General features: G+C 26.3%; 10 protein-coding genes across 15 annotated transcripts in view; 5 read left to right on the forward strand and 5 right to left on the reverse strand.

The window, feature by feature from the left end:
- Positions 1-442: 442 nt before the first annotated feature.
- LOC113560447 (paramyosin, long form) lies at positions 443-13542 on the forward strand. Its single transcript, XM_026966321.1, is given in 19 exon segments — positions 443-711; positions 1122-1178; positions 4640-4726; positions 4807-4973; positions 5071-5149; positions 5216-5335; positions 5396-5521; positions 5586-5782; positions 5850-5982; positions 6056-6272; positions 6346-6473; positions 6541-6653; positions 10927-11122; positions 11864-11992; positions 12079-12180; positions 12182-12244; positions 12321-12527; positions 12621-12821; positions 12925-13542. Coding segments are annotated over 19 exon segments (2640 nt in total). The 5' UTR covers positions 443-600; the 3' UTR covers positions 13132-13542.
- Positions 13543-15719: 2177 nt separating this feature from the next.
- LOC113560450 (triosephosphate isomerase) lies at positions 15720-18255 on the reverse strand. The gene is made up of 5 exons (XM_026966326.1): positions 18119-18255; positions 17933-18063; positions 17665-17873; positions 16217-16435; positions 15720-16152 (listed from the first exon to the last, which is right to left on the reverse strand). Exons 2-5 carry the CDS (start codon positions 18039-18041, stop codon positions 15946-15948), a joined length of 744 nt encoding a protein of 247 aa, XP_026822127.1. The 5' UTR covers positions 18042-18063; positions 18119-18255; the 3' UTR covers positions 15720-15945.
- Positions 18256-18435: 180 nt separating this feature from the next.
- Positions 18436-21351, forward strand: LOC113560451 (INO80 complex subunit C). 3 transcript variants are annotated; one of them, XM_026966329.1, is made up of 5 exons: positions 18436-18597; positions 19763-19889; positions 20882-20981; positions 21051-21118; positions 21183-21351. In XM_026966329.1, the coding sequence occupies exons 2-5, from the start codon at positions 19815-19817 to the stop codon at positions 21312-21314; spliced, it is 375 nt and encodes a 124-aa protein (XP_026822130.1). In that variant the 5' UTR covers positions 18436-18597; positions 19763-19814; the 3' UTR covers positions 21315-21351. The 3 variants fall into 3 exon arrangements, with proteins under 3 accessions (XP_026822130.1, XP_026822129.1, XP_026822128.1); XM_026966328.1 differs by having other exon boundaries at positions 18437-18597; positions 19760-19889; XM_026966327.1 differs by having other exon boundaries at positions 18438-18597; positions 19749-19889.
- Positions 21352-21411: 60 nt separating this feature from the next.
- On the reverse strand, positions 21412-22055 carry LOC113560452 (ATP synthase-coupling factor 6, mitochondrial-like). Its single transcript, XM_026966330.1, has 2 exons — positions 21904-22055; positions 21412-21840 (listed from the first exon to the last, which is right to left on the reverse strand). Exon 2 carries the CDS (start codon positions 21831-21833, stop codon positions 21525-21527), a length of 309 nt encoding a protein of 102 aa, XP_026822131.1. The 5' UTR covers positions 21834-21840; positions 21904-22055; the 3' UTR covers positions 21412-21524.
- A 123-nt stretch (positions 22056-22178) lies between these two features.
- On the forward strand, positions 22179-36776 carry LOC113560449 (ATP-dependent RNA helicase DDX19A-like). Of its 2 annotated transcripts, XM_026966325.1 has the most exons (13): positions 22179-22354; positions 22447-22739; positions 22800-22994; positions 24174-24661; positions 25357-25540; positions 29997-30144; positions 30251-30343; positions 30550-30652; positions 30715-30829; positions 30895-31072; positions 31139-31376; positions 36143-36305; positions 36363-36776. In XM_026966325.1, exons 1-13 carry the CDS (start codon positions 22347-22349, stop codon positions 36620-36622), a joined length of 2466 nt encoding a protein of 821 aa, XP_026822126.1. In that variant the 5' UTR covers positions 22179-22346; the 3' UTR covers positions 36623-36776. The 2 variants fall into 2 exon arrangements, with proteins under 2 accessions (XP_026822126.1, XP_026822124.1); XM_026966323.1 differs by lacking the exons at positions 22179-22354; positions 22447-22739; positions 22800-22994; positions 24174-24661; positions 25357-25540 and adding an exon at positions 29585-29830 and having other exon boundaries at positions 29921-30144.
- On the reverse strand, positions 33543-35634 carry LOC113560448 (geranylgeranyl transferase type-2 subunit alpha). The gene is made up of 2 exons (XM_026966322.1): positions 35450-35634; positions 33543-35182 (listed from the first exon to the last, which is right to left on the reverse strand). Exon 2 carries the CDS (start codon positions 35164-35166, stop codon positions 33613-33615), a length of 1554 nt encoding a protein of 517 aa, XP_026822123.1. The 5' UTR covers positions 35167-35182; positions 35450-35634; the 3' UTR covers positions 33543-33612.
- A 13086-nt stretch (positions 36777-49862) lies between the features above and the next one.
- On the forward strand, positions 49863-52326 carry LOC113549136 (histone-lysine N-methyltransferase Suv4-20). 3 transcript variants are annotated; one of them, XM_026950305.1, is made up of 3 exons: positions 49863-49960; positions 50031-50324; positions 51222-52326. In XM_026950305.1, the coding sequence occupies exon 3, from the start codon at positions 51233-51235 to the stop codon at positions 52214-52216; it is 984 nt and encodes a 327-aa protein (XP_026806106.1). In that variant the 5' UTR covers positions 49863-49960; positions 50031-50324; positions 51222-51232; the 3' UTR covers positions 52217-52326. The 3 variants fall into 3 exon arrangements, with proteins under 3 accessions (XP_026806106.1, XP_026806104.1, XP_026806105.1); XM_026950303.1 differs by having other exon boundaries at positions 49915-50324; XM_026950304.1 differs by having other exon boundaries at positions 49915-50165.
- Positions 52327-53280: 954 nt separating this feature from the next.
- Positions 53281-55254, reverse strand: LOC113549137 (retinal rod rhodopsin-sensitive cGMP 3',5'-cyclic phosphodiesterase subunit delta). The gene is made up of 5 exons (XM_026950306.1): positions 54855-55254; positions 54726-54788; positions 54503-54638; positions 54173-54294; positions 53281-53876 (listed from the first exon to the last, which is right to left on the reverse strand). Exons 1-5 carry the CDS (start codon positions 54893-54895, stop codon positions 53795-53797), a joined length of 444 nt encoding a protein of 147 aa, XP_026806107.1. The 5' UTR covers positions 54896-55254; the 3' UTR covers positions 53281-53794.
- A 416-nt stretch (positions 55255-55670) lies between these two features.
- The window catches only part of LOC113548873 (RING finger protein 207-like), a 25119-nt gene continuing 8700 nt past the window's right edge, over positions 55671-72089 (forward strand). Inside the window, exons 1-2 of the mRNA XM_026949960.1 lie at positions 55671-55903; positions 72025-72089. The exon at positions 72025-72089 is cut by the window's right edge and continues 84 nt beyond it. Coding sequence (XP_026805761.1) covers positions 55671-55903; positions 72025-72089 — 298 coding nt within the window. The remainder of the gene's footprint in view (positions 55904-72024) is intronic.
- Positions 58663-65129, reverse strand: LOC113548874. The gene is made up of 5 exons (XM_026949961.1): positions 64843-65129; positions 61073-62582; positions 60640-60779; positions 60434-60580; positions 58663-58934 (listed from the first exon to the last, which is right to left on the reverse strand). The coding sequence occupies exons 2-5, from the start codon at positions 62559-62561 to the stop codon at positions 58665-58667; spliced, it is 2046 nt and encodes a 681-aa protein (XP_026805762.1). The 5' UTR covers positions 62562-62582; positions 64843-65129; the 3' UTR covers positions 58663-58664.

Consider the following 72089-nt stretch of genomic DNA (forward strand, 5'->3'; position numbering starts at 1 on the left):
TGTCGAAAAATAAATATTTATATAATCAATAATTGACTGCATAGTGCATACCTATACATCAAGAACCAAGGACCGAAGATATACCTATATAACTATATGTGGCACATAGTGATGTAAACTATTTTCATGATGCTAATTATTTGAAATTTCAAAAATAAAATAAATTAATTTTTGATAGAAATTGTTTAAATAAGCAAATTATTGATAATATTGATAATATTGATAATATTGATAATATTCAATATAGTAACTGTTATAAGCATGATTGATTCTTTTTCGGTAATTAAAGGCCAATACAATTTTAACTATTCCTTTCAAGGACACAAAACGCCGACCTCAAATGTTCAAGTTCGTTACTCTCCAGCCCTCGAAGTAAACAACGATTATGTGGAGGGAGTAGCTTGTGAGTGGGCGTCAAAACGGGGGCTAGTACTAGTCAGACGCTCAGCCTTCAGTTAAGTACGACAGCTCAGCTCGGTCCGTCCTCAGCGCTTGGGTAGTCTAAAAATAGTCACATTTTTCTAGTTTCTACCTTAAGTGCGATTTCAAAGTTCTAGTGATACTGAAAAAAATAAGAAGTTCGTTTTAATTAGTGCAGACATGTCTTCATCCAAGACAACCAAGACTTACAGTTACCGCTCTGTAGGAGGCGGAAATGCTGACATAAATATCGACTATTCCCATGACCTCAGCGCTTTATCTCGGCTTGAAGTAAGTACATTTTGAATAACTTGTATACTAAAAACTATTATAGAGTTATGAAATATCCAATTATAATTTTCCAAAATCAAAACTCACAATGTTTAGGTACCATAAAAATAGAATACATCACATTTTCCAGGTATATATTAATCATCTTCAGCTGCCAGAAGAAGAACGAATGTTGTACATAATAGTCAAATGAGACTATTAAATGTTTTATTCACAGATTTGAGAAACGCGGAATAGAGATTAATAGCTTTTTAGAGGTAGGTGAAGAGAGGTTTCTTCTTCTTGACAGTCTGAAGGAAGCACGGTGTGACGCCGCCCACCCTCCTTAGCCCTTACAATATAATAAACGATTAAATATACTGAATGTTTTGATTTGATTAACCAAATCCTGTGTTTGTTTTTCCCTTTAGGATAAGATCAGACTTCTGCAAGAAGACTTAGAATCGGAACGCGAACTCCGACAACGTGTAAGTACATAATGTGGCATTGATAGAGCTGAGTGTCATAAACTATTTAACCATTAAAAAGATTTAATTTTAATGATAATTATTTATTGTGTATTTATGTTAAATTACATTTTTTAATACTTAAATTGAAAATAATGTTTTTATTTTTTTGTGTACAAGATAAATTATAATAACTAGCAGAAAACAATTTTACTAAAAATGTATGATAATGTTAGTACTAAAATATTAAATTAAGCTTATAAACGAACATTGTTTAAAATATTTAGAGATCTACTACTTATATATTGCGTTAAACTATAAAAAATATTTTAAATACATAAAAAATTTTCAAAAAATAACTGATTGATAAAACTTTGACTAATTAATCAAAGTTCACATTTTCTGTAATCTTAGGTTTTTCAGATTTCACGATTTTTGTTGTTATTTAAAATTATTGAGGGACACAGTTTCGATTTTGCTATAGTTACCAATCGTAATTGGATCCAAAAATATGTGTAATCCCTAAGAGTAAAATACATGCATTCCTTTAAATAAGTCAACACTATGTTATAAATAACAGCAGGACAGCTTAATTACCATAGTCAACGGCGGCAGGGTGAAGAAGTACTTTTCTTTATAGTTGCCAGAATTATGAGACAGTTCAAATCTATTTTCCCACCGTCCGCCATGGCAAATGACCAAGTATAAAAATGCTGAGAAATATTAACAGATCTTCGAATTCTGGCAACAGTAATTATATAATATACGCTCAAGCCACCGTGAAATGCCTAAATATTACTTTACACGCTATTCTAAAAAAAAAAAAAACAATCTAATTATAAATCTAATTAATGCTTTTAAGCATAGTAATTTCAATAATATTATTATTGAAATCGATATTCAATACACCTAACATAAACCGTAGCCGTATGTACCTTATTTAAAAGAATATTTGCAATGTTAACTAGATTTTATTTCAACAATTAGTTGACAAACATTAATCGTCAATAAATGAAGTCTAAAAATCTATACCCTCCATAAAATTTGTTGGACTAAATTAAACATACTAATCAATAAATCTGCCACTTGATTTTGCTTGATTTCGCTTGATCCGTATTTATATAATATTATATATATATATGTGTATGTGTGTGTGTATGTGTGTGTGTGTGTGTGTGTGTGTGTGTGTGTGTGTGCGTGTGCGTGTATGTATATCAATAGATTATATATCTCTATCCTATTTATCCAAAATAAGCAGCGACTTCTGTTTACTGAGTATGATATATTATTTAACATAACAAAACACTTTAAAAATTGTTAAAAATCCAAATTGGTTATCATCAAAACTTAAATTAGTTATGAAATATTTTTACTACAATAATAATATTACTAGAAAGAGCAAAGTTATCATAATAGTTAGATTTAAAGAATACTTGTTTAAATCCTATCAATATACTTACAATTTATAGTAATTATAAAATAACATTTTATATAATCATAGTGTACACTCTACTTTAAAAAACAATAATTAATAAATAACGAAAATCGAATTTTTTCGGTATTAACTATAATCATTATTTAAATAGGTGTAATATTGGCCATTGGGTATATGTATAAAATATTATTGAATACTTGTATAGTATTATATATTTATTGCCATTGTTTATGATTCTCAGTCAATTATCATTTATACTTTATAAAATACTAAAATAAGTTTAAATTAGTATTAAAATATTAAAATAATAAATTTAATTTTAATAATATTCTTAAAAAATAATAATAATAAAAATATAGTTATAAATAAGGTAACAAAATAAAGTTTAAAAATATATTTACTCAAATCTTCTTAATAAAATACAATGATTTTGATTTATATAGTGAATTGATGTTTTACTTGATATTTAACTTAAATATATTTTCTTTGATAATTTTCTATGAAATGTCATTATTTTGACAAGAAGTAAACCTCTATATTTACTTTAACCGTTCAGATTGAATATAAATCTTATTTACCGTTACTACGAATACAATAATTTCTATAATTATTTATACATTTTTAACCTACCCAAGTACCTAACTGCAATCAAATATTATTATTAATAATCATAATAGTAAACAGTAGGAATTTTTTGCTTGAATAATAAAAATATATTCTCTACTCTGTGTTTGGCGTACTTACAACTCCTAAATAATACATAACTATATTAAGTAGGCAATTTATTTCACACTTTTAGTATATTATAAAATGACTAATCGTTATAATAGATATGCCCTCTATAATCTATATACTAAATAATATAGATTGGTGATGAAAAATGGTATAAAATTGACTAAAACAATAATAATTACAATGCATAAGTTTATAAGTATTATTACAAGTATTATTGTAAACATTCTTTTAGATACGTGTAGTAAATATATTGATAGCTTATCAATGGAATTTATTCAAAATTATTGATTTACAAAAGAAAAATGTTATTATTTTAAACCTTTAATTTAAATGAAAGACTAAACCAGTCCCTGTTAATAAAATGTTTATCACTATATTCATGTTTTTATAATTTATACTATACTTTAGCTTCTAGATTATTATGTAAATATATATTGTATCCGTCCCGTTTCAAAATAATAACATATAAATAGTGATAAATGTGTATAGGTACTATTTTATGTTAAAAAAATATTTTAACGACAACGCGCCAAATTAAAAAAGTAAAAATAAATTAACGTTTCACTTTTTTTTGTAAGAACTTAAATTAATCTTTTAGATACGGCGGTAATGCAAAATATTGTATGATATGTTGAATAAATATTATTTTAAACAGAAAATGTTACACATGCATAAAAGTTGTAGAACATAGAACTAATTTTAAAATTCCTCATAATATTTTTAATAATAATATAATATACTATACATTTTTTTATTTTCTCAAAAATATGCATAATATTTAATTTTTTATACACAATGATATTTTTGAATGTTAATAATTTAAAATTTAACTGCACGCTACCATACACTTTACAGTAAAAATAATAACTCATAAATATTATTTAATATTATTATAATGTTTAAACAATTTCCAAAATCACTATTGCTTTTTTTTTTTATTCGTAGCAAGTTAAATTTCTTTGGCACAGAGCTTTGGAAAGGTACTCTAAAAATAAGTATAAAGAAAGTGATGCTATGCCGAACGGGACGAATGAAGTGTGAACGACCACTAAGCTGACCATCTAGTTATATTTTTATAAACGGAATTTAGCCTGGTTTCATTGACATGTGTCAATCGACACGTTTGATTCACCTAACCTAACTTAAATGTTTATTTTAGAATTTTGGCGAGTACCTACCTGAAATATATTATAAATGAAAACCAAGTATCCTAACTAAATAAATCATTGCTGATAACAACCTAATACAAAACTAAACATATTATTGATTCTATTTATTATAATAATATATGATATTAATATTATTTATTCAGATTGAAAGAGAAAAAGCTGATGTGAGTGTGCAATTAATATCTCTCACTGAACGTTTGGAAGAAGCTGAAGGCGGAGCCGAAAGTCAAGTAATTTATAATATTATATGAGAATAAAATTCTTGTAAATTTTTAACAATTGTTATTTTTGTATGGTTATGTATAAACAGTTTGAAATCAATAAGAAACGTGACACAGAACTCACCAAGCTCCGTAAACTATTGGAAGATGTCCACATTGAATCTGAAGAAACAGCTCATCTTTTGCGTAAAAAGCATCAAGAAGTCGTCGCTGACTTCCAAGAACAATTGGATCAACTTGCCAAAGCAAAAGCTAGGTAAATAAAACCTAAATATGCCTAACATATTATTATATTTATTATATTTTTCGCATTTATTGTATTTGTGTATTACATAAATATTTTTCATTTCCAGGACCGAAAAAGAAAAGGCTAAATTCCAACAAGAAGTTTACGAACTATTGGCACAAATTGAAAATGCTAACAAAGATAAAGTAATAATCCAAAATTAAAATTAAAACAAATCAATCATATATTTTTATCGTTTAATATTATTCCAGTACACATCGATCAAGACAATTGAAAAATTAGAGATCACTATTCATGAACTTAACATCCGTATTGAAGAAATTACAAGATCTGTTACAGAAATCACTTCGATTAAGACCCGTTTGTCAATGGTTAGAAAAAATCACCAATCATAATTTTTTTGCAAAACTAAAATACTATTATGATTTTAGGAAAATATTGAATTAGTTAAAGAAGTTCAAGATTTAAAAGTATCAATTGAGAACAGCTCATATCTTAAGTCTCAAATTGCTGGACAATTAGAAGACGCTCGCAGAAGACTAGAAGAAGATGAAAGAGTATGGACACACATTTAATATTTAAATGTTTTAAAAAAATTTACTCATTATAATATTATTACAGAGACGCTCACTTTTAGAATCCAACTTACATTCAGTAGAAGTTGAATTGGAATCAGTAAGAGTTCAACTGGAAGAAGAATCTGAGGCTCGTTTAGACCTCGAGAGACAATTAATCAAGGCTAATGGTGAATCTCAAGCATGGAAATCAAAATACGATTCTGAAGCAAGCGCTAGGGCCGAGGAAGTTGAAGAGCTACGGTAATTAAAATTTAAAACAATTATTATAAGTAATCATAAATAAGCTTTTTGGTTAATTTTTTTCTAGTCGTAAATACTCTGCACGTATCCAAGAACAAGAGGAACACATCGAAACCCTTTTGGTTAAAGTCAACAACTTGGAAAAACAGAAATCTAGGCTCCAGAGTGAAGTTGAAGTTCTCATTATTGATTTGGAAAAGGTTTTTTTATTTGTTTATTATAAATTTAAATAGTTTGCTTAAATAAAATAATAACTGTATGTTGTGTACTTAGGCTAACAACACTGCAAGAGATTTACAAAAACGTGTGGAGCATTTGGAAAGAGTTAACATTGACTTGAAGACTCGTCTTGATGAAACCACTGCATTGTTCGAACAAGGACAACGGGACTTGAGAAACAAACAAAATGAAATTCAAAGATTAACCCACGAATTGGACAAAACCAGAGAACAAAAAGATCAACTTACTCGTGAAAATAAGAAATTGGCTGGTACAGTTATATTATTTTTACAAGATATTTAAATCATAATATAATTAATTTTACAACTAAAAATTTAATTTAGATGATTTGCACGACGCCAAGAACACTATTTCTGAATACAACAGAAGATTACACGAGTTAGAATTAGAACTCAGGCGGTTGGAGAATGAACGCGATGAACTTAGCGCTGCTTATAAAGAAGCTGAAGCTGTATGTATTTTATTTGAGTATTGAATAGTGTGTTTTATAAAAAAAAAATGCAATATTTGTATTTTAGGGAAGAAAAGCTGAGGAAGGTAGATCTTTCCGATTGTCTGCTGAACTTACTCAATTCAGACATGAAGCTGAAAAGCGTTTAGCTGAAAAAGATGAAGAAATTGAGTCTATTCGGTAAGATTTTTGAACTTAAATATTATAAATTAAATGGCTAGTGAGTTTATAAAAATAACCAAAACAATAACAATAATTTTTAAATTATAAAATATTTAAAGTTCAGACAAATAATAGCTTTATAATGCATAAAATAATAAGATACATATATATCGTATAAATATATAATAATTTTTAATATAACTATTATATGTATATATATATATATATATATATAAATTATCAATTAATTTTCAAGTATAAATATTGTAAAATTAAAGAATGAATCATAAAATAAGTGTATAGATCATTTCAACATTAATTTGTTTGATAATTATCTACCTAACAAAAATAAATATTATTAAAAATAATTTACTAATATAAGTATTTAATAAATAAATTCTAAATAAATTCTTATATAGTTTCTTATATATAATTTTTTATTGAGTTCATAAAATATTTAAATCCATAATCCATTATATTGTCTAAAAACGATACTTATCTGTAAATAACATTCATTTTTGCAACTGCAAAAGGTTTTGACGCAAATTAAACTTTAAATCAAACTAGTCATTGTTATACATAATAAAGTTTTTATAACTGGAACTTGTAAACAATATTTAAATAATAACATTTCTTTGTTAACAAATAATTTTATTATACCTAATATGTACAGGACATAGGTATTTAAAAACAGTAATAAATAAATTAAAAAAATGTCCAATCCTTATTTTAAACAAAACTATAATTAACTATATTTTTATTACAAAACTATAAAAGATGGGATATTTGTCAAAACTATTCATATTATTTACATGTACCTAACATTTTTTTTTTATTATTATATCCAAAGCAAAGTATTATTTAGAAATAGGTTGAAATTTCAATTTTCAATCATGAACGTTAAGGCACATTTTTGAACAAATAATTGTTTATCTTACTTTAATAAAAACAAAAAATAATAGAAAAAAGTTGGAGTAAAAAAAGATATTTAAACATTGAATTAGACTAACAATTAAATAAATGTTTAATGTTTAATGCATACAGATACAGACAAGTTTAATGGCTGTTCTAATAAAAAAAAAATTTATTGAATTAAATAAACAATTAAAACAATTAACGTGTCAAAATACATACCAATGCATAATTACTGATATAATTAATTAATTAACATTATCAGCATTAGGCATTGCACAATACTGTAATAGATAATAATCTATTCTATTAAATTATATTGGTGAGTTCGACATTTTAGCAGATATCTACTACCAAAATAGTAAATTTAGAAATATATTTAATAATATAATTCCACGACACTTTATCATGAATTGAACAATAACAATTTAATTTATTTTACTTCGGTATAAAAATAATTTAAAGAGAATTTTAATTTTATAGTAATCTGCACTCTAAACAGTCTAAACATATACTTTTGCTATTATTTTTATTATATCCGATTGTACTGCATTAACGCATTATATCATCTGAAATAACAATTAACAAATCATAGGTATATCGATTGACGATTATGTATAGATATGTGACAGCCCTTCAGCTTCATAACATGATAATATGATGTTAAATTTTTGTAATACCCTTAAATTCCTCTTCAGTATAACTAAACATTTTAAGTATAGCTCAGAATCACATTAGTAAATACAAAATAACGTATAAAGCATATGCTGCATACGAATTGAGTCCCTAAGCCCCTGTACAACCTTTTAGGATGAATTGAGTCCGTGTTTTAATTATTAACTAAATTCCGTCAAACTTTTAAAAAAACATCTTCCCATTTTTATAGACTTAACAAATGTTTTAAAAAAAAAACATTAAATATTTTATTATATAATTATGTATAACTATAACATAATATAAATAATTTAAAGTTACTTGTGTAAAATTAACATGTATAAACATTTTTAACCGTTTTTTTTCCAAATTTCGATCGCAATAGACGAATAAAGAATTACGATCGTAATAAAATTGAAGGTACGATTACCGTCCGAATTGCGGTTCATATTTAGCGACTATTTGGTCATTAATTACATTGACAATGATTCCATTTTTCCAATCACCTTTGGGACACTTTCAGCTTTAGACATTAATCTTTGAATACCAAATAATGGAAGTGAAGCTTTCAATTCTAAATTCAAAACTTAAAACCGATCGCCAAATTCCAACATATTTGAAATTTAATAAGTGTTTCAATACCCCTTGATATAGGCTAAAGCACTGCCACTAGATACATACCTAGCCTATCTTTTTTATTTTTTTATTTAGTTTAAATGTTTGTTGATAATTTCTTATGCTCTTTTATCAATCAAATAAATTATGTATCACGTTTAGCCAAAATAGTAATTTACCTAATACTTAAATCGCAATGATCTAATTATAAAATCACCACCACACACATTAATAAATACAAATATAATTCTTTTTTTTTAATGTATAATACCAAGTTTTCATTAATATAAATTTATAATTATTTAATTTAATATTAAGTGACTATACCTATCTAGTAATTATTATATATGTATATATACCTATTTATAAAGTATTGACCTACTTTTCGCCCAACAAAAACACATTTTGGCATTAATTCAAATAATTGAATAACTTCCAAAATTATAATATGAGTCATAAATTTGTTTAATTTTTTATACATTTTTTAATATGTTTCAAAAGCTTGAAAAAATAAAGCAATTTTTTTTAATGCCATTAGATATCTAGTAATTTACCGCTTTAAATTTTTTAATTGAAAATGTAAAATACGTTAAAAATTAATAAAACCCAATTTTTAATAGTACCTATGCTTTGGAAATATAATAATATATAGATACCTATGTTGTGTAGTACTAAAATCTTATACTAATATTGAAGTACGCGTCATAATCGAGTTACAAATATATTTTGATATTATGAAATTACTGTTGTAGAGAATTTTAAAATCTAATTTCATAAACTAAGTACACTTAATCACTAATGTTATACATGTTTAGGGGAAAATAACATATTTTCGTGTAAAGTACTTTTAAAACTGATTTATTAATTCAGAAATAATTAATAATGATTTTTCATAATATGGGCGTTTACCTATCTTGATTGATAAAACAATTTTGCTGTTTTTCTCATATTAAATAAAAACATATGTATTACAATTTTGATAGTATGTTGTTACACGCCAAATTTACTATTCTCCTTTTAAATAACAAATTATCTACAAACATCAAAAAAAAATTTTTCTTATTTGATTTATTTACATTTTTTATTTTACCAACATCATAATATTTGGCTCAAAAATAATTAATTGCCTTTAAGTGACATTGACCTATTTCCCAATTGTGAAATATTTAATTAAACCATCATAATCATATTTATTAAATTTTTCCGTAATTTTCTAGTATAAATCGTATATTATTGTTATAATAAATCTATTTTAAATATATATATATTAATTAAGCTACTGTATATTAATTAAAGTTATTGGTGTAAAATTGATTAAGTACTATATTTTTATTAATTTAATAAATTAAATTAAAACAAATTTTAGTTCTATGTGGCCACCATTTAGATAACTAAATATATCGTGTATACTCTATAAGTAATCATTCAATGTAGACAGCATTAAACTAGGAAGAATGTACAAAAAAAGATCTTAAAGTGTTTTTATTGGAATTTTATTGTGAAAGAATGCTCAATATGCCAATGACGTCTGTATGGGAAAAAAAGAAAGCTAAATAGAAGCTTTTATGTAAATCGACATTGACTGAGACTGAAGACCTTCGATCTGTTTTATAAATATACTTACTCGATCGACATCGCCCAGTATTCATAAAAATAAATCAGTTATTATTGACGATCAGTAGTGAGCGTAACCCATCCCTAGATTAACGTTGTATTCGTGTTCAATCTTCATAAAAAATGTCCAAGAACTTCCGGGGTAGATCTGCTAAAAGCATCGAAGCTACATTGCTGAGAAATGCACACAAGAATATTGCTGAAGATTTAATATTATCAAAGGTATCGACAAGAGAAAACTACAGAGGTGAAATGAAAATTAAGAAAAAAACCATTTTTGATTTAACCCATACATATAACTCTTTGGACGAGACCAAAATGCTACAACCCCTAACCGAAATCTCAAATGAACTCCGGAAGTTCGAGGCTAAAAGTTCTAATTATTTTGAAGACGGAAGGTATTAATACAAAAAACGGAAATTCGATTTATTTTTACTGTTGTATATTTTTTTTAATTTTAATTGTATTAATGATGTATTTGAATATTTATTTTCAGCAAGCAAACAAGCATCGAAATTGAACAATTGAATGCTCGCGTGGTTGAAGCAGAGACAAAATTGAAGACCGAAGTAACAAGAATTAAGAAGAAGATGCATATTCAGATAACTGAATTGGAAATGTCATTAGATGTTGTCAACAAAAACAACATCGAGCTACAAAAAACCATCAAAAAGCAATCTCTCCACTTAACGGTAAAATTTATTTTCGAATAAAATATAAAAACTATATAAGTCGTCACTACTATTCTCACTGTTAATTTAAAGTAATAATTACATAGTGATTGCAAGAAGAAGCACTTGAACCAAGTTTTATGATTCGATATTTTATATAAAAATACATTGATTCGAGCGCAATATTTATACCAATCCAGAGCCATATTTGGGGAGTGGCTCGAGTGGGTAATTGCCCGGTACACTACTTTTTAGGAATGCCAAAAAAATAGTAAAAAAATAAGATAAAAATTAAATAATGCATAGTAATTTTTTTTTTTTTTTTGAGTTGTTTTATAAACCGTGTTTGATAATTTCAAAATTATCTTTCATACGCACTAAATATTAAATATTTTATATTTTTATATTTACTTAAATATTTTACTAAATGCTATTTTATCACAGTATTATATTAGTCAGAGATGAATAGAAAATAAGTATATTTTTAGTTCTAGTAGTGAGCAATTTTTTGATGACAAGTCAATGTGGAAATAAAGCTTAAGGAAACGGTGCTAAAATAGTTGTAGCCTTAGATTCCCAGGTACATTACTAAATATGGCCCTGTAGTAATCAAAATAGTTATATTGATTTTATAGTACAATGCTAGTGTTAAACAAGTTATTTTTCAATTTTACTATTTAATACTTCGCTAATTTCAATATTATAATAATTTTACTTTTAATTGAGATTTTTATATTAATTATTATTTGCATTATTGAATAGGAATTGCAAGCTCACTACGACGAAGGTCAACGCCAGTTGGCTGTTACATTGGATCAATTGGCCATTGCTCAGCGCAAGATCCAATCTCTTACTGGAGAAATGGAAGAGCTCCGTGGAAACTACGACGCTGTAAGTGTACACAAATTATACTGCAAACCATTTTTAACGTAATTTGTATAATCAAAGTTCAAAACTTTAATTTATATTTATTTTAGACGTTGCGCAACAAACGAGCCATCGAAATTATGTACGAAGAATCGCAAAGCCGGGTAAATGAATTGACCACTATCAACTGTTAACTTGTCGTCATCAAGAGCGAAGATTGAACAAGAATTACACCAATTGGTATCAGACTACGAAGAAGTATCTAAGGAGTTGAGAGTGAGTTTTTTCTAAGTAAAATCCGAATTTTATTGTAATTTTTTACATACTTATATTTATTATCATTAATGTAAAGGTATCAGATGAACGTTACCAACGGGTACAAATTGAATTGAAACACACAGTAGAAGTATTGCACGAAGAACAAGAAAGAGTGATTAAGATCGAAGCTATTAAGAAGTCGTTGGAAATCGAAGTCAAGAACATTTCTGTTCGTCTTGAAGAAGTTGAAGCCAACGCTATTGTGGGTGGCAAACGCATTATTGGCAAGCTAGAAGCCAGAGTAAGTAACATTATGATAGTTTAGTTAATAATTAGTACCAATTAGGTACCAATTTTACTTATGTACAGACAATGACATATTCTTTTCAAACAGATCCGTGACTTGGAATTAGAAATCGACGAAGAAAAACGTCGTCACGCCGAGAGTGTTAAGATTCTGCGCAAGAAGGAACGTTCTCTCAAGGAGCTGGTCATCCAAAGCGAAGAAGATCACAAGAACGTGCAGCTTTTACAAGAAGCTCTAGACAAAGTCAACCAGAAGGTCAACATTTACAAGAGGCAATTACAAGAACAGGTTTGCAATTGTTAAATACATACGTGCCGTGTAGTAAATGTTGCCATTGGCTTGTTTTATTGTTTCATCGTTCCTAAAATATTGTTCGGTTAAACGTCTGCAGGAAGGTATGAGCACCCAGAGCGTAACTCGAGTAAGGCGATTCCAGCGAGAATTGGAAGCTGCCGAAGACAGAGCCGACGCTGCTGAAAGCAATCTATCTTTGATCCGCGCCAAGCACAGGAGCTTCGTGACAACATCACACCCAGGCTCACAAGTGTATGTTGTGCAAGAATCAAGGGCTACAACTACGACTTCAGAACAATATTAATTCATTTAATAACAATTATTTTCTGTTTTTATTAATGTAACATTTATTTTTTTTTTTTAATAATCGACCGAAATAGGCTACACATATTCCACGTGACGCAAATCGTTTTAGCTTTTACCACTCTTCGAAAAACACTTTATCAACAGTTCGGTGTTTGGTATATTCTCAAAATTACCTACTCTAACTAAACACGATCAATTTATCAAAAAATTAAAAATTAAATAAATGTAATACAGAGAAATGAATGCTTTTAAGACATATTTATAACAATCTTCAAGTTGGACAAGCTGGAAAATATCATTACGATCGGTAGACCTATTTTTGGTTATTTATGAATTTCATTCAATATAATATGTATTTCATATGTCTACATCAATAAAATAAATTAATAAATAATTTAAAACAAGTCAATTTATTTTTATTTTAACGTAGGTAACTCCTCTAGTCCTATACGGCTCTACCTATACTATACACTCGTATATAGTTTGATAGGTTATAAGTTATAAGAAGTGTTATAACCAACCTTGATAAGTATTCGAATACCTACTTATATTTGAATATGTTTCAAGTATCTATTTTTAAAATATATTTGACAGATGTATTTTAATTACCTACTTTTTCTTTGTATTCTTATTCTAGAATACTAAATAGGTACCTACCTACTTTTTATTTTTGTTTTTTCGTTTTACCGTTGTATTCTACCATTTCTACTCCAATATGACTAATATTTTCTTATTTAAATATTTTAAATTATGTTTTTAGAAAAAAAAATGTTACAATGATTCGAAAAATATGTATTAAGATGTCGTCAAATAATATATCAGTAAAGCAAACCATGGTAGGCCCCCGTATTTGAAATTGTTGAATTTATTAAATCATTTATATAGGTTTTATTATATATTAACTATTTAATTTTCTAAATAAGGTTAAATATCGTAATTATTCCAAATTAACGAAGAAATATTTTAATATCAAATTTATTGACCTAAAAAAAGTATTTATTTATTTTATATTCAAAAATTGTTTAAAGAAAATATTCGAATACAAATGACACCAGGTACCATTCAAATCTATGTTCTGAGTAGGTAGGTACATTACAAAGCTATGTAAATCTATTAACTTGTAAGATTTAAGAAGATATGATTTATTACATAGGAATCATAGGACAATATACGACAAGTCGATAACACTTACAAATTATTGAATCGTTTGGTCTATATTGTATTAGGTATGTTTAAAATTGTATTTTTTAACTCATTACCTGGTCTGTCTCTGTTTATGATTTGTCTTTCGCCTTTCGTATTATTTATTCTTAAGCATCGTTGACCATCATTACACCGTCAGTATCGCCATTTACAATATCTAAGTATTGTTGTGGATTTCAAATTTATCAGAGGTTTCTGTTAACAAATTATACCTAGTTGTTATTTGGGTGGTGGTGAATTCATAATAGAATTTACTCGAAGATAAAAAAAGTTGAAAATGCAAATTTAAAACGATTTCTCATTAAACAGTTTTAGTTTTCTTATTGTAATCTAAAAAGATCATAGATTAACTAACCTACTTGTATTATCATTTTCTTTACTCAATAATTTTTTCAAAAATATTTGAATTAATTTTGAGTTGTTTATAGATATTTGAAATTATAAAAATTATTTTCACAAGTATCAAATGATTAAATTCTGAAATTTGTCAAAATCACTAACATTCTAAAATTAATTTGTAATTAAAATCTTATAAAATATTCAATTTTTATAAAACTAATTATAAAGCTTGAAAATTTTGTAAAAAATCTCATAAATGGTTTTTACTGGGAAATAGAAATCTATAAAAATGTATGAGCACAGTTTATTTTACACATCTGAACTTTAAATTTGAATTTTGAACAAAATAAGATATTGATATAACAATAACAATTTTAGTTATTTGGTTGTAATTCAACATTATTTGCGAGTACTTGATACTTTATTTTAATGTATATTATTATATTTTATATGCACAATGACATTTTCAAATATTTAAATTAATTTTAAGGTATTATCCATTTATTACAATTATACATACCTTATCACAACAATTTATGGTAAGTCAGTATTTACTCAAAAATTAATGAAAATAATGAATAATATAAATATAAACTACGTACTATAATAAATATTAATATAATAGTGAAATATTTTAACAAAAAATAATTCTACATACCGTATTACTAATTTAAAAATAAATTTATTTAATAGAATTATAAACTTATTAAAAAATAAAAATATATACTTAGTGATATAAACTGACTAACCATCTATTACTATGGAATATCTTCTTTTTTATCTTTAATTATACTCTCATTAACTGGACGGATAATATAGGTACCTATCAAAAGTTATCATTATTTTTTTTTCAATTTGAAAATGTGACATTTTAGTGTCCTAAAGATTTCTTCTCTAAGAACAATGCGACAGAGTAATGATTATGGTAATTTTAGACATGTATAACATGATTTAGGAAGAACATACAAACTATGTATTTTTAGGTATAAGTATAATGAGTACATACTGATGATATAATATTATAATAGTTTATAATACAAACAATTAAATTTTAAATGGATATATTTTAAGTTTTGTTCACCATAGTAATAAAGACAAATTAACTAGTATTTCAAGCAATATTTAACATAAATATAAACATACATTTATTCACAAAACTGTTGCTTTGATCAATTCTAAATGGTATTGAATTAGATACCTATTGCATTAAGTTTATAAAAAAACAACAATAATGTATTCATTTATACATATAATTTATGATTTAAACTTATTACTGATTAGCATTGACTATGTCAACAAATTCTGGTTTTAAAGATGCACCCCCAACCAAAAACCCATCAATATCGCATTCTTTAGCTAATTCTCGACAATTAGATGCTGTCACAGATCCACCATAAATGATGCGTGTAGTTTTGGCAACGGTTTCATTTACTTCATCAGTTAACCATTTTCTCAAAATTCTATGGACATCTTGAGCCTGAAGGAAAATAATATAATTTAAGTATACAATAAAATCATTTTAGAATTGTTCAATAACTTACTTGTTGAGGACTTGCAGTTTTACCAGTACCAATTGCCCAGACTGGTTCATAAGCAATAACTACATTTTGCCAATTGCTTATTTTCTCCTTAATAGCTTGAATTTGCTTAGCTACAACAGCTTCAGTTTGTCCAGCTTCACGTTCTTCAAGAGTTTCACCAATACACGCAACAACAGACAATCCAGACTCAAGAGCATGATTTATTTTTTCAGCCACGAGCTGTTAGAACATTGAAAATAATTTAGTATTAGTATAAGTATTGTATTAATATCAAGGCTTAATCTGAGAGAGAACCTTCCTCATACTTTTGTAAATTTTCAAATCATAAATATTTATTCTAAATTTAATTTTCTATTATAATTTAGGCACAAGAGAATATTAATATAAATATATAAAGAAAGATTAACTGGTATATGTAATTTTATTAAATAGGGTCAAGAGACCCTGGAAAAGTTAAAAGACTGTTTGATTTAAAATAATTAGGAAAAACCTACTAATATAAAATTTATTATTATTATTATGATAATTAACTTTAAATTTGTCTTTTTTTATTTTTTTTTTTTATATTGTTTGAGTTAACAGTTATCAATGTTAATTATTATTTATTAGACTTTGGTCTAAAGCTATTTTTGTTTTAATTTTTAATGATTATAAAATACATAATGTCTGTCCTAAAATAATATTGTAAAAATCATAAGAAAATAAACCAAACATACTTTAGAGTTAGGACTTATGATCATAATAAAGAATCTTATTTTTGTATAAACTGTATTTAATAATCATAAGTAAATAAAACAAACATATTAAAGTTTAGACAATTGTCTAATAATCACATTAACAACTATTAAACAATTAAAAAAATAAAAACAAAATTTGAGAGCATTATAATTGTATAAATATAAATAATACACAAATATACTCTATTCATGTAAAGAAATAACCCAAGTGACAATAATTGTTTATAAAGTAAAGCCACGCCCCTGCACACAAGTTGACAATCAATAATGAACAAAAAACATTAATAAATACATTTTTATAGTAATATATTGTACCTATTGGATTGTGTATAATATATCTTTACAAATTATAAAAGAATTAAGTGCATAACCTACAAAATATGTATGCACATCTTTGTCAATTTTATTTATTAAAAAAAAGTTATTGGTAGATCCATAGAGATAAAAATATACACTTTGTAATATGTATATGAATATAAATCATGAACGAATAAATAAAGCATAAAAAGAATTAACAAGTGATGTGGAAGGAGACCATTAGACATGTTGCACTTTTTACTCTAAATAAGGCATTGATTAGTAACTTATGACATGAAAATAATATGGGAAAGATTCAAGTTTTCTTAAAATAAATATATTTTTTGTGTTTAAGAATAGTATCTACCGAAATTCGGTTTTTACTTATCAGTATAATTCAACATCAATACTCACAGTATCAGACTCATTGAATATCTGCCGACGTTCAGAGTGACCCAAAATCACCCAATCGATACCAATATCTTTTAACATACTAGGGCTTATTTCTCCAGTAAATGCGCCCTTTTCAGTTTTATAACAATTCTGTGCAGCAACATATATGTTACATGGTGCTTTTTCTTTAACAGAATTCAAGTATATGGCTGGTACTCCAATCAAAACCTCTGCAAAAAGAATTTATCGAAGTGTATGGAATCTCAATCTATTGATGTCATGAACTTACCGACATTAGGGTCCAAAGGTCCCTTTACTAAATTGCTGAGTAGTTCATCGGCAACTTTCTTTGAACCATTCATCTTCCAGTTACCTCCAACAAAGAATTTTCGGGACATGATGGCTGTTGAGTAAAACGATCTAGAAGAGAAAAATAGAAAATGACAGTCAATGAGCAATGGATGCTGCAACTCACTGCACGGTAAATGGAAATGAAGTGATTTGCTTAACGACGCCGACCGTCAAATCTATTTTGTGGTCGAATGAAAATTGATGTTGATAGCGGACGTAACTACGTAAGTATTCACATGGGACGTGATAAAAACGTAGGACATACTTATGACCTCTAGTGGGAAGTTAAGGTCAATTATTATTTAACAAGTCAAACTGATAACTTTATGATAAGTTATCATTATTTTGCGTCTTGTTGCTACTTGCAATAGTTGATAACAATATATAACAACAATACAACATAAAAAATAGAATATATATTTAATATAAATAATTTTAAATTTTAAAATTAAAATATAAAGTTTCTATGATTTTGGTAATATATATATTTTTCTACATTGAATGATAATTCAATACATTATTGTCTATTGAAACTAGTATTCTAGTGTCTTAGTATATCAAGTACTATAAATTGTAGTATTTAGTGTTTTTAATTATTTTTGAGTAAGTATATATAGTCGTATAATAATAATAATAATAGGTAATAATAATTATTATTATTATTTGTTGTTAAGAGGAAAATTTACAATAAATAATGAAGGCCTTAGGGCGCAGAGTACATATTTATAGAGTAAATACATATAATATAAAGTCAGAAATTTAGATAATAATCTCAATTAAATATATATTAAATTGAAACACAATTGAACATAAATGTTCAATAAGTATAATAAGTAATTTCTTAGTTCATTAGTTCTTAGTTCTAAGTGTACAAAATACACATACATAGACACACTTTAATAAAATTGCCATCTGGTACTGATTTTTTAATGGTTAACAGGCCTGGCTCATGGGGTAGGCGATATAGGCCCACGACTAGAGCATTTTTCAGAGGCACCATTTAACATTTTTGTAGTATAGAATTGATGTAATATTTACATGTAAGGGGCGATAAAACTCAAGTTTGCCTAAGTGTGTTTAAACATTTGAGCCAGACCTAGTGGTTAAGAGTTGCTTTTTCTCACAAAAGACTACTTAAGAGTAATATTTCAGTAAATTTAATGTTTTACAAGGCATTCTATATATTTTTATTTTACTCTAAAGCAGAATATTTCCTATGCTGTCACTCAAAAATGTATAATCTATATTTTGTTTTCTATTTTATTTAAATTACTTAGGTATGTAAAAAAACTTTTTCAAGAAAATATCTTATTATGTTTAAAAAAAAAGTAATTAATTTATAAAAATACCATGTTACTCTAAAACTTACCTTTTAAAACAACTTGGTATATATGCTGACATTTTGTGGTTTTACATTGAAAATATTAGAAAAAATTGATTTCATCTGTACAGTATTATAGCTGCCGAGTAGTAAAAAAAAAACCATGGATAATCCATTAACATGGTAAAATGTATAAAAATAGCCATAGAACTCATACTCAGAGTATAAGGACTATGAAAATAACAAACACAAATAACAGTGCTGTAAACAGGAAAGCAAAAGAGCTAAGTTGACCCACAAACCATTTTAATAAAGGAATAAAATGTGTATGCATCAATTGACTGCCAACTATGTCAGTTGGAGATACAAATTTGACATTATTCAATAAATATTTGATAAAAAAAATATATATTAATCTATTAACACGTAATAGTTTTTTTTCAGTAGACAAATCGAACATCCATTTTTTATTTTTAATGGTTTAATCTTCAAATAACTCATGGCAAATAATCCTGTAGACGAAACAACTCACAAAGAAGAAAAAAAGTTTGTGTTCAAGGACTCAACTTTTGACGTAAGTAAATTTACTAAAAATATTAATAATTTTGATTAATACGAATTATTGAGCATCATTAAATTAAATGTAATGAATACAATAAGTAAAATGTATATTTTATAACTGTATAAGCTTAAATTTATATAAAAATATTTATAAAATATTGTCAACAACCTTACTAGATAGTTCAGTCTCAATATTTATTATACTATTTGATACTATTATACTATTAGATTCTTTATCATTTATATTAGTTAATACTAAATTTATAAAAGGTATACTTAATGGTTTTAATTGTATCAATAGTATTGCACGTGTTGTAGTTACACAATAGTATAGCAATATTGCACATATACAAGTATTTAATTCATATTTATTTAGAGCTTATTGACCCTTTACCCATATTCTTCAATATAATTTAATTTTTTTCTTTCTAAAAGTAGTTTAGTAAACTATATTATTAAACTACAATAACAATATGTCAATATATATTAAATATGTACTATTATAAACAGTAGAATAGTTTTATAAAAAATAAATAGTAAGTAACTACCGTTTTTACTAATGATTTATTTGTATAGCGAATGAAAAAAAAAAATAGTTTGGTAGAAATCATGGAATCTCAGTCTAATTTTCCCATAAATCCTTAACTATTTAGATAACTCATCAGATTATGTTGACTTACCATCAGCATACCTCCTAGTTTTAGAATTTCTAACGTTTGATTATAGCTACAACTACTGTACAGTTTAATAATTCAATTATATTATATTTTCTATTAATGTTTGTACTAAATTTTTTATTTAAAAAAAATAATTCAATTACAATCTAACGCTCATAACCGCCCTACTGAATTTTTTTTGCCATTTTTCATTCCTAAAGATTTACCTTTGAAAGTGGCACATCTTTTTATAAAGACAAATAGTATGTGGTTTATTTATTAATATTCAATTATGTTAGAAACAAAGTTTTTTAAACTATTTATGAGTATTTAATAATTAATGTTGCAGAGCACCAAAACAATCAATGGAAAAAAAAAATTGTGGCGTTCTTTAAAACAAATAACAGCTCAAGAAAGAAATTTACCCTGGCCTGATAACTCGATTAATTGTAAATAAACCTTATTACTACTTTAAGCAATTATGCCTCATATTTAATTTGTATAATTTCTGTTCACAGATAGCAGTATTTCTGCTCCACCATCATTCAAACCAGCCAAAAAATATTCAGATATTAGTGGATTAATTGTAATAATTAAAAATGTTTATTTATAAATACTCAACTAATCCCTCTTTTTTCTTTTTTAAAAAGGCCAAGTATAAAGATCCCCAAACATCTTTATACTATGCTGGACATGAAGAATTCAGTACTGTAAGAAATCTGCCTAGTGATATTATTACAGGATATTTGACGTTAAGAGGATCATATAATCCTATTGGATAATGTTAAACTTGATTATTAAGACTGATACATAAAATGAATAAATATGTTGGTAACAGTAAAATGTATATTACTATCTTGAATTATTATTAAACAACAATGAACTTTATAAATCAATGTTTATTAATGATTTTACCATCTCTTAATCCTCCTATTCCTGCATAATTACATCACTACTTATATTAGTATAAAAACACACAAAATGTATTATCTTCAAACTTGTGGATCAATTTTGGGTTCATCAAATTTAATTGTTGGGAATTTGGTAGGATCTTCATTTGGTCCAATGTTGTATTGTCTGCCAATCTTCTCTAGATCAGCCTTGTAACCTTTATCAATTGAGGGGTCAAATGTTTTGGAATCAAATTTTCCTTTGTACTCGCGAATTTTATCCAAGAACAATTGTTGGATGGGATCTGAAACGTTGGCCATCAATACCGATGAAGCCGATATGTTGCGGCGAACAAATCGACTGGCCGATCCAGTGGCATTCAATTTTTGTAATAAATTAAATGACAACATGTTAAATCTAAAATATTGGTTATATATTAATACATGCATTTTAAACATACACAAATAACAGAATACTTACTCTGTGAAGTTAAAACTCGTGGTGCAGTTATACAGAAAAGTTTCAAGTTTAAAACTTTGTGAAAAATTTATCGACACATAAAACGATAAAACCTCAAATCATATGTCCAATTACCCCTGTCCTAGTCAGGAATCGTATCTCCAAAACGAATGTCAATTTTTTTTTTTTTTAATGATTAAAGACAGTGTATCCAAAATAAAATTCTTCAGAGTAATTATGTGTATTGATATACATTATTTATTCGGACAACGTATTAAAAATTGATACATAAACAAGATTTTTTCAATACCATTTCTATTTATATTCAATTTTAAATAAAGTTATAAATTCTGAAAAAATATTTTACATTTTTTTCTAAACGTGAAAAATTGTTGTTCTACAATTACGTTGCAGTAAATTCGTGTTTTCTGATAAGCGTGTGGCCATGACAACAATAACAAAGAATGACTGGGTGGTTTTCTTTATTTAAATAGTTAGAAAATAGAATATAAATATTAGATAATAGTAAACACTACAATTTTAAGTTAATTTACATTTTTTTAGAAAATTTTTTTATAAATTTAACATAATGAAGATTACTGTAACAACACACGACGACCACTTGTTTGTACTCGACGTAAGCGAGGACTTAGAACTAATCAATTTCAAGGCACTTTGTGAAGTAGAAACCGGAATTCCATCACAGGAAACTGGGCTTACACACAATGGTCAGCTTTTGGTTGACGATTTTAGTACGATGAAAAACTTGGGTGTTCACGATGGGGATGTTATCATAATTCAAAGAGTTGCAAGTAGCGCTACTGCAATGGATCATTCATTTAGTAGTCCAAGCAATAGTAGGATATATAAAATAAATTTTATTGGACCTTGTATCAGTAATTGGTTTTGTTTTTTAGACATGTTACCACAATTTGACTTTAGCCGTATTCAAGTGCCTGGTTCATCTAATAGCAACACAGACACTAGCAGACAGCATCAAATGCAAGATGCAGAGTATGTTAGGAACTTATTTCTCTCCAGTCCAGAACAATTAGCACTCTTAAAGCAAAATAATCCCAGACTTGCGGATACATTGTCCTCTAACAAAATAGGTTAGTAGCTAGTCACACTTATTTAATATTAAGTACAAAGTCTTATTTATTCACTATTAAAGTAGATAAGTACTAATATTGATGATATGATAGTAAATCAACAATACACAAGACTAGATTGAATTATTATTAAATTAAAAAGCTTAATATCTTATGCTGTCTAACGTATAAATTTAATAAACCTTATGGGCTGTAGAGTATATTCAATATTATTAAAATGTAATAAATGAAATGATTCACTAAGCATACTCGCACCTTTTTTTCTTCAATATTACAGTTATTCAAAATCCGTTTTTAGGTTTTTTATCGGTATACTTTTACACCACATTTCCAAATTATTGAGATTTTTTTGTACTACTTAAGCCTTAAGTCAATTATGCCTTAGGGCATTAAAAAATGCCCTTTAAAAATACAAATTTCTATTTTTCAAATAAGATTTCCCCTTTTCTACTAAATTATTACAGATTTTTCTAAATTAACATAAAAATTCAAATGAGTTTTTGAATTAACTTTGTAAAATTAGGATAATATGTTTATGATATCAACACATTAGTATATTACATTTATAATTTGTAAAAATGGTCCCTTCTTCCCTAGTATAATAAACATAAGTTTCAATATTACATCTATTTTATATTTTTGTAAAATAATTTTTAAAGACTTAAATACTTGGTATACATTTTAATCACTAAAAACTGCTTGCTCAAATGTTTTATAATTAACTTCAACATTATCTACTTAGTAATTTACAATATTAAGGGAAATTTTTCATTTGAGAAACAGAAGTTTAGATTGCCTTAGGACCTTAAGTAATACAAAAAAATTATAAGAATTAGAAAATATTATCTTTGAATATATTTAAACAGACTAAAAATCAAAATTTGAATATATTCATTATTAAAGTAAAAATTAGAATTGAGTATACTTATTTGAATCACTATGAGTATTATTACTATTCACTAATAATATAAATTTCTTTAAAAAAGGATCTTTTAATTAAATTAAAAATCTAGACCATTCATTGTCTAAACATTTCACAATAATTAAAGGGATTTAGCTAAGAACTAATTTCTAAACTCCAATAGTATTTTAAAAATAAAATAGACTATTTCTTTATGTATAGCTGAATAATTAAGATTGATAAAAGTATAGAAATTAAATTGTTAATTTTTTATGTAGAAGAATTTGCAAATGTTATGGCTGAACAAATGGAAGAACGAAAAAAGCGCGAGGACCAAAGAATCAGAATGATGAAAGCTCATCCATTTGATTCTGAAGCACAAAAATTAATAGCAGAAGAAATACGTCAAAAAAACATTGAAGCTAACATGGAAGCAGCTATGGAATATAATCCAGAAATGTTTGGAACAGTTGTCATGCTTTATATAAACTGTAAAGTAGATGGATATCCAGTGAAAGCTTTTATTGATTCAGGAGCTCAGACTACAATAATGTCATCTGCTTGTGCTGAACGATGCAACATCATGCGTTTAGTTGACAGTAGATGGGCTGGGTTAGCTAAAGGTGTTGGTGTACAAAAAATTATTGGCAGGATACATATGGTTCAAGTTGCAATTGAAAATGATTTTTTAACAACCAGTTTTTCTGTTCTTGAAGATCAGCCAATGGACATGCTTCTTGGATTAGATATGCTAAAAAGACATCAAGTAAAGACTCTTTTACAATTAATAAACATTTCCTTTTATGAACATTTTTTAATCATAATTCTTATCAAAAGAATATCAATTCATTACATTCTCCCTGTTCTTCGTTTTAGTTCCTTTTTATAAAAATACACATAAGACATAACAAATCTGTATTCATGAGAACACTTTTTATAGTTGTAGCTTCAATATTACTAATTACTAATTAGTGTCAATAGACCTGTTATCAAACTTAAAGGTTACATTAATAATATTATCTTATCTTAGGCACTTAGTAGATTTTTAATTTATATTTCAATCTTAAATTGAATAATAGTTGTGATACTTTACAATTTTAAAATATTTATAACTTGTTTTAAAATATAATTATCAGTAGAAGCCTACAATATGCCCCAAATAATATTATTATCATTAAATTAAATACTAGTATTAGTACCTAACTAATATTATAGTTAACACAAAATTAATCCTTTTGTATTAAAATTTGCTATGTTATACATTTGTAAAATAGAAACAACATAATATGTTGATTCAGCATTTTGTATACTGATTATGTCTTTTTATTTGCTTTTATTTTTTCCTATATTTAAAAAAGAAAATTGTACATGGTAAAATACTAAATCAATGTCATTGACAAAAATGCTAAATGTCTAAAGATTATAAGATTTATATGTTTATTTATTTATTTAAATTAATAGTGTTGCATAGACCTGGAACATAACGTTTTAAAAATTGGAACAACAGGGACTGAAACACCATTTTTACCTGAAAATGAGTTGCCAGACTGTGGTCGTTTAACTACATCCAGTGATCATGATGGAACTAAAAATGAAGATAAAGAACTAAGAAAAGCTATAGATGAAAGCAAAAAAACACAACAAAGTAGTGGTAAATTTTCACAAATATTTTTAAATAAACATAATCTCTCTTAATTTCTTTAAGATAAAGTATTTTTATATTATTATTAAAATTAATTAGACAAGAGAAGACGTGATGCCTACTTTGTCCAAATTACACATTTCCCATTACTTCCAGGTATCTTTTTTTTCCGATCTATATTTGTTAGTAGTTTCTTTATTTTTTATGTATTAAATATTTAATTTTGTTATTGTAAAAAGCTATTTAATACAATCAAATTTTTAGTTATTTATTTTATTTTGTTTTAATAATTTTTATAGGTACCAGTAAATCTAGTCAATCTTTTAAAGAAACTGATATTACAGAACTGATCAACTTAGGATTTTCTAGGGAGCAGGTAAATAAAAATAAAAATTGAACATAATAATATCCAGAATGATGTCTAAAGTTAAATACTTTTTATTATAAGCTCTATCAAAAATAATCACTACATGGCACAAGATACTTAAGGATCACTTTTTGTGTTTCTGACTTAAGTTATAGTAGTCTTCTGTATTGAGTGTTTTAACTAACATTCTTAAGAAAAAATAACTGTAAATAAATGATAAAATAGAATAATTGTATAGATCTGTAGACTATTCAATAAATTCAATTAGTCATGATTGTCCAAACAAACCTATATAGTTCACACATTATTATAAATTGGTACATTTGTTTGAAAGGTATCTTTTCAAATCTATCATTTTAAAGAATATTGTAATTCAATTAAACTATAATGTTACTTAACCTAATGATAATAATGTTATGAAACACATAGTTATACTGAAAATAATTAAATTTATATAATTATAATGCATTATTTTCTTTTTTTTTAGGTTATTCAAGAACTAAAAAGATTTAATGGAAATAAAAACGAAGCTATGGCTTCCTTATTTGCAAAAATATTAAAATTTTGACAGTTGTCAGAAGTTTTTAACAATATTAATATAAAATATTCTTCCTCTTCGAGACTGTTTCTATTTTTCAGTCAATATTAGTTTTAATTTTTCAAATTTGTATTTCATTATTTTTATAATTTTTTGGCTGAATTTATGTATCTATTGTTTTTAATTAATTAATTTAACAATAACTTTTTTAAATGAAACTTATAAATACCTTAAGTAAATGTATATTTTTAATTACATTTTGTTTCTATATATAAAGTGATGTTAACCATTTAAAATATTAATAAAATCATTTAAATAAAAGGTATTTATGAGTTTCTAAAAAAATTCCTCTCTAGTAATTTTTCTCCTTGGTAAAATGTTAACTTCTTTTCATTTAGAGACTGTATTTTCAATATAATGACTTATTGTCTATTTTTTACACAATTATATAGCATTAAAGGTGTTAAGTTTTCATTCGGTTTATGTAGTCTTATATTAAAAGTAAATAATAATAAATAAATAAGGTTTGGGATTATTAACCACAAAGCTAAAATAATATATTTCAATATTTGTAGTTTTTGCATTACCTAAAATATTGTGTTCAAAACAAATGCATGATTGTATAAAATAAAAATAATTTAAAAATCAATCTTTGTTATAATTATTTTGCATACCTATTTAGTACTCCTTTAGTTCTCAATCCTTTTATTATAGTAGTGATGTTAAACAATTCAATCATCAAATAATTTAAAAATTAATTTTAACAATAAAATTGGTTAATGATAATAAATAAAATTATTAATGATTACATTTATGTATATATAATGTATATTTACATTATATCTTGTAAATCAGAGAAAAATGTTAAAAGACTTTTTTAATAATAATCAAAAAATTATACAATAGTCAACAGCTATGCATTTTTTTTAAACTATTGATAGATGTACATTATCTAAAGCTGCAGTCACTTTCTCTTTGTCATCTAATTGTGTACTTTAGCATGTTCAATTAAATGATACCTAGTATAGTAATATCAGAAACATATTTTAAAGTGCACTGGTAGAACCATAAAAAGTCAAATTTTAATGTATAATCTAATTAAATATAAACTTATAATAATAAAAACTTTATACTTTTAGTTGAGCTCTACTTTTCATAAAAATACTTAAATTATGAGACAAACGTACTCTATTTGTATTTTAATAAAAAAAAAAATAGGTATATTATATTATTGTATAGAGATGAAGCTTATAATTAGTTTAAGTTAATAGAAATTTAATTTTATAGCTTTTATATTATACTCATAAACAAAGTAAGTAATATGTACAATTAATGGTATGACTCATCGATAAACAATAAATCAATGTAAAAATTCTATAATAAAGAACAATAGATTATACTAAGGTATCTAACAAAGTCTTTCAAATTATCAAAAATTAACATCTAGATACTAAATTTAAACTAAAAAAAAATTATTATCAATAAATTCTAGATTATAAATCCAAAATTATTATTGAAATTATTTTTTAATTACTATATTAGTTATTAATTCTCAAAGTTGATAAATAAGTGATTCTTTGATACTAATAAAACAATTAAACAATGAAGTTTTTAAATGTTATCAAATGAAACTAAATTACAATACAATCATAATATGTTTTTTTCATAGGAAGATATTTCATAAATAATATCAATCAATTTGAAATTTGAATAATATATTATAATAAACACTTAAATGTGATAGATTATAGTAAAAAAATAATGTTGGTGTATCACTAATTTGGGATAGTTATTCAGTGTTTGAGATAGTAAATACTTAGTACCTACCATACAACGCAATGGGTATGTACCTACTGTAAAAGTGTGTAAAACATAAAAACCTATAAACCTTATAGAGTTTCAACCACTCAATTGTTTAGAAATGATTGAAAACAAAAAAGTTCATTACTACTTTTTAATCATATTAGTATGTGTACATTATTTAAATGTTTTCGTTGTAATGGACATTTTTATTGTACACCGCGCTGACGTGGAATAAGAATAACAGCATGTAGTGCATGTGCATAACGCATTTTGAGAATTAAATGACCTTTTCCTAGTTTCCCTCAGTTGGGTCATTATCTGCAGATGTGGCTAATATTATCATAGTCAGTGTTTTAAATAAAACAATAATTTTCAAATGGCGTTTAACACTCGAAGGTGTATATAGATTATAGACACAAAGGGCATAGGGCCTATAACGTAGATAAGTACCTATTTATGTTGTAAAAATTTTTTTTATTTATAATCATCATAAGAGGACGTTATACCCGCATGTGTTGTCTCTGTCTTACTAATGTAGATCATAGCAAATTTTCGTTCAGCAGAACACATTTTATGATGTTACCTTTAATATTAGAGTAAATTTACCTATTATCAAATTTAAAGGTAAGAATATTATCTAGAAAATGTCATATGCTTTTATTGATATACACATTTTAAAGTGAGTTATGAATGTTTTAAAGTTGTAATATTTTACATAGCTATAACTCACTGTAAAATAATAATATCAATAAAAGCATATGGCATTTTCTATTCTTATTCATATTCTTACCTTTAAATTTGATAATAGGTAAATTTACTCTTAATATTAAAGCTAACATCACAAAATGTGTTCTGCAGAACGAAAATTTACTATAATCTACATTAGTAAGACAGAGACAACACATGCGGGTATAACGTCCTCTTAAACACATTTTTACCTAATTAGTTAGTCGTAACATTGATTATAAATATTCATAATCAATGGTAGTAACTAATAAGTATAGTAAGTTACTAATCACTTAATATCTATTATTACCTACAATTTATTAAATAATATTTAAATACCACAATAGGTTTTACTTTTAGGACTTCCTTATCTCCTTGATCATGGACAAATGCTTGGCAGCAAGTTCAAATTTCTGTATTTCACCTCTCTATAGAACATTAAAACGACATACAACAATTATTATTGTCTTATAATATCAGCATCGTTGAAATTTAAAAATGGTTCCCGCCACAAAATTATCAGCACAGTCACCGCGGTATAACCTACAATAAAACGCTCATGTCGGCGGTTTGATGATAGCAAAACAAAGATTGTAATATAAATTTGTAAGTGATTTATTTTCATATTATTTCATCTTTATGGAAGTCGAGTTTTTAAGCGTTTACTATTTTTGTACGTATTAATATATAGTAAAGTGTACACCTACTAAATAAATTTATTATGAAGTCATGAGCGATAGGTTATAATTCACAGTCATTCCGTTTACGTAATCAAAGTTTCCTATTTTTACAGATACTTGTCTAGGTTTACCATTATTATTTTTTAGTAATTTTAGTCATGGAATCAGTCACCAAAAACGTAAGTAATAATTTTTAATTCATTGTTTCATTTGAGTTTTGTAAATTTACTCCTGCTTTTTAATTATGTCTAATAAATTATTTTATACAGTTTTCTAATGCACACTTGGGTACCAAGAACTCAAATGATACTACTGCAGACAATCGAAGCAATACTTCAAGTGAAGACGACAAAGAATTGCCAGCGTCTGAAAAATCGTTATTGCAAAAAATTGTGCGTACGGGTCTTATAACTTCCAAACATGATATTGAGGTGCAAAGACGAGACCCAAAATCACCATTATATTCAATCAAATCATTTGAGTTACTTAAACTGTAAGATTTTAAAAATTTAATTATAACAACATTATTTATGATTAAACTAAAAAAAATTATTTTGTATAATATTGATGAGTTATTTTTGTTTTCATATTTGTTATAGTCATCCAAACTTGCTCAAAGGAGTTTATGAAATGGGCTATAATGCACCGTCAAAGATTCAAGAAACTGCATTGCCTTTACTCTTGGCCAATCCGTAAGTCCATTATATCTAAAAACATTACATACAATAATAAACAAATAGTAAAACTATCTTAAGACATCAGTATTATCTTTGTATTAGTATTTAAATTGAATTATAATTCAACTTGTGTTTAAGTAAATCTAATTTTCAACTGATAAATATTAAAATATAATTATTATTAACAGTGACTAAAATATTAAGCTTATTGCATGTTATAGACCTCAAAATTTAATTGCACAATCACAGTCTGGTACTGGAAAAACAGCAGCATTTGTGTTAGCTATGTTGAGTAGAGTTGATCCAGAATTTCAGTATCCACAGGTAATATAGACTAGAATATTTTTTAAGACAATACATTAAATTCTTTATTAATATTTTTATAGGTAGTTTGTTTGTCTCCCACATATGAATTAGCTATTCAAACAGGAGAAGTTGCAGCAAAAATGTCTACCTACTGTCCAAACATTAGGCTAAGGTATGCTGTTCGTGGTGAAGATGGTTTGTATTTTTGTATATTGTTTCTTAATTTTTAAGACAATACTACATATATTATCCATTTTTAGTTGAAAAAGGTTCCAAAATAGAGGAACAAATAATTGTGGGTACACCTGGAAAAGTTCTAGATTGGGCAACGAAGTACAAATTTTTTGACCCGAAAAATATCAAAGTATTTGTGTTGGACGAAGCAGATATTATGGTTGATACTCAAGGTCATCAAGATCAAAGTTTCCGGATTAGAAAGTAAACCTTTTTTTTATATTTCTCCAATATTTTTATTTAAATTTAACATTTTAATTTCGTATTAAGGTTATTACCAGAAACATGTCAAATGATGTTTTTTTCGGCCACATACACAGAAGATGTTATGAGATTTGCTAATGCTATTGCACCTATGTCTGTCATCATAAGATTAAAACGTGAAGAAGAAACATTAGATAATATCAGACAATATTATGTTAACTGCAACAATAAAGAAGACAAATACAATGCATTAGTTAATATTTATGGAGGAGTGACAATTGGACAAGCTATGATATTTTGTCAGGTAATTAAATCAAAGTATTAATATTATATATAATATATGTTAATTGTCTATTGGTTACTTTATTATATCTTAAGGATGTATTAATTGATCGTCAAAGGAAGTTGAATATCTTAAATCATAAAAAATTTAAACATGATAACCTATTTTTATTTTACTTTCTAACATTTAAGTTAAATTTTTAATCAAAAACATGTTTTTTTTGCCTAGTTTTTCACTTTTTGAAATTTATTATTCTATTCTAAAATAAAAAGTAGCCACATGAATTACGTTCTTTTGTCTTGGTATTTTTTATACTGGTGATGTTTAACACACAATTGCTTATTGTATATGTATGTTAAGTTAATGATGCTTATTTTTTAATGCCACTAACGTGTTTATACATTGATAACCCATTAAATCGACTAAAAATTATTTTTTTATACTTATAGACCTAACCTTTAGTTTCTAAAACTTACAATTAAGTCTAATTTACTTATTTTAAGAAATTATGTTGAAAATTGATAGAACAGAATAGAATAATTATGACATCTGTGTTAATTTATCTTTTAAGTTTTGACATGAATATCTATCTAAATTTGTCCAATGCTTTTTATTTTGTCAGTTAATATAATATACCATATTATGGTGACATAATTGTTACTTTAATGAACCCATAAATAATGTATAATACTTTCCAAAATTTGTTTTGAAATATCTTGTATTTCAAAAAACATGTTTATGATTCAATGTCTTTCCCAAAAATGAATATATATTTATTTATTTATATTAACTTAAATTTTTAGGAATTCTATTAAGTCCGAGATTAAGTCACTAGCATATTTTTAAAAATTTAAATTTTACTACCAAACATACTGGCATGACCTATAGTAAGGAGACATGAAAACTAGCATGTTACTACCACCATATTGTAACCCACTTCCTGTCAGCAAACAAGGGTTCTTAATCAGTAGGAAACTAGCGCAAAAAGAATTTACAATCGAGAACATATTAATGACTTTAGTGTACACTTGTTACACAAAATTGAAATTAACTTAAAAATATATTTATTTTCCTTTTAATATATAAGTTAAATTCATGTCATATTTATTTATTTATTTTAATGATATTTTTATAAAATGATATGGACTTATAATTATGTAACAAAATAAATTTGGATACACATAGACTTATAATATAAAATTAACTTATAACAATTACTTTTTGCAAACACAATATTATTTTATATAATTCAATCATTGAAAATAATCTATAATGCATTTATTCCAAACCTTGGGTATTAAAAATAACTTTCTTGAATTTCTGACCATAGCCAACATTTGGTTTGCTCTTAGTTTTTTCACTATGAATATTTGAAATAGTCTACTAAGTATTTTAATTCAAATGAAAATTGAATTTTCAATTTATTTTTGTTTGTTGTACTTTTGTAAAACACCTAGTTAGCAAATTGTTTATTTATAATTTATTATTCAATATTACCTATCTAATGTTTTATCATAATAGATAAAACCATATTAATAGTTATATCATATTATTTTATTAATTTAAAATCATAATAATAATAACTCCAAGGAACTTAATTTTATAGTATGAACCATAATTAACTAGGTCTATGAAATGAACAATCAAAGCTCAGCTAATTGATGTGTTTTATTCCTTGACGATCTTTAATTATTATGTCATAATATTATATTAATATTACAAGCTAAGACATCATAAGAGTAATAAAACTCGTTATTTTATCAAAACTTGGGGATAATTGAAAACAAAATAATATCACTGAACTTGTTTGTAATGAAACATAAATCATTATAAGTCCACTTCTTTACAGTTAATGTTTATGATCAAATAAAATAAGTCCTTCATCTGAAACATTTAACTGCATTCATATAATATCTAAGCAGTTAATAAATTGGAGAATACAAACCAAATGTATGTTAAGTTCGGATATATGATAAGTGTGCACTAAGCCATTAATATGGAAATGGAACGATTTTATCACTAAGATTGCAGCAATCACATACTAGTTTTTGTGTCCCCGACTATAATAATAATTCAATATTGATAAAAATGAAATATTTTTTATTTATAAAATTATAAAGATTTGTATATTTTTATAAACTAATATGTTCTATGTTGTTAATATAAATTAAATCATATCAAATTAAATAAAAAGGTATATAAGCATATAATTTTAATTTCAGTAGCATTGTATGTACATAGTTATACCACTTAACCATCACAAAATTTCAATATTAATAGACTGATTAATACCTTGTAATATTTTACCAAGAGCCATTTGTTTGTTATCAATAATAATTGTTTTAAGCGATTTACATTTTGTTAACTCTTCGCATGAAATTTCTTGAATTGTGTTGTCTCTCAGATCTAAAGTTTCTAGATTATTTAGAGCAGGAAAATTATTCAAGTTTACCAGTTTACAATTCTTCAATGATAATTTTTTACACATAATTAAGTATTTTAAATGATTTAAATTACTGTTGGATAAATTATTATCACTCAAATCAATATTTATGTTAAATAGAAACATATGCATATGATAAAATGCTGTTAATCCATATCCTTTTAAATTTACATCATCCATATTATTGTTATTATTGTTAGCAATCCAATGTTCAATTTTGTAACGGCTTTCGAGATCATGATAATAATTTTTTCTTTTAGTGTCAAGTACGTTCAATAATTTGATGTTCTTAAGACAATTTTCAAAATAATCTTTTGGTTTTAAAGTGTAAAGAAGTAACACATAAGTGAGTATAGCCCATTTACTTTCTGGTTCCAATTCCAATAGTTGACGTAAACTGTCTAGTTGACCATTTAAAACAAGTTGAAGTTGTTCACTAATATCAAGATTAAATATATCTTTTTGAACGTTATCTATTAATACATTATCTATTTCTTGGTTTAATTCATCAATAATCTGAATATTGGTACTGTTGATATTGTCTAGTTTTTTATACCAAATTTTTGAATCATATTGTTCCCAAATTGTTTCTCCTAGTCCAATAATTTTATAATTACTTGGTAAATTTCTATTTAGTATGAGATAAACTGTATTTTTTATTTGAGAAACTTTGTATATAATCTTTGATGGTTCTAATTTTCCTATAAGCCATCGCTGGTATATCCAAGCACTTTGATCTGAAGGATCAGTAAATGCTGCACTTTCTACCAATGATAATTCTGAAATCTTTGTACATTCTTCATCTTTTCCTGCTGCACCGAAAAGTTTTGATCGATAATGCCATGCAGAATAATTTGAAAAATTTGACTCGATCATTTCCATAGTAAATTTCAATTCATTTTCAATTGGTTCTTGACACTTGGAGGCAACAATTTGTCGATAATCCCAGCAATGAAAATTTCTTTCATCCAATTTTAAATACTTTGTACATAGTTTCAATTCCTTATTCCAATCTGGATTAGGATCTACATTATCCATTAACCAATTTCGGTGATACCATGCTGAGTAAGATTTTGGATTTACTTGTAAACATTTTTCAGTTAAATAAAGTTCATCATTAATTATTTCTTCAGAAGGTTTCATATGTAATAATATTTCTTTTCTATAATTCCATATGGTAACAATATCAGGATTAGATCGTAATAGTCCTTCAGATGATTTCAATGCTAAAATATCATATTCTTTACGAGATCGACGTTCAAATACATCATTTATTGCACTTCGATACAGTTGAAGTTTTTTTTCCTTTTCTCGATCTGCAGCAGCTTTTTGTGCTTCAGTTGTACGCACTTTTAGTCTGTTATGCATATTTTGTGAAATTAACCTAAAAATTAAAACATTAAAATCTTAAGTACACTTGTTCTCATATTATAATATCTACTAACAATTAATTATATTTGATACTTTATAAATAATTAATAAATATTAAAATATTTGATGTAATAATTATTCAATTATACACTTTAAGTTACATTGTAAATTGGTAACATAATTTAATAATTGACAATATGTAACATTAATGAACTATCTATATGGCGGCTATATATGTAATAGTGTCATACTCATACTAAATATATTCTACAAATCTCACCTTAAAAAAATATTCGGCAATAAATGTATAGTTATTTTAATAAAAACAAGTTCTTCACTATATAACTAGTTACTATAAGTATAATAATGTACTTGCCTTAAAAATTGTAATTCAGATTGTGATAAGAAAACGATAAATCTCAGTGTTGCCAAATATTGCACCCTAAAAAAATATATTATTGTATGCAACATTTTTTATAACAGTTTTGTTTTAATTTTGACTTATGAGTAAGGATATAATATTTGTAAGTAGATAAAATTGTGGAAGTAATGACAAAACTTATAGTAATAAAAGTTAATAAAATTGTTGATTATAGGTATTATATTTTGTGTTATTGGTAACTAGTAATTTAGCTTAATGTTCTTTAAATAATATATGCTGTATCATCTAAATATGCCTACCTTTAATCTATTATTTCCCTAAACAAATTTTTTCTTAACCTTATGGTTAAACCAGACAAATATAGTTCCATTTTATATATTTTTAAATATGTTAAATAATAATTCTTTTAGGAGCTCCTACATAATAAATAACTTTTAATGCTTAGTAAGGATGACATTGATGGCTTTGATACATTGTAGTTTTCAGACTATGTTTTATAATTTTCATTTTTAAATCCAGTCCTGTATATATTAATACATATTACAACTAAGTAAATTGTATCATTAAATAAGATTTTGTTTTTTATTTTAGACAAAGAAAATGGCTTTATGGCTAGTTAATCAAATGGTAGAACAAGGACATGCTGTTGCTTTATTATCTGGTGAACTTACTGTCCAACAAAGAATTAATGTTTTGGATCGTTTCCGAGAAGGAAAAGAAAAAGTTCTGGTTACCACAAATGTATTGTCTAGAGGTAATAAACATTATTATTTTATTTTCTATTTATTTTAACTTTTATTTATTATCTTAGGTATTGATATTGAACAAGTCACGATAGTTATTAATTTTGATTTGCCTGTGACAGTCACCCGTGAACCTGATTATGATACATATTTACATAGAATAGGACGTACCGGTCGTTTTGGTAAAAAAGGTATTGCTATTAACCTTGTAAGTGGTAATTCTGATCATACTGTATTGAAACAAATTGAAGAACATTTTTGTAAACCCATTGAGTGTCTGAATACTGACAATGCAGATGACATGGAAAAACTGGGAGCTGAAGATTAAATTATACTAATTGTCTGTACATTTTTTTTTTAATATCTTGAAATTGTAAAACAAATGATGTATCATTAAAACCTGTACTAAGTAATATTAATTTGATAAATATTTGTTTTTACTTAAATTAAAATTTGGATTCAAAACCTTTTTTGAACGAGAATTGCTTTTATATTGAATACATTAGTATTTTTATTTTTAAGTTATATAATCATATAGCATTATTTTAATTAAATTAATAAAAAAAAGGTTCTTTTAATTTTATAATTTTAAAACCAAATGTGTACAAATCCAAAAAAATAAATATTTACTCATTTATATTATTTGTAGTTCATTTTTATACCATTGTTAACTCAAATTAGCAACTTAGCATTATAAACGAAAAAGATTTTTTTATGCGAATATCGTGTGTAATGTTAGATGACTAAAGTTTGGTGACTATTGTTCAGACAGATAGTAATAAAAAACATTGTGTACTCGGTTACGTTTCAATGTATACAAGGCACCAAACGTTTAAATGCAATACAACCACAAGTCAGTGCAATGACAATGATTATATACTTTATAAAAGCCTAGTAATAAGCGTCCAGAGTCCCAGCTGACTATTTTTCATGCGGCTGCTGTACCTACGAGTTAACTTGTATGATCTTGTAGTTTTAAATTTTTTTGACCGTGATCCGAAAGGTGGCGAAGCACTTAATATTAATAAAGATAGGAAAATTCTACACAAGATGAAAACAAATCTGGTATGCACATAGGTCTGGGCAGAGGTGGGGTTTTTATAATTCAAAGTTGCAGATCCTTTGCGCCGACGTGTTTCGTCCTGCGTTTTCTTTAACTGAAGATGGTGGTTTTTAAGCTGGACAATGAGATCATGTTTTTCGGAAGTTCTAGCAAAAGTTCTTTTCGTACGTGAGTGCAGTTTATCCTGCACACCCTTGAAGTTCATTAACTCCATGTAAGTTTGGATGTCATCGTCCCTCATCCAGGGATACTGGATACAGCCATAACGCTACAAGTGGTGACCGCGTGACGCACACTTGGACAAACGTTGTCGGTGGGTCCTTCTGGCCGGCAACTTGGACACGGCCGGTAGACGGTCGCGGAGCCTACGGCCTGGTGCAGATTGGCATCGACGACTCGACCATCTTCTCCGACACGTCCGCTCGAGTAGTTCGACCACGCTGTCAAGCTTGGTCACGAGCCGCCTTACTTTTCTGACCACGAAAGCCACACAAGCGCCATCCGGTCAAGAACAGTAATTGTTTCTGTAGCTGTGCCTACAGACGATTGTTGGGCCTCCTTATTGCCCCTGGCGCCGTTTCCCTCTACAAATGCCTAATACAAATTATATGCCAAAGCCAAACAGTTAAAATAAATAATCAAATTAGTTGCAAATCATAAATTGTATGAATAAAATTTATAATAAAAACAAATTCATAGTGAAACAATAGTCTACGTGTATTATTAGTATAACTAGTATTAGTGATCTAAAATAATGTCAAATAGTGTCGTTACAAACATTTATAAAAAAAAATGCCAAATTTTAATACTCAATGGAATTATTTATTCCAATCATAAAATGATAAAGAGAAATTTAAAAATAGTAAGCGGTCTGTTTGCTGAAGATTTATCTCATCAGAATGTGGCGAGCATGTGTTGTCTAAAAATGATATTGGAATTGAAAATGTCACGAGCGAATAATGAATGCTGAAATTCGGGTGACCATCAAAACGGAGTTAATATCAGCCTGATATGAACGTTATTGGTTGTTAACTAAGTTTATTTTTGAAACCATTTATATCCTATATATGTTAAATAACTATTAAAACTACACCGATTATAAATTAATTACGGCGGCCGCACGAAAAATAATCCATAATTACACCAACACTTTCAAGAAAACCAGATTCATATTGTTAGTAAAATTACTTCTAATACGATTATCTGTCATTCAATGGCATTTAAATCTTTTAACTATAAACCACGAAATTGCAGTGGTATTTAAAGAGTGAAGAGACTATTATGCTTCTTCTGTCATATACGTAAAGCAAGCGGTCCATAAAATTTCGGGTTAAATGTCGGCCCCATCAATCGAAGACTAAAAGGCAGTCGTCCTCATAACGTCTTAAATAGATTATCTTCAATGTAAATACTATTTGTATATCGTTCATTACTTGTAAATATATATATAATATATTCCAATATATCTTATAAATCTATTAATGTATATCGCAAATTTGTTAACTTAGTTATTTACTACATAATATTATGTTAATATCGTTTTTATAAATAGCTAAAAAAAATGTTTGTACTTCATATCTAAGTTTAGATAATTTTGTCAGGAAAACTTTATAAATAATAAAAAAAAAAATTATCAAAAAAATACCAATTCATATTATGTTTGACTAATTACTTTATTAGCATAAATATACCATATTAAAAAAGTGGATATCGCTCTGCTGCAAAGTAGTGATAGATAGCTGGTCACTATAATGGATGTGTTAAATTTGAATGCAATGACAGGTATCATTGTATACGAAAACCAATTCTGAACGAAGATGATTTGTCATATAATTGTTCATTTAAAACGCAAGTACATTCCTATAACCTATATAAGTATGAAAAAATTAATAGAATTAATTTCGTAAAATAACTAAGTTTTGTGTGACTTTAAAATTGTTCTATTTTAAAATTTTAAACAATAAGAAACATGTGGTATATCTATATTAAACGTGTTATAGTATAAAATATTTTTTCGCCTATTTGAAACACTTAAATTCAACACATAGTTTTTCTAATTGTTGGCAATTCTTTGAAAATGTATGATTGATAAAAATCAAATTTGAGTCAAAAATTTTTTTCCCGTGAAAAAAGAATAGTATATTGTGTGGCAAGGGCGTGAAATGGCCTTCCCGCGCGAGCCACACATACTATTTTTTGTCACGCCCCTGCGTTAATGGAAAAGGTTATGCAGGGATCTATGCAATAATAGACTATTATAAAGATCGTGGTATACATTTTAGTTTCTGGTAGTGCAGGGGATACGTGCCCGGCACTTTCCGGGATTTCCTCTTTTTCCGCCCGCTGGACGGAAAAAGGTTGCTTTCCAGCGCTTCAACCGTGGTCGAAAACCAAACTTTCGGTGCAGGCGTGACAAAAAATATTTTTACGTATATAATATATGTATTCCAATATACGTCTATGTCCCATAGTTAGACTTAAGTATAACATTTGGAAATATCGAACTAAATAAAACTACTCAACAGATACCTAGCTATTAGTATACTTAACAATCGTTAAATGCTCTAATAAACTATAATCATTGTCATTGCGCCTATCTTATGGTTGAATTGCATTATAAACGTTTGGCGCCTTGTATACATTAAAACGCAACCGCGAGTACACGAAGTTCTTTTAATCACTAGCTGTCTGAAAAAAAAGTCACCTAGATTTAGTCACCTAACTTCACACTCATCATAAATATTATACGTCTATGATTATTCTAGTAATGATTTTAGAAAGATTACAAAATATTATTCAGATAACAGCACATTTTTCATTATATGATCAAAATCTATACAAATCAATGTACTATCACTGCTATCACTACAACTCGATGAATATCACAACACAAAAAATACAACAATGACAGAAATAATATACGTACCGAATGACGAACATTTCCGTTTATACTCGTAAAATGATTAACACAAGAATTGCGTTAATGTTCGAAATACGCGTGTTTTTACCAGACTAAAGATACACGCGGCACAGCAATCGGCAGGCCGCGTCAACATCTTCATTTTATATAATAGAGTGAAAAATCATATTTCAGTAAAATATTGGGAACCAAAAAGTTCTTTTTCAGTTCACAAAAACATCATATTTAATAAATTTAATCTATAGTAAATAAAAATGGTCATTTAAGAACGAATAAACGATTCGTACACATTTTTCGTAAACAGAATACCTACTCACTGAATTGCATGTGTTTCATAGTCCATAGACTAGTAGACTACTAGAAGTAAATGTACTATATGTATTACTATTTACTGTATTAAAGCCACTCGCAATTATTAATTTCAAGTTTTACCATAATTAAGTACAAAAATAATTAGGTGCATTATCTTTAATATTTAAAAATTTTAAAAGTATTTTAAACAGAAATTATTAAATTAATTTAATTATGACCAATTTATTATCTGTTTAAACAAAAAATACCAAGTATATAAACATAGTAAGTATAATATATTTATTTTAGATATTTCAGTACAATAATATTATATTGAATTTTATTAGAAAAATCATGACAAATTGTCATAAGAAAAGTATCTATCAACTAATTATATTTATAACAATTATTGTATATTCATGCGCTTTATAATTTTATGGACCAGATAGGCTAAAACTTATACTTTAAACTACCTCGTGGTACACTTTTAATTTCAAAACATATTCACCATTACTGCTACCTATAAATGTTTGACGAACACCTGTAACGTCGAAACTATAGGTTGCTGTGATGGTAAGAATGTTTTAATTGTGTGAACTGTCAATCACTATTGTATCATCCATTATTATTCGCATAGAACAGTACCAAGTTTTGTGTCCAACTCCTATTGCTATTTGATAGAATCATTAACAAATGTAGGTAATTGGATTAGCCTAGATTTTGTTCCGGCATGGATGAGTTATCTGTCCAAAACCGTTTCATCAAATTCCTTTTCGTCTATCACTTTGTGCTTATTTCAATTTCCGGTACGTACTGAACGTTTGCGTTTGATAATAAAATATTTTTATTCTCTTTCAGAATTAAAATTTTCTGGGCTTAAAACTTCACCGTTACATTTCATATACTTCGTTGAATGTTTTCAATTTCTATTGTGTTTATTTTTATATAAGTTTGTATATTATTATAATATACGGGTACACTGCTCAACATTATTACCAATTTGTTATATTTTATGTAGGTAGCTGTAGAAAAATATTTTTAACCTCATGAAGTGCAATTCATGTATGAATTCAAAATGTTTATAGATTTTCTTCCCGCGTAACATTACACAAGTTTAAATATATATAAAAATTAAACATGTACACCATGTCACCATACAAAGGTGCATAGAAATTTAAAATATATTTTATTGTAATTACTATTTATAGGTTAGACCAGTGCCAGCATATAATTATGAAAAGGTTGAAAATGAATGCAATTTGAAGACTCTTCGACAACTGTCAGATAATTATATACAAAAATTACTGTTATAAATGTTTTAATTTAATTTGGATTTGTTAAATTATAAGCGTGCTCGCGTGGGTCATAAAAATAAAGAAGGTAGTACTCCTCGTCGGCTCGTCCTACAAACGGTATACTTTATCACTTAGCAAAATATTTTTATATATTGTTTTTCATGTGCTACAAATCAAACTTTAATAGTTTTATTCACTATAATTTTTGCTATCGGCCATTACAAAATATAACGACACAACAATATTTCAGATGACGGGACTGAATCAACCGCAGATACGGTTTTAAAGTATCCGGCCATCCATAATAGATAATTTGTTTGCGTTCAAATTTACGCTTCGTTATCTAATTATTAATAAAATATTTATTTGTAAATGTTTATCTTAACCTTTCAGGTATTTGAATTGCTAATCATTATTATCATAACATGATAAAGTCTAAAAAGTATCAATCTTCATAACGTATATAGGACTTAAGCCATTAATCTTCAGCCATACAAATTTAACACCATCGTCAGAAATGTATACATGTGTAATAAACTACCTAATAAACTAATAACTATAATATATGTTAATATTTTATTCGTTAGAAATATTACCTCGGATAAGTGGTATAACTTATATAACTTGGAAATATACTTGGTATAACTTAAACTCGTTAATTTACTACATTTAAAATCGTGAGGTTTAGAAGTAATTATCTCACTACATCCAATTACAGATAAAAAAAGCCATTATTAATGAATAGTTCTTTTAATTATATAACCTTTTATTGAAAAAATTTCAAAATAAAATACATCATTTTGTTATACCTAATGTTTATTAATTATAATTAATAATTTCGTGGAAGAAATAAACTACATAAAATTCAAAATATTTTAAAGATAACTAATGAAGATTATAATTATTATTATTATTAAGTGATTACCAAAAAATGTTTCTATTCACTTAAATACTTTTTTAGTCTAATGACTAATACCTACTTATTATTATATTTAGACAATTTTTATTATAATATTCAACGTTAATAATTTAATATAAGTTATAATTATATTTTATTTTTGTAAGGGTTTTTAATAAAAACATAATTTAATTTTCATAATATTATGTTGATATTTGTTTTATGCATTATACTAAATAATACATATTTAATTACGCTATAGGGATAGTCAGAACTATTATTTTCAAATTCAATGATTTAAGATTGTCAAGGCAAATTTAAAAAAATAATACCTGCATGTATATTTTTGATATACCGTGTGTTTTCAACTTTAAAGGTAACAGGAAATATTTCGAATGCATGACCTTTAATTTGATTCGGGTTTTTTTACAGGGTACAGGACATATAATTACATATGTTTTTGATAAATTTAAATTTTTAACTTTTTTTATCTGCGCATGCGCAGTAAAATAAAAATGTCTTAAATAGGAACCACCATTTTTGACACTGGATTTGGATTGCTCTATTTTTTTTCAAGCAACTTTGATCTTTACAGTTTTTTTATATCTTTAAAATTGTCATTTTTAAGACAGTCGAAAATTTTAAATTAGGTGATTTGTAATTATAGGTATTATTATAATAATTTACTACATGGTGTATTTATTATTACATCAAATTTATAAAAAAATATCATTGGAATTTATCGATAAATTATACTTACAAATGTGTGATTAAGATAGAGCGTTGAAAAATTCGATAATTATAAATTACCTAATTTAAAACTTTCGACTGTCTTAAAAATAACAATTTTGAAGATATCAAAAAACTGTAAAGATCAAACTTGCTCAAAAAAATAGAGCAATCCAAATCCAGTGTCAAAAATGGTGGTTCCTATTTAATACATTTTTATTTTACTGCAGCCCATATGCAGATAAAAAAAAGGTCATACGTTCAAAATATTTCCTGTTACCTTTAAAATTGAACACACGGTATTTTAGGATATTTTTATTTTGTAATGTGATGCAACTTAACCTGCAATCGCCCAATGTGTTACTTATTGCTACCTACTCGTATACGGTACGTCCGTAGGTACCTATATTACATAGGCTACCTATGTATTATATTTTTGTAGAATTTACTTACATAAAAAAACGATGACGGTATAGGAGTAATATATCTCATCTGCTGTCGGTTAAACAGAAAAAAAAGAAACATATTTAAGATACATTAATTCAATTAATTTAATTATATTAAAACATTTGTTTTGAAAGGAAAATTACTAAAATGTAAAATACTCAATTATTATTTATTTAATTTTATAAAGTTAATATTATTAATATATACTCTGATGACTGATACTCATTATTATAATACTACAGTCTACACTTCTACAGTATACTATAATATATTTAATATGTAATATGTATACATAGATACGACTGATACGAGTGAAATTTATGTTTGTTTGTCAGAAGTCTGTGTATATAATACATATAAAATAAAATCAATGATCTATACCCGTAGTCTCCAACCGGTCGCGATAAGTGTTTTTTTTTAAATAAAAATTAAGTTTAATATAAATGAAATAAATGTCAAATAAATGAAAAACATTTTATATAATTTATATTCTTTAATATAGTTATTTTATATTATTAAATTCCCTAAAAATACAAAATAAAAACTGTACCATTAAATTCTATATTTCATGAATTAAATTTCTGTAAAGACGAGCCTCGAATGTAATCGTTAGAAAAAAAGATGCAAATGCATCAAGTTCAGGGCCCTAGCAATCATGATTAGTGCACTTATCACTAAGTTATTGGTAGTTAGTAACCATTCTAATTTCTTATACTATACTAATTTAATTTTTTAAAGTTAATTTTTGGTCAAAGTGATACTGATAATTAGAATAAAGGTCGTTAGGGAATTCGAGCGAAGCGAGAAAAATTTTTTTTGATTTAATGTTATAGGTATATCATTGACACCTAAGATCTAGAAGGCGTATACCCACAAATATTTTTAGCAATACACCACTGCAAATATATAATTTTCAATTTTCTTTATTTTAATTTTTAATTTTTTTCTTCTTCTAACATTTCTTTGACGTGTGTTTTTGAGAAGGGTGATAATCATATTACTTTTCCATTGCAGACACCCTAGCTTAAAGGTAAAAACATCATCTATGTTGCAGTGTTCGGAACATTCACTTAAAAAAGGAACTCGTTCACGTTCAGTCCTTAAAAAAAGAACTCGTTTACGTTCACGTTCGTGTTTTTTTCAAACGAACGCGTTCATGTTCACGTTCTTTCACAAAATGAACGCGTTCATGGGTCGTTCATTTAATCTTTTTAATTTTTTTTTTTATGAATCATTAACCTGCAGTAGATATAAAAACCCATAAACATAAACGATTCAACTAAAAAATAAAAATACAATTTAGATTAGAGCATATACAATTTATAAAGTATCTGAATTATATTTTTAATGTCTGACATGTTATTTGAATTGCAATCAAATAAATATCATAGGAATTATAATAAGAAAACACATATTTTATACATATATTTATTAAATAATAAATAAATTGAGCGTCTTAAAAATTGATCAAATTCATTAAAAATATAAACGTCATTCACGTTCACGTATCGTTCACTAAATATGAACGTGAACACGTGAACGTGCGTTTATGAACGACGTTCTTTCCAAACACTGCTATGTTGTATAGTTGATTTTTTATGATATTTTAGTTTTTAAATGTTAATATTTTACATAACTGTCCATTATAAATAATTTAAAATTTAAAATATCGTAAAAATCCAACAAATAGACAGATGACATTTTACCTGATAAGATAGTATGATTATAAGTTTAGTAACTAATCACTATCCACTAATATTTGAGCTAACAACAAAAAATTCGAACTGCTGAAGTGCTGAACGTATATGCGCAAAGAAGATGTATGATTGTGGATGCGCGTAAGACGTTCTTTAGATTAGTATTTAATCATTCTAATCTAATATGACACTTATGCCAAAATTAAAGACAACATTTATAACCTTTATAGTCTATATATATATATATTTATATATACAATTAAATACGGTCACGCACTCGTGTGTGACATAATTTAATGGTTGTACTCCATATACTCGTACAAGCAATCTAAAAAAATTATAATATATTATATATCCTAATTATATTATTATATCCTAATAATATATCTATTGTTTATTGTTGTAATACGTTTATACTGTTTATATATATATACGCATAGTTTAAACAATAATGAGCTATACAAAACACGTAATGTCCTAAAAAACCTATAATTGTATCTCGGGGAGAGAGGATCTAATATGAGCCAAAAATAATTAGGCACTCATGCTACATATAGACATATAGTGGAACTTAAGTTTATACAGAAACAAAATAAAACAAAAAATAGTTGCCAGGAATAATATCAATATTATTACATTCTCATAAATAACAAATATTATTTATGTACAATGCTTTAAAATGTAATGTCCTTAAGTTCTGTTTGTATACGTAAATCAAGAAATAAAAATAGGTTTATTGGAATTACATTTTATTTGAAAATTTAAAATTTAAATTTATAAAGTTAAAATGTACTATAGACTATAGTACATTATACCAATACCTTGTATAATGGTACGGTACACACAAGGCAATAAGGAAAATATTATTGAGTCAAAGTATTACGAATCTAGTCTTTGAGAGACAAAATACATTTATTACTCATAAATTCGCTGACCAGTAAATCATTTTATTCCAAATCCAGAATGGCTGTAGCACAGAAGCGAGTGCACAGGTGTATTTTATAGTTAATAGTAAATACCTAGATGGCTTAGTAAAAGGTGATATTGAATAAGTAAATTGTAAATAAATAATAATAAAATATTTATATAATATAAAAAATATTACGTATAGTATAATTTATTGTATGAGATACCTATACGAATATATGATTAACTGAGCTACTAAGTGTTACATGTCCATAAAAGTCGTGCATTAAAACTTATTGATTGTGGGTAGTAAAACTTTTTTTGCTATCAACAATAAAAGCAACTTTGTCTACTGTTCTATGATTATAAATATTTACTATATCTATGTACATAACTTGGTATTTCATATTTTAAGCAAAGGACAAAAGTAAAAACATAATAATATCAAATAACAAGTTACAAGAGTTAATTTTTACAGTAATAATACCGCGGAATTTACTAAAATTTAATATATAAAAATACAAAAATTCTATTTGTTAAATGGTAATATCTAATAAGCTTTTACAATAACTACTAAATGTCTTAATGGTTTTTAGTATAGGTTTTGTAATTTGTAAACATGATGATTCTATATTTGTAAATTATAATATATTATTAATTATTTATTATTATTACAGTGCAGTAAAATATTCATTTGAGTAACTGACCAGGCTGACTGAATAATGCATACCATAAAATACATTACTATTTACATGTTTATAATACACCTATTTGGCTATTTATAATTTACATATATTTTTTAATTTCACCATATGCCACCAGTGAACTCAATAAAAAAACAGTGACCAAATATTACTATATATACCTACACAAAAGAGTGCATTATAAATTATAATATAAATTTATATTATATTATAGATTGTTAGAAACAATGATTAAATAAGATGGATGTGTATTATAGTTTAGAATATTATATTTTCTGATATAATACAAATAATGCAATGCATGTTTCATATTTTTTAATTAAGGATAATGGTAATTTGTATAACTATTTAAACTATTAATATTAACTTATTATTAATATATAACAGGTAGGTAGGTACTGAGTACAAGGTGTACCTATATTAGTAATTTAATACTTCTTTATAGATTTTGGTATTAATTAATCATTTATAATGTAATATGTAATACATATGTATGTATTAATATCAGACTAATATGTATGTTAAATATTCAAAATTATATTTATGTTACCTATATATGCAAAACTCAAATCAAAATTAGTAGCACACTACCTACTTTTGTACCTTTATTGGAGTATAGTCTATATAAGTTTACTCTATCCTTCAAAACATGTGATTTAAGGTTTTCTTATAAAATAATAAACAGATTAACAAAAGTACTTATTTATTATATTTTGTGGTATTTATTTCCATGGTTTTATGTCATATTTTGAGTAAATAGCTACACTTATTTTTATTTAAATTATAATTTTGGGTGGCATTTTATATTCAATTGCAGTTCTATTTCAAATTTAAATTAAAAGATGTTAGGGACATCCATTTTTATATAAATACTCACGCTGACAAGAAACAAAAATTAAATTGCTGTTTCTTACCACCTTATATTTGTTTTTTTTTAAGAAATAAATTTTTTTTTTATTTTATCATCAATAAAAATTAACATAATACCTAGATTATTTAATATTTATACAATTGTTATGACTTATGATTATCTCTCTTTTAATCAAGTCTGTGATAGAGATAGAGAGTAATACAATATTGATTATTTTTAATCAAATGAATAAAAAAAACTATAGATAGGTACATTTAAATAAAATACAAGCACAAATATTATTGATTAAAAATTAAAAACAATATTTTTCTGCGAAGAACATCTTCTAAGACCATGGTTTTCTGTGTGGTCTTTGTAACTGTTATATCCATCAGGTATTATTATTGATTAATCAATGGTATTATTAAATATTAATTGCACCACTACAGCATTTTTATTTTCAATAAGGTGGAAGTATTGAACATTATATATAATTTTATGCAATAAAATATTATATACCTACTAATTAATATGTATGTAAAATATATATTGTATACCTAGTGATACTAGGTATGTAATAAATTAAAAAAGTTGATTATAATAACACTTATCGATGTAAATTTGGTTGAAATATTTTTCGGCTGATATATTTTCGGCTCCCAAAATATAATAATTTCATATTACCTACTTTATTGCCTTTTTTTTTATTAATTATTTTTATTTCAAGTAAATTTAATACTTAAACCAATCATGTTAGGAAAGTAGTTATTTCTACAAAATATTTTTTTATTTTTAAATATTAGTATTATTAGAAAGGTGATTTATTGCCATATGTCATTTACTTTTAGATTTTGAACATTACGTGGAATGAATTTTTACAATAAAATATTTTTTGATTTGAATGACAGTTATCATATTATTGAGCAGAAGATTTGATACTACACTCTTTTAAAAGATACGGAATGTTATTTTCACGTGTAGGTATTGTTAATTTGTTGATTTCTTATTTTGTAATAAAATAATATATAAATAAATAAAACTTAGAAAAATCGAAAATTTAAATTGCCTATAAATAGCTTAAAAAAAGTCAAAATATTTTGAAAATTTAATCGTAAATATATAATGCTAATATAAACACGTCATGGTGAAAATTACAAGTATTTACAATGATTTATTTTTGAGTTACAACAAAATTAAAACAATTACATATCACCTTATGCTGCTTTTCCTCCGATTTTATAGGCCACTGAACCTTCAACAGAGGCAAGAACAACCAATGGCCCAGAATCTTTTCATAGCCACTATAATGCTCAGTTATATACAACTCATCCGTCTATTCATTAAGTTATACATATTTTATTGGATATTCAAAGTGAATCTTACTTAAAAATATAAAGTATAAAACAACAAAATATTAACAAGTCTCGCAAAGAGCAAGAAGAAAATATTGCATGTATAATAAATATTTGGAAAAAATATAAAAATAATGAAATATCTTTAAATGATTATTTGCTTACACTAGGACCACGTTTAGAGTGTTTTTTTCAGGTAAAAAGGTAAAAATTGCGCAATCGTGTTACAGCCGTTATTAGAGAGCTGTATCTATAAACCTGTTGTAACCTGTAAGTACTATTGTACTAAGACACTATAAATACATAATAGCCATAGTCTGTATTTTAAATATTGTATTGTAATATTCTGACCAGCTGCGGGATTCACGGTGTTTACGCGGGAAATTTTTTGAGTCGTTCCTAACGTCCATTCGTAGTCCGTTGACAGTGTGATAAGAGGGTAACGGTTTTCGTAACTCCAGCGTTCAGACTTCAGATCCCAGAAAGACAAGACTGTTGAGTCTTCAGAATATTGGTATAATTTCAATTATTGATACTTCATACACCGGACCGGCCTATAATTGATTTCAATAATTTCCTTCTAGTTCAGAGTTCAGCCGCTGATCTGTGGATCGTTTTGTCATCTTGTCGGTAAAACTTACTCGGAACGGTCGGAAATCGGTGTTGTACTGTTGTTAGGCTGTCGCTGTTCGTGGTACAGCTGATCACTATCGTTTCGGGTAAGTGGCAATAATTAATATCTACCTACCGACCGATATACCGAATCTTAATATTCCTCGGACCGGAATCTCAAACCCGAATAACGACGGTTTAAACTGAACGAATCGGACAAAAATATATTTACGTGAATATCCGGTTCTCTGGAATTAAACATTTAGGTATGAATACTATAAGTCAAAAATTCAAAAACCTACAAGTATATTGGTACTGCGTTTGTGAGCAGTATGCTTTAATTATTATATGTAGACAAGTGGAAATGTTAACATGTAGTAAAATTTGTTTATCATTGACTTTAATATCAAATTATATTTTAAAATGTTAAAATGTTCAATCTTGTCACCACCACTGATTTTGTATGTCAATTTAAATTTAATTTGCAAACTTTTCCTTAAATTGTCCATAACTAATCTATAAGTTTTTAACCTAGTACCTAGTTTTTGACTTGATGATTTTCAATTCCGTCATTAATCGTAGTCTACATCTACTTACATGTGTAATCTGTTAATTTATTTGAATTAATCATTCATTATAATTTCCAACTTTTAGTATAAAAGAGGCCAAAGGGTGTACACTGCATCTGCTGTACCTACTTTTAATGTTCTTTTCAATACCTATTTTAAATGTCCCTGCCTATATAGGTAGGTCCACCAATTAACATTGAAAACTATACTATTCTATAATTATTGCTAAACATTTAAATTATTTTCTTTTTATCTAACATGACTATGATTTAAAAATGTCCACCTATTTACCTTAACAAAATATACACATTCGTTAATGCCAAAATATTAAATTCAAAATTATTTTGATAAAAAATTTGATTAAATGTTTTAAAATAATAAAACTAATTATTATTGTGATTACTTTATAGTCATATTATAATAAATCTATTTAAATGATATTTGTTTATTAAAAAATACCTACTTTTTCTTTAAATTAATGTATGCTTTACTGTTTGCTTAACATATGATTTTTCATTTTTAAAATCATTATTTTATAAGTAATAAACCTAAAGTTACCAATATTAATAACATAAATATTACATCATTTTTCAGATAGATAAATTATGAAACCTCAAGATCTGTGTGATATTGATGACTTAGCTACATCACTTGTTGTTGATGTTTTCCTTGGATTTAATACCCACAAAATGAATATAGAACATAAAGATAGGTATAAATGTAAATCAGATTTAAAACCTATTATTGATGAATTCATAAAAAATCAAAGTATGAAAAAAGCTTTTGATTCATTTTGGAATCAAAAGTATATACCTGATCATTTATTTAAGGTATCTTATAAGAAATTAGTCAGAGACCATATTGAAAGATACATGGGAATGTTTTATTTGGATTCTGGTTTTCAAATTGAGCCATGTTATAGATATTCTTTAGAAAATAAAGTAGGAGCCAAAGTAAATGCTACCAGTTATTGGCATAAAGATGGAGTCATTAAACGATTAGTTGGTTGTGTGGCTGAGTTGACAGAAAAAGAAGAAGATGAAATCTTACATATTGGAAAGAATGATTTTTCAGTTATGTATAGCTGTCGCAAAAAGTGTGCTCAACTTTGGCTGGGCCCAGCAGCATATATCAATCACGATTGCCAGGCCAATTGTAAGTTTGTAGCTAATGACAAAGGAACAGCTTGTGTTAAAGTACTCAGAGATATTAAACCTGGTGATGAAATAACATGCTTTTATAGTGCTAATTTCTTTGGTGAAAATAATGTTAATTGTGAATGCTGCTCATGTGAAAAGTTATGTAAAGGAGCTTTTAAAACCAATGAAGAACAACCAAAATTGGGACGATACAACTTCAGGCAAACTCATGGTCGAACCAATACTTACCGGTCTCCAGATAAAAGCAAAAAAGTTAAGGAACCAAAGACACCTAAAAAGAAAAAGAATGTGGTTTTGGAACCAGTTACTCCTAATAAAAATCCTGAAGTTGATAAGGGTGAAGCTTTGCTTGGATCGCCATACACAAAAATAATCCAAAAAACAAGAGGCTTAGATTTAGATCAAGCATCAAAATCACCAGAAAAGTAATATACAATAAGGAAATAAAACATTATTTTTACAATATTGAATATACAATTAAAACACTAATAAATTATTGTATAATCGATAAATTATTAAAATTAGAAATTAAATATAATTTGTACTTATATATTTCAATTGAAATTTTAAGTCTTTCTAGTGCAACAATTTTTTTTTATATATAAAATTGTTATTAGTATTATAATTGTTTACCTATCACCGATTGTTTTCATTAGGCATTTATTGACCAGTAATAGAATATTTACTATTTAATAAGTAATTAGCAACCACAGAAAATTATGTATCTAGCTCTCAATTTTAATTTTAATAATGATGTATATATCATAATTATTTGACTGACTGTTTGACTTTCTGTAATCTTTTAAATATTTTATTTTTAAAATAGGATACAAATATCAGTTATAAAACTATAAATGACTTGTGAAATTCTTATTTTTGTCTTGCACACCTATGTTATATAGTTAGTACAGTAAAATCTCACTCAATATGGCTTATTAACAAAAAGGTTACAATGGTTTCATGACTTATTATTTATTAGTAATATTTTTTTTATGCTGTTCTTCAATAACTTTCAATATACTTTAATTGTAATATTTAAACATTTTTTGTTACTATTCACATTTTTACTTTTTGTAATTTAAATAAACCATAAATATACTTACCTAACATTCAAAATATTTTATTATACTTCAATATATGAAACTAAACTGCCTGTAACATCTTAAAACTATAAAACTACAATCATGGGCGTAGGTAGGAAATATTTTCGGATGGGGTTTTTGTCTAAATCTATATTAATAAAAAATTATGAATAATTTATTTGTATATATTAAATAATACAATTGTTTTATTTAATTTTAGGGGATGTTTGAACACTCAACTCCCCCTTACCTACGCCCAATTTTTTTTACAACATTGAATAATAAAAACAGTTAAAATAAATAAGGTTAGGTTAGATTGAATGTTCAGATAAACAGGTTTTTGAGTTTTTATAATATATATGCATATATTTATTAATCAATAAGAATAAAAATATTACAATTAACTAGTAAGTACAGCAATATCATATAATATTATGTGCTAGATAATAAAAATGAACAGCTCTTTGGCAGTCTTGTGAAGATACAAATCCTAATTCAACAATGATTTCACAACTCTAACCATATGTTGATCTTAATATTATATAATATTAGGCAAATTTAAGTGTTTTTTTTTTATAAAAAAAATGAATTTTATACTAAGACGATTAAGCAAGATCAATATTTGTGTGTAAATTGTATCCTAATGTACAACTTAATTACTAAAAATAAAATTGAATGTAAAGAACAAAGTAAAAACTCATTGACTATATGGTTTTACATTTAAAATAGTTAAAACATATTAATAAGTTTAACACTTGTTATGCTCAAGAAAAACATTTAATCACATATAAAAGTAATCAAAGTAGAATACTAAACAATCACAGCAGTGGGAACTTGTTCTCCGTGTTCTCGGACCTTGGTTATGTGTACCAAGCTTTTAGTCTATCTAAGTTTGAGTAGTGCACAAAGTTGAATGCTTTGATGATTAAACATAGTACAACCGGACTTTTGATGATGATATCAGTAAGTCATCATCATAGAAATTTGTTTCTATCACAATATTTCCACTGAAAAAAAAAATGTATAATTATAGAAAGCTTATAACATTTAATATGTTTATCTTATGGAAAAAAACTATATGTGACATATTAAATGGAAATTAGCGATATAAAATAGAGGCATAATAAATGGTTATCATACATTCATACAAAGGATTAAGCAAAGGTACAATTATTTTTATTATACTATTTTTCATTTATAAAATAAATAATGTATTCTTGTATGTTTTTTAATAATATTAGAAATAAATCAAAAATTTTAAATAATCACAAACTATACTAAATCATAAATTAGTAAAACTTACTTTAGAACATTAGCAGGCATCATTTGTGATTCTGGTGCTGCTTCAATAAGTGACTGCCAGGTGTTGGTTGAATTGGGAATAACAAACCCAAATTCAAAATACCATTCTTCGAGACAACGGCCCTAAAATATATATTTATATTTAAAACATAAATTTAAATAGATTAAAATAATGTGTACGCACAGATAGTAAATTAGTTTTGATTCTATTACAAAAATGTTTTGTTTACTATTATTATGCTAGGGCAATAGGCCAACATATTATCATAAAAATGTATAATACAGAAAATTATTTATTACAAACTTTCCTACCTAGGCCCTATACACATACCTTAAACAGTACTTTTTGTTGTAACCTCAGTTTTTCCATGGGTTCAACAGATGAAAAATTTATCTCCCTAGATACTGCTCGACACTTCAATATTTTTTTTGGTACTTTAGCTTCATGTTCTTTGTCTGGTAATGATCTAATAAAAAGATATTAAAAAATATTGAAAATTAGTCATAACTGTATTATATAGATGGTATAAGAATATTTTATGTAATTTCCTTACAGATCCTCGGTGCCTTGCCATAATACAACTCCCGTATCAGCATCTCTTAAATTCATCCAATTTCTATGAGAACACAAGAATTTAATTTATGTAATTATTGATCAATACTATCTCAAAAGTTTGACTTACACTTGGAATCCACTTAAAATATCTTCAGGTTTTGGTCCCATAATTTTATTCACAATATAGCTGGTAATGACACTATTATTAACGGTATCTATTAACGACAACTCGATTTATCATTCAGATCGACATTTTCAACGATCGGATAGCGATGGAAACAGACTACGAAAGCGGTATTGAGACCGGGAGAAAGATGATAAGTATACAAAAACGATCAAACATAAAATATTGTGTGAACCTTTTCGACGTCCCGTCGGAGTAATAGAAACGGGTGCGCCGAAAATGCGGTTCGTCAATAATGCTAAATGTGATATTAAATATTTACAAAATATGTATACCTAAATTATTACGTACTGTTGTCTGTTGCTAGTTGCTACTCATTACTCATTAGTCATTAGCGTAATTAGGTCTATTATTATTATTTATATTGATAATCATTATCAGGCCGCAACGAATGATTTTTGACGACAGCCGCGAATTTGGTGCTGGAGGAAAAAATAAACATTTCCACCCACGAGTTTCACTTCCACGGCCTTCAGCCACACTCTCGCGCCATTCGATAATTTCCTGCAAGGGGGTGGTTGGGAGTCGATGCTGCGCGGCGCGGGAGCTTTGTATTTTTGCACTTAGCAGCACAGACTACGACGGCCAAACACGATTATCTCTGATCGATCGTACGTCGTGCTCGATGGTCTTACGGTACATTATGTTGTGTACGCATTGATGTGTTGTTTCTAACACAAAATATAACGAACGGACGATTAATTAATTATAATCAATAGATAGGTATATTATAATAAATTATATCGTATCCGCCCGGAAATGACTTCGTCATCCGTCAATGTACAGACCGCAGGGATGTCGGACGCTGCGGCGGCAGCAGCAGCGATAGACGACGGGTCCGGGGCCGCGTCCTGTAATCGCAATCCGCTGCTGTGTTTCCTGTGCGAGGACTACTACGACGATCCTTGTATCCTGATATGTTTTCACACGTTTTGTGCCAAATGCATCCGGACAAAAAACCAGGATGGAAAAATCAACTGTCCCTTGTGCGGGTGAGTATCGTCTGCAGTAAATAAATATTATAAATTATAATATGGTTAAATTGGTAGGTAATAAGTAATAACTAATAGCTAAAAGAACTAGGCAATAGCTAATATATATTAGGTTTATATAAATTGGCGGTTGGCTAAGATCCCACTAGTCTTCATAAAAATTATAAAGTTTTAAACTTTATCAACACTTTATGACATAAATATTATATTAGTACTTAGTAGGTAAATTGATATTATAGAACTAAACTATAGATTACTTATACATGGATTATATATCTAATAAATTATAATAAATTAATAATATAATATATGACATAATATGTAACTAGTGACAACACCTAAAAATATTTTCTACGTACTTACATGTTAATTAATAGGTATAATATTATATATATCATGTATAATAATATGAAAAATTCCCCCTCTCCAAAAAAAATAAATAAAAATCCTAAATCTGTCGCTGGTAGTATTATATTTTTTCAATTAGGTAATAAGAAGTAGGTAATTATTAACGAATATTTTATATTGCATACCGAATTATAATTATCGAGCTCGTATCTATTTACGAATTATTTAGTATAATAGACTATTTATTCCTTAGTATTTAAAGTAGAATAACTCCTAAAGTTTTCGTTCAAATTTAAATTACAATACGTCAACATTTTCAGAAAAATTACTTGATTCACATCAAGCTTTAAAACATGTATATTTTTGATTGAAAAACCAAAATGTATCGCCACAGGATACTCCTTAAAAGTTGTGAAAAATCTAAGTACTCGAAAATATCACCTTTAATTACATTTAAAAAATTCAAAAATCAGAATTTAAATGTATCCATAACTTAAGCATAAAAATGGGGGTGAGTATGCTTAAAAAATCACTTTGTATATATTATATATATGCCAATGTGTGACTTTATAATCTATAAAAAACCAAGATTTTATTTATTAGTTTTTATTTTTTAAAAGTGTATACCTATGCAATAATTACTAATAATACCCCTACTCTTATTATACCCTGTCATCTGTCGTATATTTTTGGCATTTTTTGTATAACAATAAGAAATAACTCTTTTCCTCTTTTATAATCAAAAATTTATGTTTCATAGTATTTACAATACTATAACTATAAACTAGTATAACATAGAATTATTTAGATTTTAATCTCATCATTATTGCTTGATTACAATTTTACATATATTCTCATTTATCGGCAAACCCGTAGTCACGTACCGGTATCGCTAGGATTATACTCTATTCCTAATTAGAAAATATTCAATCTGTTAATTTATCTGGGCGAGAACGAATAGGATCGTTAGACAACTAAGAGCTAAGAAACAGCATCAATATAGCTGTCAGATGTACAAAAGTTAATACTAGGAATTACTCTGAATAATTTTATTTATATGAAGTGTCAACTGTGGTCTAAAATATTTGAATCTAAAAAGTTAATGGTTAAATTTGAAATGCCTATTTTTCCAATATATCATCGGTCATTGTTTGAATAAAAAATACATACGAACACACGGAGTTTAAGATAGGCAATCACAATACACATAATTACCGTAATGGTATAGTTGAACGACAGTACTTTTTTTTTACAATTGTATTTACAAAAAAATTATCACTTTTGAAATTATTTTTCTTCTTCTATATAGTTTTTGGCTCTCAAAATATTATTTAATATTGTTATTTTATACTATGGCATATTTTTTCATCCATAGACAGTTAAGACTTTATGTTCGGTTTAACCAGTTCTGCGTCTTTTGTAACTTAAGCATGACTAGCCTAAGATAGTCACCTTTTTCTAACTCCATTTACTATACCTAAAGAATTTTTGATAAAGCTCCTAATTCTTCATGTTATTTTTTATTTAAACTAAAATAGCAACCGTTACTAAACTATTAGTAAAATGTTTAGAGAATTTATTAAAGTCAACAAGTTCTTACAGTGGCGCTGAGTTCGCGACTTTTTTTGTGTGACGAAATCTAAAATGTTTGTCTATTTGACTTCTAACTTTTATGTTTCACGCTATCGAGCATCAATTATAATATAACACCTTATTTAACTTTATTAACTTCTAGAATTCACTTATACCCACCCCATTTAAGAAGTGAAGCGATTGCTTCACATGACATATGAATTCAGCACTATTGAGTTGTTACTATCAAGTAACATACATGAGAAAACAGTAGAAACTTTATTACCTATTGTATATTTATCTTCAACATTGAAGGTGATTTCTGATAGAAAATTAATTTTAGTTATACTTTAAGAAGTTCAAAAGTTGGAAATTCCTAATACTTTCCAAAATAAATGTGTTTTTATGCTTAACTAATTTTTGACAAAATCAATTTTTTTATTTTTTTGTAATGTAACACGAATAACTAAATTTTTAGGTTACTATTTTTGATACAATATAGTATAATTTTCAAAATATTCTTTCAAGTCGCTCATTAATAGATAGTTACAATTTTCGCTCAGTGAAAAAGACACATAATATGCACATTACAGTGAATTACCCAATAACGAGATACACTCAAGTAACAGTACCTAAATTTTTATTACTATAGCATCTTTGAGAAATAATTTGTTTTGCGGAACCCCCCTTTTTTTAAAATTATTTAAAATAATATAAAATATTTTTTTTAATAATCACATACATCTAATATACTATTCTTTATTTTTGTCTTATGATTAACAATAATAAACAAATATTAATAATTTATAATTTATTTAATAACTAATTTTTTGGTTTAGCGTTATAACTTATAGGTACAAAATAGAGCATCTATTTCAATTTTTATATCATTTTTAATAGATAAATTGTGTATATTTCTAAGTCTTTCTATAACATACTGCCCATATGCTTGATCTGCGTCTGTTGGGTGTAGTTGCTTGTACGGTGTCTTAATATTGGACTGTGATTTGGTAGGCTGAATATTTTTTTGTTTCTTGGTATGATCAATACTTTTAAAATTTTCTAAAAGTAATTCTTGACTTATCACTTTATTTTCAAATTTATTATATATCTAAAAAAAATCACATCAAAAATTAATTTCTATACTTAAACTTATTCAAGTTGTAAAAATGGCATAGGTAATTTATAGTGAAATGTTACATATTTTCATTCAGTATTTATGAAATACATTTTTGATAGTAATTTACAGAAAAAATAAATTATTTGCTGTAATTTTGAATATTTGTAAAAAAGAAAAAAACATGCAAATTCAGTAAGCAAAAATAACAAGGGCATATTTTTAGTTTTAAGTGCAAAGCGCATAACTACAAGTCGGTACGCATAATATTAAATATATCCTTAATCATTTAGGTTAGTATTGGTAATAATTAGGGTTAGGATTTTTATGCAATAAAAATTGTAAAATATGCAAACAATTTTTTTATTAAATATTAGTTAATATTATTACATGCTATTATTAAATTATGTTTATTTAAATTTTCAAATGTGAATGGTCAGTGATTAAATCAAAAATTTGTATTGGCTGAAACTCCTTTCCATACCACACAACGTTGTTGGAGCATATTTAAATGACGTGATTTGTCCCGGATTTAAAGTAATTATAACATATTTTTCTTCCGTTTCATATTTACCGTTTATAATGTTACATATTTTTAGAAATGTTTTGAATCTCTTATGCTTCTTTAGTATTAAGTCTATTTTAGTTTAGATAGGTAGTATATTTACGATAATTCAACAAATAAACCAATAATTATAGACGTTCATTAAATATATACCATTTAAAATTAACAAGATTCTCAAAAATTTATATATATGCTATTATATGCATTGTGTTCAAAATATATAAAAAAAAAAATTGTACTATTTAATCAAAAATAAACCAAATCGTGGACATAACTGACAACCAATCAATTTGAACTTAAGGAAAAAAACATGTAAATGCATAGAAATCCTAGCCCTAGTAATAGTAGGTAGTTGTATATAAAATATTTAATTATTTTGTTATTCTAAAAGTTATTAAACAAACAATTTTAGGAAATATAAACAGATATTCGTGATTTAGAGATATCGCTAAATTCTATAAATTACCATTTATAAACATAATACTGTCACAAATGATCTATAGTTATAAATTATAACTTATAATATATACTCTAATACTAATCATTTGCAAAGCTGTTTTCAGAACAAATTTTAAATTATTTAAAGTGTTAAAGCTTTTTTTTTACAGCCATTAATTTGGGGTTATTAAAACCCATTTAAGAATTTTAAATGCTGGATGGTGCTTGACCACAGCACTATTCAGCAGTGAGTATGTCGAAGTTCCATATAATATACTGTAATTATCTGAGCTGCAATGCTAAATTATTAATATAATATTATATTAATAAAAATAGCTGATATTAAATTTATGAGTTTGTGTAATATGAGAAAATTACGGGGGAGAGTTTGAACTCCCTTCCCTCCAAGTATAACCTTGATCATTTGAATGCTTAAAATAAAGAAGTACTAGAATATATATAAAAATTTTAAATGTTTTAGTATCATTACTATATTTTTCTGGGTCAGATCATCAGAACTCATTGATACATTTACATTATTCAAGGCTCCATGATCTGTTAAAATAATTTCCTCAGTAGAATTTAAATCTGCCATACTCATGGCATTGTCATCATCATCATCATCAATCATGTATACCTAAAATTGTTAATAGAATAAAATAGCTGTTTAAAATATAAATAAATTCAAGTACTTACATTTTGTTGTATGTTAGGATTGGTATTAGTAGATGAAATTGCTGAATGTGATTTGCCTTCATAACAATTTTTGAACAGTTTATTGTTTTCTAAAACGGTACTGCTCACTGGCAATTTTTTTTTTTTAATATTTGTGCAACCTATTGAAATATAAAATCAGCTATTAAAATAAATAATGTCAATCTTGTAAAATAGATACCTAGTTGATAAATTAAGGTTATTTGTTTATGAATTAGTTATAATTATTATACATTAATTTTTTTATAAATAAAAATATTTTAGTTAAATATCTAATTATAAATTAAATAATAATATAATTTGCTAAATACCAAACTATATTATTATAGTGGATGCATAAAAGATAAATTTAAATACATAATTTATACTTTATAATGTATAGATATATATTTAATTCTTAATATTTATTATTTACCTTTATTCAAAGAAATTTCTTCTAAGTTGCTATTATCAGTTTTAGTTGAAGACAAACATTTATTATTTAAAGCTTCTTTGTATTTAATAAAATTTGCATTTGTAGTAGATGTTGTTTGTAAATGTTCATATTTAAAATTATGTTTCATAATTAAAGAAGGATTTTTTGGTGTAAAATATTTTAAAATGACATGTTCACTAGAAATCTCATGCAATTTATATTCATAATTACTCATGCAGAAAGAAATTTTACACGCATTACATTGAACCGGAAAAAAATCTTTTTCGCAGGATTGTTGATCACTGTAATAGTCTATAAAGTCAGACCCAGAATGATTGCTTATGTATTTATAATTATCTTTTAAAACTTTAGATAAGAAAGGCAAGTCAGTAATTTTTGTTTTATGTTTTTTTTTCAAATGATTGTTAATTTGAATTTTGGAACCATAAATGTATAAATTGCAAATAGTACAAAAATATGAATAGAAATCATCACCTGCATGACAACTTGTGAGATGTTTAGGTGAAATGACATGAAGCTTATAGTTAAAAAACAAATTTGTATAAAAATTACATACTTTACAATCATAAGCTGTAATCAACATTTCGTGTATTTCTGGTGCCAAATTACCTTTATTTAAACATAAACTTATATGTTTGACTATTCCCTGAATACTCCAGTTAACATTAACATTACAAAAATTACATTTTGCCATTGATTCTGAAGTTATCTGAAATCTATCCAATATAATTAATGGTAATTTTAATGATTTTATTTGTGTACGAGAATCATGTGTAGTTTTTGTTATTGTGTCTTGCTTTTGTAGTTTTAAACTATTTACTTCAATAGCTTTCTTTATTGAATAAATACATTTAAATGTTAAATGTTCTACACTTGCTTCATGAAAATTTAATTGTTTTTTATTACATAAAAATGTGGCGTTACAATATTTACAATCATACAATGTTTGATTTTTATGATATTCCGCAGAAATATGAATTGGTTTTTCTGAAACGATATTACATTGGGCACAAAAATAAATGTGCATTGAATGACTATTCAAACAACTCATTAATTCAGACATTAATATTGATATACCAGATAAATTATTTTGGCCACCATGCACATTCTTTTGGTGTTGTTGTATAAGCTTTTCTGGGCCATAGAATAATGTTTTACAAGCTTTACAGAAATATGAACACACTTTATTTAAAATGTGGCATTTGTCTATGTGCTCTTTTGACATAATGTGCATTTTCCATTTTTTAAAATGTTTAGAATTATAATTGCAAACAAAACATAAGAATTGAATACTTTTCATTTGATCTGGTCTTTTAGTTTCCCATTGATTGATAGTTTTTAATAATGGTAACATTATATTGCTATGTTCATGAGTTAGATTTATAGTATCACACAAATAACAATTTTTCAAATCTTTAAAATGTTCAATACTGTTTGTACAAATTTGTTTTACTTTAGATCTATTCATTTTAGATGTCTTTAATTAATTCTGCAAATAAAAAAATAATTCATAATTACTAGTTAATTAAAATTAAGTACTCCTAATTACCCATATCATTATATATTAACTATAATGGCAGATACCTTTAATAAAAAATTACCTATTTATTTAAACTTAAAAACTAAAAATAAAATCATAAAAATGCTAAATGCTAAATTATTATATTTATACTATTTACAATTTAGGTAAATGATTCCAATGAACTATGGCAATTAAATAGGTTACAAAAGGGTGCCTGCAGAAATATAAACCAGGAGGGCAATGTCAAAGGTATAAATACTTAAGCAATTCAAATAGATAATAAAACAGTTAATATTTAATATTAACTATAATAACAAGGGAGCTATGCCCCTCCCTTGCAGGCACCCTTGAGCCCTTGAAGTTGCAATAGTTATTAATTATACAAATCATTATCTACTAAATTTCTTTTACTGAAGTACTAATACAAAAACATAACTAAATCTACAAATTATGACACTCTCAACTCTGGTAAAACATAAATACATAATAAGTTTATCAAAAAAAATTCTACTAAATTAGATTAAAATAACAGTTATAAACTATTATTAACCTAAATATGTTTAGGTTTTATTAACATTTACTACCTATAAAGACATATTATACTCATATGCATAGGAGTGCGCAGGAGTGTATGCAGGATATGCATCTGCATACCCTAAAGCTCTTTAAGGGGCAAAAATTGACTTCGGAAAAAAATCTTTTTTTGTGCAAAAAAACCAGTGGTCTTCTACATACCCTAAAATAGAGGCCTGCGCACCCCTATGCTCATATGTTATGAAAATAATTATTTTGAATGAATCAAAAATAATGTATAGATAAGTAAAGTTATATTTTTATAAAATAGCTTCTATTTAATCATTTGTAGGTAACTATATTTTATACAATGTTAATGAAATATAGTAATTTTAATTTTTTTTCAAATTTATAGAACAGTTAAATAAAAGCCACCAAAAACCTAGATTCTGGATAAATAATAAATAATATGTTTTATTAAACATAAACTTTGAAATATGTAAAACAAATTTTTGTATTTAAATATTAGGATACTGGATGTTCCAAGTAGGATTTATATTAACATGCTATTTATTGAACTATATCTGAATAAATATCTATTATAATACATTTAACACCTTATTGATTTATTATAACATGTATGTGTAAGTATTGATAAAGAGTATAATTTTTTTTTTTTAAGAAAATAAAAATGTAACAATAATAGATACATTAAAAATAATATAAGATTTTTATTTCATTAAGGCTAGCACTCAGAGAATGAGCTACTATGTTGACATTTTGACAGATATATCTAGGGGTTTTAAGTATCTTAACATAACATGACAACAATACGTATAAATGATTGAAAGCAAATAAGGGCAAATTTTAATTTTTCAGTATTATAGGTACCTAATCTGTTTATACCAATGCTATTTATCAATTTCTGTGAATGCATATTATATAATAAATTTTAATTTTATATTGCATAATACTACTGCATTAGGTAGATATAATGTATTATGAAAATATGAAATAGACATGTTAGGACTGTTCCTGAAATTTTAGTATGGAGCTATGGTATAAAAAAACAAAATATGTATAGGAACTTAACTTTTTTTAGAACAGTCGATGCAACCTTACTTTAATATTTAGAATATTGAGCTCATAAAAATAGAAGCATAATTAGATACAAAACTTCAGAGTTAACTTATATATAAAAAAAATAAAAAAGCCTATTTACTTAGACCACTAGGATAGTAAAATATCAATTCAAATTTAAAAATAACAGCAGGATTTAAAGAGTTAAATGCTTAATTAATGATACCTATTTCTTTTATCATTTTTAGGAACTGAAAGCAATTTTTTATTGATTTAATTTGGTAATGCTTATGATTATCTTGGTAATTAAAAATAACATATTGGTGAAAATAATCTAAATTAATATGAATTTTATTTAAGCTTCAAATATTTAAAATAGACGGAGTAGGTATATCTGGTGGAAATTTGGACATTAGACAGTATACAGTATACACTGTACACTTGTTATTTCCAATATATATATTCATTCAAATTTTAATTATATAGTATAATCAGTACCTATATATGTAATAGAAAAAATGTGTATGTTCACTATGGGTTGATAGAAAAATATGCTGTCCTAAACTCCTTCTAAAATATTGTTGTAAAAAAAAAAAATAATATTAATAAATAATAATAGTTGGTAGGTACTTACAATAGTCACGTTAAGTGGAATATGAGCTATTGAAAACTTGACGAATGGTTGAACTTCCGAACAATATAATGATATACTATAAAGTAATCGCGATTTGAAAAATATTAATACTACAATTTAAGATATACCTTAGTAGTATACCATAGTATATCTTAAATCGTGATTAATAGCCATTAGCCATTACAATGCTACATACTCCGAAGACAGCGATATCGTTATTCACAGATAAAAACGTTGGCCAAATACAAATCACGTACTACCTACAAATTGGCATAGATATCGCATATACTTGGGTCCTCTTACGGAGTAAGTCGATATCAAAATATAGTGGTTGAATAGTTAATAACTATAAGAATAACTAGGTACTATGGAATTTTGATCGAACAATCAATACCATCAACAGGACGATAGACGACCAAAATAATTAATAACCATTATATTAGTAAATACTAAATACTGTTTAATGTTTATTAATAGAAATAAGAAATAACCTTTTATTATTATTATAGTTATGTATAAGCATTCAAATTAAAAACATTCATGATCGATACTTCGCATTAGGTAATTCAGCAAATGAATGATATAATATAAAACATAGGTACATTAATTTTTATATGATATTAAGATAATACCCGGCACCCGTATCCTGTATGTGGTTTCCATTCCGTTTTTCGTATACAATATACATTAGGTATATTTCAGTTATTAAATTCCAAATTTTCCGTGCAGAATATTATTCCATTATTAGTCTTATTATTTTTATTCTATAATCAAATTTAGACCTATTTATTTTTATTAGCGATTAGGCCCTTTCAGTATTTATTATTATTTATATTACCAGTTAAGGTCTCCGCTTAGATTTGTGGCCGTCAAATATAGAACATTGTTTAATTAGCATCGGTTGTTTACATAGTTTTAAGTTTTTGACATATTTATTATTAATATGTACCTACACAGAATTGAAACCTATCTATTTCAAGTCACAAAGGGCAAGACTGGCAAGAGAGCGCAGCATACGAATTGCGTCCCGATAATATATTTTATAACTATATTAATTGCGTCCGATATAAATACATTATTTCCATTCCATTTAATACAGACTTAGGAGTTAGAAATGTCAATAGCAACAATATAACATTACATATTTAATTGCTAAAGGTAGGTTAAAAATATATGCAGGATTAGGTCATTGTCTTATTATAATGTTATTTTATTATTTATGGATTGGTAAAAATTTGAATGATACAGTTTAGTTCACGTCATTAATAATATTTTTTATAAATTCTGAATTCAGTGACGCAATTATTATAGTCGTATTGATCAGCCGGGACGCATTACGCAACTAGTATGTCACTAACCGTAATTTTTATATCGGGGAGATGGGGACGCAATTCATATAGGACGTAGCCCATTCGGCTCCCGTTTTAAAAAAGGTAAATTCCTAAACGGCTTCCGTCAAAAAAGGTTTTACGAACAGGTAATTAACCAAACAGCTCCGGTTTTTTACAACACAAATTCTTTTCCACTTCATATAGACTTAGGATTGTCTCAAAAGAGGTGTGGTTAAAAATGAAAACTAAGTAAATTATAAAAAAAACGTATAAAAATTATATAAAAAAGCATATTATATTGATTTAAATTAAGAATAAGTTAAACAAATGTAAAACGTGTATATATATAAATATTTTAAAAAAATCAAAAATTTTAATTATTGGTAAATTTTTTGGCACAATTTTTTTATAAACTCAATGTATATTATTTTATTTAATGAAAACTCGTTGATTATTTGCGCAATGAGCTCCTGTTTTTTTTTTCATAAAATTCGTTTACTTATACCAGACACTTAGAAAAGCTCAAATTAGTATACCGATATTACCGTTAGCAGTTTGGGAATTTTCCTGTTAGTAAATTTTTTTTTGGACGGGAGCCGTTTGGGATGCACCGAATTCGTATACAGCCCAAAATAGTAGTGGAACTTAATTTTATAAGAAGCGAGACGTGTTTCATAATACAGTAGAACCTCGATTATCCGAACCCCTGTTATACGAACCTTCTATTATACGAACGTTCTTATCAGAATGTTTGTGAGCCTTGGCTGCAAAAAATCGCATACAGCTCATTAGTCATTATCAAATAAAAATCGATAATTTTGTCAAAAAAATATAATAAACATTATAAGTTCCTATGTATGTAATGTATATAATCCTAATAACATAATAATAATACTAATAATAAGAACCGTGCCGTTAATATTTGGCGCCCAGGGAAAAATTAAAAATATTCGCTTCCTATTTTATTTATCATTATGCATTTCAATTTTTTTGATGCCCCTTTAAACTATGCTCCCTAGGTCCCCCTACGGCACGGCTCTGCTAATAATAAATATGTATGTACATAATACAAAATATTTAACTGTTAAAAAATTTTAGATTCTGAACGGAGTGATGAATGTATTGATTTTACAATTATATGTATTTTCTTATTTTTATTTTTGTGTTGGTCATCACGTTTTGGAGTAAAAACAGTGCTTTGATTTTTGATTTCATCCCCTCTTTGAAAAGGAAATTGAATCTAATTGGTACTTTGGGGGGTAAAAGTTAAAAAATTTCCAGTAGTTTTCAAAAACATCAGGAAAAACCCTGAAAAAGTTTTTGATAACTCTTGCTGTAACTACAAAACGAATGATTGTAAATACTTGAAATTTTCACCAAATGTTTATATTAGCATTATATATTTTAGATTAAATTTTCAAATTATTTGGAATTTTTTTAAACTATTTATAGACCATTAAAATTTTCGATTTTTCTAAATTTTTTTTTTTAAATACCGATAAAAAAATTTGGCTTTCCAAAAAATCTTTAAAATTTAATACAAGGTTTATTGTAAGTTGTACTTAATACTTATCGTAATAAAAAAAAAAAAAAATCAAAAATCGTTAATTACAATTTTGTTGATAAGCATTTAAAGTTCAAATATTTACAAAATATGTCAAAATCAAGAAAATTTGCAAGGAATTTTGAAGTTGAAAATTCGTAACATTTTTTTAATTTATACCTACCTAAGGTATATAAAAATCCCAATACAAGGTTCTCCATTACTCTTTATTCAAATAACTGTAGAAAAAACTTCAGTCAATATAGAAAAATTTTATGATCGTATGAAATTTATTTTTTTACGAAATCGAGTAAAATAACGATGTATTACAATTTAAATATAGGTAATAAATTATTACTAATATTACAATATATCCTAACAATTATCCTAGACTGACAAATTATCTTCGTTAAGAATCGTTTTTCGTATACAATAACACCTGTCATTACATTCAAATTTAACACATCCATTATAGTGACCTACTCTCCATCTCTACTATATAGGCATACAGCAGAGCGATATCCACTTTTTAATATGTTATATTTATGCTAATAAAGTAATTAGTCAAACATAATATGAATTGATATTTTTTTGATAACAAATTTATTTATTTTGATAAGTATAACATTAATTTTAACAATATAATAAAAAATTATACAAAACAAGTATATTATGTTCAAAACGAATTAATTTTATTTGTGATCAAATTGTTCAAGAAGTAAATAGTAGTTTAAGTTTTTCACTGTTAGGCGACGAAACTTCCGATATTGCTGGTAATATTGAACAACTTACAATTGGTGTTCGTTATATTGATAGTTCAAAAACTATGAAGAGAAGAATTCATAGGATTTAGTGCACTACAAACATTAGATGCAGTTGGTATAGCTACTTCTATTTTGACTTCTGTTTAAAAATACGGTTTGGATATGAATAAACTTGTTAGCTTGAGTTTTGACGGGTGTTCAGTAATGGCTGGAGAAGAAAATGGAGTTCAGAAAATAATTTGTGATAAATATTTTAAAGCAACATTTTTTCACTGTGCTTCGCATAGACTTAATTTGGTTGTAAATGATTTGAATGCAGTGACAGAAATACAAAATACTGTAGCAGTAATTAAAGAGGTTATTCATTTTTTTGTGAAAGTGTACTTTGTCAAAAATTGGTTACAAATATACCACTTTTGTGTGATATTCGTTGGTCTGCGAATTATAAATCTATTCGCATTTTTGCAGAAAACTTTATTAATATAAAGTCAGTTTTAGAAAAACTATCTCATAATAATGACTCAGATTTTAAAGTTAACACCACTACTCGCACAAAAGCACACTAACTATCATGTACGACATCAACATCACAATCTATTATATCTTTAAATATTATATCCAAATACTCAGCTTAATTAAAACCAGTTACAAATTAACTGTAGGTAAAATCTATTAATTTATACTCGATCCAAAATCATATTCAAGATTTATTAACTATATTTAATAATAATAGAAAACAATCAGATATCGTTTTTAATGATATTTTTAATAACTCTGTATTTATGGCAGAAAAAATTGGCACAGAAATTAAAATTCCACGTATTACATCCAAACAAAAAAATAGATAAAATTACGTAATCAATTCTGCTGAACACTATTACAGACTCTCTATTTTTAATCTGTACTTAGATTCACTAATATCATCTCTTTCACGACGATTTTCAAATACAAATAAAATAGCATTCTCAATAAGTCTACTGCATCCTATAAATATTAAAAAGTACACCATTAATGATTTCAAAGAAAAAATTAAGCTGATTAGTGATCATTATGAAATTGAAAATATGATAGAGGAATCTCATATTTGGTATCAGTATTGGATTGATAAAAATTTGATTGACTCCCAGTGTGATGAAATTTCGTTTGTTGATTTATTGGCTCATTGCGAATATTATCCTGTAATTTTTCAAATACTTAATATTTTTATATCACTGCCTCCGACAACGTGCACAATAGAAAGATCGTTCAGTACATTAAGACAAGTAAAAATGTGGTTTCGCTCGACTACAAAAGAAGATCGTTTAAATAGGTTGTGTATGATGAGCCTTCATCGTGAAAGAGTTAACGCAAACAAGGATACTTTTATTCAGGATGTCATTAATATGTTTGGAATAAAACGAAGAAATTTGCAGTTCTTATTTACTGATACTGAATAATATACTTAATTATATTATTTAATTTCTATTTTTTTATATACTTATTAAAATTATTATTTATTTATTTATTTATTCGTATGGCAATTATTATTAACAACCAAATGTTATAAAATAACATTAAATCTTTATTATCTTACATTCAAAATTTTTTTAATTTGGACCCCCCTCCTAAAATGTTACATATGGGTGCCCATGATTATATATACCTAAATAAAATATATATTGATACGCCCTACACGTTGAAGTTATTATTAAGTATGGTGGGGAGAGGGTGGCGAGGCACAGCATCACAATATCACATACGTCATTGTCATCAGCTTCCGGGTCTCTTCTTTGTTTTGCCTGCAACCTTCTTGATTTCATTTTATCTTTTAATTTTAAAAGATTTTTCCGGGCGCGGGCTTGCTGAGCCTCCGTTTAAACCGTTAGCACCGTTGGTTTGCATGGTGCGAGTACTTGTACCGGCGACTCCCCAGGCGAAATGCTGGTAGTCGCCGCCGGTACTTTCTCCTCCACGCAAACGTCGTAAACCAACGGTGTCGGTTCGGTCGGAGGCGTAGCGTCTTCTTCTACGATCTTCTTTATGTCTGCAAATGGCAGTTAGTATAATGCAATTTTATTTATTAAAATAGAATGCTGTGACAGAAAAAATTATCATAGCTGCTGTTTGTTGTGTTAAGCTTCTAAAATACGCGCGCGCGTTCATTGCGTAATTTTTTCTTTGTGTATACTATCGATCGACACCCGTTCATATACAGTTAACAGCTAAAATTATTATAAATAAGATACTTACGTGTTAGTCGGTCCAGGTAATTTACCACGTAAGGTTTTAAAAAGTACATTAATGTAAGCGTGTTTTATTTATTGTCAAAAATAAATATACTTGAATATTTCACCAATGCAAATATTCCACTAAATGTTTTTCGCAGACTATAATTATATCACATTATTATTTTACCATGGAACTTAAAAGTATGTAATAATAGAATAATATGGGGTGATTTCTTGGGTGAAAAATAGAACATAAAAATATTAGAAATATAAATCAAATATGTCCGTAAACATAATCTGAATACTAATAAAATTAGTATGCATATGTTGTAGGCATATATTCAAATCAAGCATTTTACTAAACTATTCACCTAGGTCCTAGACATTTAGATTTTAGTTGTATGTATATTTAAAGTCAGTTGAATAATAAAAAAAAATGAAACATTTTGTATTATTTTAACAATTGAACTACATTTTCTTAGTAATTATTTATTACTAATCTATAAAAAATAATCTGGATACATGGATTCAAATCAAATTTTGTCACTATTGTAAAAAAGAAAATTACGTCATTATAGCAAATGTCGTATCGTCGTAAGCGTATTCATAACGAGAAAAGAAGAAAGATCAGGGCGAATCTTCCTTTAATAAAAATTTAAATAATAATTTAAAACCGAATTGTGGGGTAGATCGAAAACACGTCTACACTATTATCTATACATGGATAAGAGAATACACAAAATGTACCTCAACGAGTTTTGAACCTACCACCATACAAATTTAACACATCCATTATAGTGACCAACTCTCTATCTCAACTATACAACAGAGCGATACCCCCTCCCAAAGTACCAACTAGATGAGTTTTCCTTTTTAAAGAGGGGCTGAAGTCAAAAATCAAAGCGCTATTACTACTCCAGAACGTGATGATGACAGACACAAAAATAAAAATAAAAATTTAAAAAAAAACACACATTGTTAAATCATTAAAATCAATACATCATTCATCACTCCGTTCAGAATCTAAACGTATAGTTTATAAACATTTATGCTATATCTATACACTTAATTACCTAGAGTACGAAATATGTATAACATAATCATATATTTGTCATTTGACATGTACAGTAAAAAGAGTATAATACAGAAATATAGTATAATTTATGAGGTACATAGTTAGTAAATACTATTGTATGAACCAAACTGCAAACTGCTGAAATCTCTTTACTTATTAAATTATAACTAATTAATAATTATGACGATACATGATTGATATGTATAATAAAAATAAAAATGATTAATTGTTTTTTTAATTTATTATTCATTTTTCAAATTAGAACACAAACGACATTGAAAGAAAGTGTACAGTTACCACCTCCCGACTATTTGATGTGCAAATTGA

This window comes from Rhopalosiphum maidis, chromosome 1, assembly GCF_003676215.2.
Source record: "Rhopalosiphum maidis isolate BTI-1 chromosome 1, ASM367621v3, whole genome shotgun sequence".
In the NCBI taxonomy this organism is placed as follows: Eukaryota; Metazoa; Arthropoda; class Insecta; order Hemiptera; family Aphididae; genus Rhopalosiphum; species Rhopalosiphum maidis.

What these genes read in the sequence shown, in the direction of transcription:
- LOC113548874 (XM_026949961.1), bottom strand. Translation starts at nt 62,561, where the DNA reads ATGAATAGATCTAAAGTAAAACAAATTTGTACAAACAGTATTGAACAT. An exon ending in ATCCTAACATACAACAAAAT is followed by an intron (nt 60,581 to 60,639) that starts GTAAGTACTTGA and finishes TAACAATTTTAG; the next exon opens with GTATACATGATTGATGATGA. An exon ending in ATCTGACCCAGAAAAATATA is followed by an intron (nt 58,935 to 60,433) that starts GTAATGATACTA and finishes GATTTTTTTTAG; the next exon opens with ATATATAATAAATTTGAAAA.
- LOC113549137 (XM_026950306.1), bottom strand. Translation starts at nt 54,895, where the DNA reads ATGGGACCAAAACCTGAAGATATTTTAAGTGGATTCCAAGT. An exon ending in TGGCAAGGCACCGAGGATCT is followed by an intron (nt 54,639 to 54,725) that starts GTAAGGAAATTA and finishes TCTTTTTATTAG; the next exon opens with ATCATTACCAGACAAAGAAC. An exon ending in ATGCCTGCTAATGTTCTAAA is followed by an intron (nt 53,877 to 54,172) that starts GTAAGTTTTACT and finishes TTTTTTTTTCAG; the next exon opens with TGGAAATATTGTGATAGAAA.
- LOC113560448 (XM_026966322.1), bottom strand. Translation starts at nt 35,166, where the DNA reads ATGCATAACAGACTAAAAGTGCGTACAACTGAAGCACAAAAAGCTGCT.
- LOC113549136 (XM_026950305.1), top strand. Translation starts at nt 51,233, where the DNA reads ATGAAACCTCAAGATCTGTGTGATATTGATGACTTAGCTACATCACTT.
- LOC113560452 (XM_026966330.1), bottom strand. Translation starts at nt 21,833, where the DNA reads ATGTTGTCATTTAATTTATTACAAAAATTGAATGCCACTGGATCGGCC.
- LOC113560450 (XM_026966326.1), bottom strand. Translation starts at nt 18,041, where the DNA reads ATGTCCCGAAAATTCTTTGTTGGAGGTAACTGGAAGATGAATGGTTCA. An exon ending in ACCTTTGGACCCTAATGTCG is followed by an intron (nt 17,874 to 17,932) that starts GTAAGTTCATGA and finishes TTCTTTTTGCAG; the next exon opens with AGGTTTTGATTGGAGTACCA. An exon ending in TATTCAATGAGTCTGATACT is followed by an intron (nt 16,436 to 17,664) that starts GTGAGTATTGAT and finishes ATGTTCTAACAG; the next exon opens with CTCGTGGCTGAAAAAATAAA.
- LOC113560451 (XM_026966329.1), top strand. Translation starts at nt 19,815, where the DNA reads ATGGCAAATAATCCTGTAGACGAAACAACTCACAAAGAAGAAAAAAAG. An exon ending in TCAAGGACTCAACTTTTGAC is followed by an intron (nt 19,890 to 20,881) that starts GTAAGTAAATTT and finishes TTAATGTTGCAG; the next exon opens with AGCACCAAAACAATCAATGG. An exon ending in GCCTGATAACTCGATTAATT is followed by an intron (nt 20,982 to 21,050) that starts GTAAATAAACCT and finishes TTCTGTTCACAG; the next exon opens with ATAGCAGTATTTCTGCTCCA.
- LOC113560449 (XM_026966325.1), top strand. An exon ending in ATTGTCCTCTAACAAAATAG is followed by an intron (nt 22,995 to 24,173) that starts GTTAGTAGCTAG and finishes TTTTTTATGTAG; the next exon opens with AAGAATTTGCAAATGTTATG. An exon ending in CAGAATTTCAGTATCCACAG is followed by an intron (nt 30,653 to 30,714) that starts GTAATATAGACT and finishes ATATTTTTATAG; the next exon opens with GTAGTTTGTTTGTCTCCCAC.